A 72050-nucleotide genomic window follows, 5' to 3' on the forward strand; every position below is an offset into this window, starting at 1 on the left:
AAAGGAGTGCTGAGTGCAACAATCACAATACTTTTCATAATGCTGCCTGAGGCAAGGTACATTTGTGCACCCCATTTACCTCGCTATCTATATATCCTTATTGTGCTGATACACTTAATTTACATACAGTTTGTATTTCTGTCAAGGCTTAGCAAAACAGTGCATTATTTGAACATCTGACAAAAATATATAAATAAGTATTATTTTTGGAAAAAACATAAAACAATGAATATGATTAGCTTTAAAATAAAAAGGCTTGAAAACCAGTAAAATGTATAATACAAAATTGAATGCAAAACGAAACTCGACTGTAGCGCTCCTACTGCATGCTTCTTCAAATACTTTTGCAGTTTTAAATGGTGTTTTGCAAGCCAAACGGCACTTAGCCTTTTTAACTGAATACTGTATGTGCAGTGCAAACTTAACAGATCTTTAACAGACATTGTGACTGAAACACTTTAAACAGATTCCATAAATGAACAGTTTTTCAAAATGACATCAGTATATATATATATATATATATATATATATATATATATATATATATATATATATATATATATACATGTTCATAGGTCTGAATATAATACTCCGATCTTCACCCTCTCATGTAAATGAACCAACCAGCTACTGGCTTCTCCTCAGGCACTGAGGTCTGAGGTTCATTCACAGTAAGGGGAAGCAAAGTTATGTAAACCAGACAAGCCCCAATTAGGCGCAAAACATGCATCGTATACTCTTTGAATTATTTGGGAGGTGCCAAGTATAAGCATCTCTTAAATGGGCTTAATATTACAATTTGCACAAAAACTCCACAAATATTGACCTCAGTTGTTCACCATCAGCAATTACTTGAGGATTATGCTGTTCACAATCATTCCTGGCATGTTAAAAAAGCTCTCTGTATCCAGAGTCTCGCTGGGAAAACTGACATAATGCATTGACTTTTTCACATACATTTAGCCAGGACATGTAAAGCAAGTAGGATTTATGTGTTGTCACACACGGCAGCATAAGGGACAGCTTAAGGGCACTGGTGATTGCAATAACCTGCCACTCTAAGGATTGGTGATATGTTCTAATGCCTTTTCTCTGCCTCTCTCTACAGACAGGACGGTTAACAGCTGTAACATCTCTGAAGTCACTTCCAGTATCCATCAGCCTGGACCCACCTCTTCTTGCCAGAAGGACATATTTCCAGTTTGACAATTATGAAATCAGTTTATTGTGGAACTCCCATCTGAAAAGACATCCATTTTTCTTTGCACAACTGCATTCCAATTATACAGTGTCACCGGGTGGTGCCCCAACTGTTTGTCATGGTCTGTTTAATTTCTTACAGAGTACAATGTTCAGAAATAATCATTATACTTCAATTTCAATGAATCTTGTGAGTATAATAGCCTTTTAGTTCTTGTGTCTAAGTATAATTATAAGTATTGGATTGAATAGCAAAATTACAATTGTACAGTCATCATCAATGTAAACTACCTAGTTAGCTAGCAGTTCAAATAAATAGGGCCAAATACAGCCACTGTAAATTTATCTGTTTCTACTGCTATTCAAAAAATTACAATATTTCTCTGTGATATAGATTCAATCTTTTTAAATAAACATGAAATGCAAATTAAAAGAAAGAGAGAAAGAAAGAAAGGAAGGAGGGAAGGAAGGAAGGAAGGAAGGAAGAAAGCGTGGCAATATAGTCCAATTACTACATGTTTAGTGCAAAGCATGCCTCAAATGCATATTTAACTAGGAAAGTCTTGCTGACACATTTAAAGCACTTGCCATTGTCAGCAGACCAATTGCATACAGTATATTACACATTTAAACAATACATGTAGTTGCTATTCATGGTTGTTGATTAGGTCACATCTATCTGATGAACTAACATTTAATAAATTTGTATTAATTTTGCAGCTTTAATATTCAATGATATCAGATTTGAATTGCTTGTAAAACTAATTTGAAAAATCAAACAACAATTTGCAGTCTGAATGGAACCTCAGTGGGCTGTAGCCAGTATGGGCTTTTCAACTCATATTTGTAATTGCTAGTTTTCTTTAGCACCACTCCAGTATTTCTACCATTTTTAAAGGTAGTATATAAATAAGGCACTGGATGTGTATGTTATTCTGATGGTCGCATCCCAAATTTGTAAGTTTTTGGTTTTCAGGACTGTGACTGCAAATTCATCAGCAGACAGGATAAAAGGTTTTTGCTTTTTGTGATCTGCGCATAAATCCTTCTAAACCTTTACTGTATTCTCTTCCTGATTTATTTTTGTGTCTTGCCAAGTTTTCAACTTCTTGCTGGAATTTTGACTGTGATTTTTGCCTCATGCCAGAGTTTCGGTCACTTCATTTTATTTAATTTTTGTTTGTTTTGCCGTTTGGATGCATCTCCCGGTTTAACTCTTTTGGACTTTTGATCATCTTTTGGGCCTTTTTATTTTTGCTACATTTAGGCCTTTTGTTTTCTTTGTGGCCTTTAAAGAAATTTAGGGATTTGCTGATAATTTGGGCTGTTTACTTAAACCATTAGCTGTGACATACATTTCCCATAACAGAGCAGAGACTCAAGATGAGGTGGCTTTACAATTTTGCAAGTGTTAAGAAATGATGCAGAATAGTTTGAAAAGTGTCAAATGCTGCTCTTTGCATTTGCCCAGAGGAACACTGAATCTTCCACACAGCCAGTACCAGTGTTATGCTTTAGGAAAGTGCAAGGCTGTCAGAACATAACACTAAGATAGTTTTTAACGTTAAATTTCTATTTAAAATGGCTTGTCTTTTTTGTAATTTCAGCATATAAAGTAGCAGCTTTATCACCATAGTGTATTTTCTGTTTCAACAAGAGGGAAAAGTTGAAATTCACATTACACTATTTATAAATCCAATACCCAACAAGAAAAAGCATTCAAATAAGATTTACAAATAGCTGGCAGTATAAAATACATCCCAATTGAAAACTGTGTTCTTCAACAATACAAAACACATATGCATATATGGTTGTACCTTAAATAATGATGATACTTGATATTTATTCAGTTTTTCCAGTTTGGCATATTTCCTCTTGAAATATTGCAACTACTGCAGATTAAAGCTAAGAAATTTCAAGACTAAATTAGAGTTTTTGTTTACTTTCCAGTCCTCCTTATTTCCTCTTCATAATCAGCAAGAATGGCAGAGGCTCTCTCATCCGTCATCATGACTCTGCCTTCATAGTACCAGAAATCTGATATAGCATGTGAGGCAGTGTCCGTCTGGGGTTCTCTGACCAAGTCTTGGTGAATTGAAGCTCCCTTGTTTACATCCTCTGGGTCTGTATTTAGTCCTTTATTCCAATTCTGATCCATATCTTCAAAATCCCACTGCAATGTAGAAAATAGCAATTAATGATTTCACAAGCACTCTATTTTCGACTACTGATTCACCAGAAGATGGTACAACAATATTGTCCTGTTCAGGGATGTTTTCTGCCTTACTTGCAATTACTTCCAGGATAGGCATCACCTCCTCATGACAATGAACTGGTTAAGCAAGTTAGAAAATGTATGGATGGATTGATTGAAAAAGGCTCAATTATAATTTTTTATTCACAGTTTCCAGTACTTGACTTGAAAGAATATTCCATCCATCCATTTTCTGGACACTATTTACAATAGCAGGTTCATGAGAGGCCAGAACCTAATGAAGCAGCTTTAGGCAGAAATAAAGGATCAGCCCTTGATTGAAATCCAGTCAAACACAGAGCACAATGACAGATATTGTATCATTTCTTAAGTGTTATTTATTAATCTCTCTGGAATAATAAAGTCTACACAAACAGTCTACATTAATCTTATCAGCCACACTCGTATTCACTCATACTAGGCCAATTTTAGGTCAACATGTAACCTAACAGCACATATATAATCTTAATTGCTCTGAATTTGTGAAGTTAATGAAATAATGAAGTTAATCACTAGATATGTATTGGCTTTTTCATGTTTCCTTTACTTCATATCATTACGTCTGAAAAACATGTGATTCGCAAGTTATTACTAAGCATAATACCAATGACAAGTCTTTAGCCCTCAGTAGGCAACTTTCTAATTTCAATACTTTGGCTTATAAAACATGTTCAGTCTTGTTTAAAATACTTACCAGTTAACAATAAGGTGGCAACAAATCAAACAGTGCAAAATAAGAACATCACGTGTTCTTCATTAATATTTTGAAACCTTAATTCTTAATGCTGACAAATGAAGATATGTGATTCATTATAGGTAAAAAGCATACAAAAATAACCATAACTAAACCTTTGAAAACATCTCTTTTTTGAGCAGCTACAGTCAAACAGAAATAGAAGCAGGCCACATTTCTACATTAGTAAAGCTGATGCATACTGTTCAATACAACCCTGCAATAATATTCACTACTGAATTATGTGATTACGACTCAGCGATAAGGAAGACCACAAATTAAAATGCTATTTAGGTTTATAAGGTGACAATGCTCCTATATATTGTCACAGGCGGCTGGGGGTGGAGCTCAGCCGGGACGCCCGAGGGGACCGGAGGAGGGCTGGTGCCTCCTCCCGACCACGAGACGCCAGGCAGCGCCTCGGTGCCTGAAGAACCCTGGAGCCCAGCACTTCCGCTACACCATAGTGGTGGTAGAAATAAAAGTGTGCTGGGTGAACAAACGATGTCTGTCAGTCTGTGTCCCGGTCCCGTTCCACTATATATATATATACATACAGTATATATACAGAGAGAGAGATACAGGTATACTATTTTGGGGTGATTCTAATTTTAAAGCCTTTGTGAACTACTGTCATTAATTCCCTAAATAGTAAACCTCAACTGTTATGCACTAGCAAGATATTTTCCAGTATCCACGTTGTTGTATGTTTAACAAAGTCATATTTTATTTTCATTTTGTTAAATATTTACAACATCACCATTTTTACGGGTGCCATCATTTAGTGGTACTGTCATTGTGATGCATTGGTCATTTCCTAGAGGCATGGTTTCAGAAGTTGTGCAAAGGCATACAAACTGTTGTCAAAGTATCATCTTTATCAAAGATTGTTAAAAAAAACTAAAACTACATGCTTTCAGAGTTCTATTAGAATTCTCAGTGTACAGTGTCTTTTGCTACACATTTGAGTTCAACTGTACTTTATGGCGTTTTTCCACTGCATAGTACGGCACGACACGGTTCAGTTCAGCTCACTTTTGGGGGGTTTTCCACTGGGAACAGTACCTGGTACCTGGTCCTTTTTTTAGTACCACCTCAGCCGAGGTTCCAAGCGCCGAACCGTTACCAAAACGTGCCGTGTAAACTGCTGGTCACTGATTGGCCGGAGAAAATCGTCATTACTGCGTCACTGGCTATTCTTTTCTTTATACACGCGGAAGTTTGTGTCCCGTCTCTCCATCGCTGGACGCAGTTTGTTGCATAAGTGGATGAATGTTTCTTCAGACATTCGAAAGTTCTCCAGCCACTGAGTGTTTGTAAAACCGGGAACAATCACATCCCACCACTCTGAAGCACGGTTAAATGTCCAAACAGATGGTCTGTTGCGGCGACTTTTTTGCAAAATGTGGAAGATCTGTAATATACAGAATCAGCATTTTAATGTTACAATGGCAGTTAAGTTCATTTTATGCTTTGCAACAGTGATAAAAGTTAGCTAGTGATGTGCTTTTTTTAGATGCTTACCCTTGCACGTCGTCGAGCTAAAGTGTTGTCGTTGTCTGCGTGTTGTTGTAAAAGTTCCACGGTGTCATGGCAGTTGAGGCGGCGCAACTCTAACGACACGTGAATAATCCCGCCCACTCTAAAGCGGTACTAAACTGCAGTCGAAACACAAACCGAGCCGAACCAAGGTGAGCTGTACTGAACCGTGCTGTGCCGTACTATGCAGTGGAAAAGCGCCTATAGTGTTTTTGTTTAATTGATAGCTCTTATAGTCCTTTTGTTTTTCTTTTTAACTAGATTCACCTTTAGACGGTTTTATTTCTCATGTGCTATAGTGGGCTGTTATATTCTCCAGTCATGATAGAACAAAGCCAAACCTACCTACAATGCAAAAAATCAATTATCATGGCCTAATGCTTCTTGCATCGGATTTAAAATGAAGAAAATTCATTATTCTGTTATGTGATGTTTCACAGTTGGCATTGTTTGTTTGATGCTGTACTTTGTTAGTTTTATCTTAACATTTAGGGAACTCAGCCAACACTTGACAATTGCCTTCTTTATTTGCTGTACAGTCACTGAAATAATTGTGAGGACTGAGAGCACAACCTGTAAGTATACATACCAAGGTACTCTCTTGTGCTCATGTGATGTTGAAGCAATCAGTGTTTTAAAAGGACAGATCTGTGTCACGCGAGTTCTCCACTTTTTCTTGATATCTTATGAAACTGCAATATTTGTGATGATCCCGAAGGTTACTATTTTCTTTTTGATCACCCACTTGTAGTTTTCTTACTATTTGCCACATTATTAACTTCTGGGAGCTGATCAGTACGAAGACCAACTCTACTTTCCTAATGCTGGAGGGATGAAGAAGATCCATGCAGCTTACTTCAAAGGACACCAGTTAGTTTCTTGCTGATGAGGCTTAGAGTGAAGCCTTGCTAAGGTAATACCACATGGTTCTCCCTGTTACTCTGTTTAGTAACTAGATGTTTCTTAACTTTGATCCTATAAATTAAGTGCTGAAAATAGATACCCACATTGAAAAGTGAATGAATGCACCTGATATTAAACGTATCAGGCTTTTAACCAAACTTAATTCCCAGAGGCTGAGCTTATAAACCTAATACCCAATATAAAAGGAGTAAATGCAAATTTAAATTCAACGCAAAAAAAAAATCAAGCTCAAGTCAGCCAAAAGTTACAAGACAAGATAATTCATTTGATGTATGCATCAACAACTACAAGAAGTTATTTCTTGTATAGCCCAAAATCACACAAGGAATGCCTCAATGGGTTTTAACAGGCCCTGTTTTTGACAACCCCCCAGCCTTGACTCCCTACGAAGACAAGAAAAAACTCCCCAAAAAAACTGAAGCAATCTTGGGAAAGTTAATTCTGAGAGAGACCCCCTTCCAGGTAGGTTAGGCATGCAATTGGTGCTAAAAATGAGATTAATACAATACACAAAACAGAATGCAAGTAATCCTCTTCACAGTGCTAGATGGCCAATCAATCATTACCACCTCAGAAATACAATTCAATAGTACACATTACGAGATAGAATGCAAGAACAGATTATACCACTTACTAAATACAGACCGATCACATATGAGGATACATATTTGTTAAAATAGCTAAAAAACAAATTAGAAACAAATTAAAATAAACGAAAAACAGCAATTTATCTGTTCATCAGCTAATTGTAGAACCACTGCTAGATTCCAGACCACAGCCAACAAGCCACGTCTGTTCTATTGGCCATTCTACAGCTGAGTCAAACAAACAAAATAAGTAAGAAATATGAACATCAAAATTCATGTTAATGTCACAACAACAAGTGCTTCAGACACAATGATAAAGAACAACACAATAATGAAATCAATTAGTTAACGTTCCACTCAACAAATAATACTCAAATACAGGATGATTTTCACTCACAGTGAAATACTCTGCTTGGAAGCAGCTTGTGATATGAAAACCAGTATAATTCCATTTGCAAATAAAGGTAATGTTACATGGCAAACTGTAGTTTCCCTAAGAGAATAAAAATATAATTCTCACCATCCACATGTTAATGAATACATTTTTACCAACAAAGTAAAGACAAAGATTCAAAAAATCACCTTTGGAACATTATCCATTTATTCTATAACACAATGGGGCCTAAAAAGCAAAGCCTTATTAAAATGCACTTTATAACCTTACTGTAAGGTTAAGGTGTCTGTCTTCCTTTGACATAAGAACAATACTCAGGCTTGATTCTGTCCCTTTGTACTCACTCTGATATTCTGTAAATAAACCCTATCCTCAGTTTTATTCTTTAGTGTTGTTACATGCGGCATAGTTAAAATGGAAAACCATAGTAACTGATCAATTACAGGTACTATGCATGTCAATTAAATGGGTAAAATGTGACTTTTAAAGACATTTAACTAGAAAAGATATAGATAAAGATAATAAATACAAAATATGTGACACTGCTGAAAGATTTTTCCCAGTATAATACTGAGTACTTATAGAAAAGAGACATACCCTACACCATACTGGGCAGCGCAATGAACTTCATTGTTCTTTTCTATCGAAAATTGTATTTGTATGGTAAACCAGTTCATTAAAAAGGAGTGATTATAAATAAATAATTTTTGTAAAACATACTGTAGAGTATCGTGTGATCTCATTTTATTTTATTAATATTGTCTTTGAACTGTGGAATATGCTGTTTAGTCGCCTACTCTAAAAAGAAGGAGTGTTATGCTTTTGTTTTAAGTTAACCATTACATTTTTGAGGAGTACACATTATTGGATGATTTTATGGCTATCTATAAGAATACAATGCCTGCAATAAATCAAGGTTTACCATTAAATCAGATAACTGTGAGGATGATCTTGTCTATAAGGCTAATTTATTACAGCAACAAAGTAGATAAAGAAATGTTTAAAAGGATTCTGTTAGAGTGTTTTAGAATCATTAAATATGTTAGTTTTGGAAAGAACATAATGATTTTAAATGACAGCAGCATTTCATATTCTTCACTTAGATATGTATCAATTTGTAAGGTATTAAATGCCTAATGTCAGAAGTAAGTTTTTACTAAATACTCAGGTGAGAGATAGAAACAAATCATTCAAAGCCTACCCATGTGTAATGATACTACTATATGTGGATATCTGGTTTAAACAAATACATTTATAAATATTACTTAACCACAGTTTTCATCTATAAGAATTATAATCGAATTCCAGGACTTTAAAAAATAACATATTTGCGTGATATTTAAATCCAGAAACAGGAGAACTAGCAAAAAATATATTTCAAGAGCATGCATGCATGCACTGTATAATTAAAAAGACGCATACCTGTTCTGAGTTTAAGGCTTCCATATATTTTTGCTGTGGAATGAAAACAAATCAAATACCCTAAGACAGTTTAACAACAAATTTTTTTTTCAGCTACACAACATAACATTCTCCTGCTTAGTCAACTTCAGTGTCACAAGGGCCAGAACCTATACCAGGAGCATAAGATACAAACAGTTTCTGGACATTAAATCAGTAACTGGGTGCAGGATTTAAATCCAGGATCCTGGATCTATTAGGTGATAATGTGAACTAGTTTAAAGTTCAGCACTGTTGGGCTCCATTATGTTTAAAGAGTTAACAACTCATAAGCAAAATGATGTGAATATGACCAGTTTAATACCTAAAGAAAGAAGAATTTTTGCGTAGCTTTGGACAGGATCTCAAATCATTGAAGCATGATAGTCTGGTAAAATCCACTCCAGTGACAGGCTCCAAAATTTGCACATGTTTATATTCATATCATGTTTAAATACAAAAATGACCAATAGTAATGTTACTGGTGTATTTACAATATTTTAAAGTATTTAATAGTTGGTATGAAAAAATATTATGTCCTTGTATTTTTCTTGTGCTCTTCATTTTGCTGAATTTTCTATTATAAATTATTTTATTAAAACAAAAATAATAATAAAAAAAACTTAAAACATGTCAATGTTAGCATGCGACAAAAGTAACATTTAATGATTATCTGAATGTTTTTCATTAATATTGTTGCAGATAATGCTACTATAACACTCAAATCAGCATTACTCTGTGAAAGCCTTATCAAAATGTGCCCTCTTGTGGACTGATCAGTAACATTCCCCCTCCAGAGACCAACACAAATATTTACTGAATGTGAAATACACATAATTTAGAAGAAAGAAACATTTAAAAGTTGTAATCAAGAACAGAAGAATGTAATGGTATGCAGGTCTAGATTGACTTTGCCTGTGTGCATTTTTGTGCATAGTGTGTAAGTGTGCTCTACTATGGACTGAGACTGTTGGTTCCTGACATTTACGCAGTCCTCCAGTTCCTAACCTATATTATGTGGGTTTACAAAAATTGATGACTTTTATCCATTCACAATTAATTTATCCCATTTTTCAAAGCTGATCACAAATTAATCTGACTGAATATATTTTTTGAGTGATAAACAACTACAGTACATGTCCCACATAAAGACTAAAATTCACATCAGGAAATATTGTAAATTCTACATGAAATTAACTCTAGCCACATTTTAAGAATGGGGCCGATTTATTATGAAGCAAGACCTATGACCACTAAAATTCTTAAATACGACTAAATACTGATAGCAGACACAAGATTCAGGTATTTCACATGCTCCAGTAAACAATATAAATATAATAGACATAAACTTTTCAATGAAATATTAAGCAAATGTAAACATGGAAGGTAAATGGTAAATGGTAAATGGCCTGTATTTGATATAGCGCCTACTAGAGTTCAAGAACCCCCCTAGGCGCTTCACAACACAACAGTCATTCACCCATTCACACACACATTCACACGCTGGTGATAAGCTACTTTGTAGCCACAGCTGCCCTGGGGCGCACTGACAGAGGCGAGGCTGCCGAGCACTGGCGCCACCAATCCTTCCGACCACCACCAGCAGGCAAGGTAGGTTAAGTGTCTTGCCAAAGGACACAACAGCTGCATTCTCATGCCGAGAGCCAGGATCGAACCTGCGACCCTCCGATTGCTGGACAACCCGCTCTACCGACTGAAATTAACTCTAGCCACATTTTAAGAATGGGGCCGATTTATTATGAAGCAAGACCTATGACCACTAAAATTCTTAAATACGACTAAATACTGATAGCAAACACAAGATTCAGGTATTTCACATACTCCAGTAAACAATATAAATATGATAGACATAAACTTTTAAATGAAATATTAAGCAAATGTAAACATGGAAGGCTTGGATGAGGCCTTCAATGACCTCTTGGGCACAGCCATCAGCAGTATGTCTGTTTGCAGAAAGAGTGTCAGCATTGTCGAGAGGTTTACTTACCTTGGCAGTGACATTCATGTCTCTGGTGACTCTTCCTATGAAGTCAGTAGATGGATTGGGAGAGCGTGGGAGGTCATGAGGTTGCTGGAAAGGGGTGTGTGGCGCTCCTGATATCTATGCAAAAGGACGATGGTCCAAGTCTTTATAGGCCTGGTGCTTCCTGTCTTGCTATATGGTTGCGAGACATGGACGCTATCCAGTGACCTGAGATGAAGACTGGGCTCCTTTGCTACTGTGTCTCTCCAGAAAATCCTTGGGTAACGTTGGTTTGACTTTGTGTTGAATGAGCGGTTGCTCATGGAGTTCCGAATGAGGCACATTTCCTGCATTGTGAGGGAGCGTCAGTTACGGCACTGACTGGACCAGGCCGAGTGGCTGGACCAGGCCAAGGGGTTACCCATGTAACACCTGGCTGTGGCAGATAGAAGGTCATTTCCGGTGTGTGGGACTAGACACCTTGTCTGCCTGGGGGGTTGCCAACTGGGATCCTGAGTTGTTTTCTTCGTGTAGTGGGTGCGGCAACACACTGTACCAGTGCATGCTCTCCAACTTGACTTGACTTATAAACATGGAAAGTATATGAATGGATTTTGAATTGGTAAGCAAATGAAAATTTGCCAGTCAAATGAACAATTCTGTTTGTTTTTCCTTCTCTAGATTATATAGCAAAAATAAAGAAAACAAAGCATACAGAAGAAGCATATGGATATCAAAGCAAAAGAACACTGAATTCTTTACAAAAAGCAAGTTAGTAATGAGAGGCCATTTAAAGGAAAACAAAAAGAGATATTTCCTATGATATACAACAAACAGAATAAATCAAGAGTGGAATGTTAGCACAGTTTGTATATTCTGTCAAAAAGTATTTTTCCCTGGGTTCTCTGGTTTTGTTCACACATTCCAAAGATGTTATGCTGTTTGACTGCTCTAAATTGACATTGTATGAGTGTGTTTTGGTGTGTGTGTGTGAGTGTGCTCTGTGATGGACAAGAGTTAGTTCTTAACTTGTGTGTGATGCTCCTAGGATAAGCTCCAAGCCATTTGCAACCCTGAAGTTGATAAAGTGTGTTTGAAAAGAGATGAATGGATCTACAGTATAAGGATTAATTGTGACAGAACTATTAAATCTGAACTATAATTGTAATAAAAACATATTTACTTAAGGAAAAGTTTTCAACTGTTTAAAAATCAACAAGCAAATGTAGCAATATGAACAAAAAACAAGAAAAAAGAGAAGAGAGGTTGAATTTAAAGAGAACAGTAAAATTTTAAATCCTCTGACTTTATTTTTTTATTCTTAATTAATCTGACAGAAGCAGATTTTCTCACACTGCAGTGATGTATTTGATTAGGTTTACAGAAAGACAGAAAGAAGTAGAAGCCAAACTGCACAGGTACAAAGCAGGGAGACAAGCTCTATAATGTCAGTTCTATCACTTGACTAAATGGAAATGATTAATTGAACCCATATTTGAGCTTACAAGAAATCTCTTTGAGAAGTCTCTGAGATCTTTATAAAGAAAATAATACATGTATTTATCTGTAAAGAGAGCTTAGCTCACAACAGCCATATATATTTACTACATGGAAAAGAAAAAAATCATTAAGTGCCTGTCCACAGGAAGAGGAAGTCATGAACTTATGAATACTATATAAAGAACCTGAAAAAACATATTCTGTGGTGGATTTCTATGGAGGAAAGGGTGGCACAAATTAGGGATAGGTCCCTGTATGACCGCAGTTGAGACAGGGAAAAACCCACCCTGGCAGTGGGAGTTGTAAGTTAAAATTCCAGTGTGAGAATAAAGATATATTCTAAATATATCCTGAGGCATCATAATGAGAATGGCAGTGTGGTGTCCTACAAGGAAGTTTAGGAGATTTCTTCCAAATGCTAGAGGGCAGGTATTTTACAGACAACAGCAGAGTTACCTGATCCGATATTTAAAAGTAAGAGACTTCAGAGGGTTGGAAAGATGGCAGAATATGTCCTGGTTAATTGATGGCAGAACATAGTACTAGGTCAAAACAAATGGGACCATGTTTCCCATTTTAACTGTGAAGTCTAGAAAGCTTAGAATGTGGCCAGTCATTACACATTAGACAGACAGTTAGCAGAGTGTGGTATTCAAGTATGGTTCTCAAGTTGTTTGTGAGACTAGATCCTTGTCTCCTTGTAGCCATGCTTCTAGCCATGGCCACAAAGACACAATAGGCCACTGGAGCAGTGTCTAGCTGGTGTCCCCATACAAAAAGACCATGGAAGTTAAACCTAAGAAAGGGACATTAAAGCCACCTTAAGCCTACAGTTGAGAACAGAGCCAAGATAAAGACTCACTGGTGGGAAAAGGTGGTCAGAATCATGAAAAATGAAACAAGAGATGAGTAAGACAAACATTTTTTGACAATGAAGTGTGGGGCAAGGTACTCCACCTGGTAGACACTTTGTACCATTTGTACCTACAGTATGTAGGAAGTTCAAATATGCCAGCAAGGCTTATTTTATCTTTGTTTGCTGTAAACTGTTTCCCTGTGAACAAGGGGATGGCAGGCAGAAAACAATGGCATAGAGAAAAACTGGGTCAACAAACCAATAAAACAGGCAATTTTGGGGAATGGGGGCATGACTGATGGCTATAAGCCTTGTGGATACATTGGAGGGGATAGTATCCTTATAATTATATAATTATTATTAGGAGCACCCAAATTGCTAGAGGTTGGGCAATCCATCAGGTGCCAGTGATGCCCAAAATGCATGCACTTGGGAGTTTATTGGGTTGGCAGAATACCTCCTGACAGATGAAAAAAAGCTCAGGATTACTAGTACCAAGTTGCCTTTTAAGAGCGAAATCCATATGTACTGGCAGGAGACCAGTGGTTTTCCTCCATCCCATAAGGTCTGGTAGTGGTAGGAGTAGGGCAGTGTGGCCCTTCAAAGTGATACAGTCCAGCAGCTGCCAAATAAACCTTTAAGGGCTACTGAAGGCTCAGTAATTGCAATAGTTTCTATGTCCTCACGATATCATGGTTCTGTCCCTAATCCCTGATATAATTATTGTTTGACTTCAAAGTGACCATCCAAGGAAGTCTAAAGCAGTTTGTAACCAGGAGATCCACTGGTCAAAAGTGGGATAGTGAAGTGGGGCAATGGCACACTTGGCAGAAGGAAGAGAGCTCAAAGTGGGGAGTGGAAAGACAGCGAATAGGTGAAAAAGTAGTGATTACCATTGTACTGAAGAGGGAGACAAGTAGGCAAACCTCCCTATAAAGTAACCAGGGAGTCGAAATCCATGAAGACTGATAAAGAGAGGCAGGAGATTATTTTTTCCAATGTTTAATTTATTACAGTGCTGTTCCTGTTGCATTACTTTGTGTTCAATTTTGTTTTCTTCTGTGTTTGTTTACTAAAGTAATTCTGATATTTTTACAGGTTGTGGCTCATTTAAGTATTATTACATGTTTGACTGGACACCACAAAGAGTGCCTTCTCTCATTATAATACATATTTATTGATTAACTTTTTTGACATGGTAAGAGATCACCTCCCAGCTTTGGAGTTACGAGAATAAAGCAAAGTTATCTGCAGCCTATCCAATACATGCATACCTCAAGCTCTGAATTCAGGGATATGACATCTGAAGAAGCAACAGAAGAAGACAACTCCACATTGATCACCTTTAAAGGAGGATAGGATGGAGGTTCCAGGGTCTTAGAGTTGTCTACTGAATAAAAGCATTCACTTGGGCTATACCGCCCCTCTCGTTGTAGTCTTATCATTCCAAATGAGATCTGAAACATGTGACACCCATTCACTAAAAAAGGACAAAACTGTAACGAACCACTAGCAATCACTCATGCACTACTAACTGAATGTTGACTCAAAATTGAAAATGGCTCTCATAATTTTTGTTTTTTTTATTTCAGAACTACAGAGTTATTGAGTTATTTGTGAAAACCTAGCATGTTAAAAATATATTTTAATTACACATCAATGTAAATATTATACTTCATTTTCTTATTCTAAACTCAATATTTATTAATTTACCAAATTACAGAAAAGACTTAATATGTCTGATATTTGTCTTTTGAGTAAGCTTATCCAAGAGAGGAAAAAAGTATCATTGTTATTTATATATCGTTAATACAGTAGGCCCAATATTTTATTATATGAGAAATATGCACTTAATTGAGCTACAGACATCACAGAAGACTACAACAATTCCTAAAGTACTTCTAAAGGATTATACAAATTTCTTTTTTTTTTAACCAATTCAACTTCATTATTCACTTCCGTTAAGGTAAGCTTCTATGAATAAAAAGTAGTTTTACAATATAGAAAAAAACTGAAGGCGTCAGTAAGGATTTCTTTATGATAAATACTAGCAAAGGGAAATTACAATATACAAAAATCACAAACTGTAACACTAAGTCAGAAATTCTCAATGATTCTAACATAATTTTTTTGTGAAAAAATATTTAGCATATATTTAGCAAGCTAAGTTAAGATATCTTCACAGATATTTTTTTAGGTTTTTTCAAGAATGACTACTTTAAATTTCTTTTTATATTATTTATTCTTGTTTTCAAAAGAAAGTTTTTCCTAAAACCATTCATTCTCACAACTTTTTGTAAAATCATTTAATACAATGTATAAAAAATACCTCCTGAACTGTCTGAATGCTCAGATCCATATAGTGTCCAATCTCAGCCATCTTTTGAAGATAACGATTGTTGGGAATAGTAGTGAGTGGTACCCATTCAGATTTCTTCCGAATAAAAAAAAAACTTATGAAAACTTTAAACAGTTTGAATACTTTATGCTAATTCTATATACAACATAAATTATTTACCATTAAATGATATAAATAACATAATATTGGTTCCTTTCATCAAAAAGAATGCACTTTAATTTAGAAACTACTTACAATGATATACTGTATGTCACATACACACATATAGTACTTAATAGAATGTATGAAAAGTATTATAAAAGAAAAGATGAACCTAAAACATTGCTACCAAGTTATGCAACAATACTAATGTATTGACTTTGAAAGTGGTGGAAAATGAAAATACGGAAATGAAGGTCCCCCATGTGTTAGCCAGTTAGATTATCCATAGGAGAAATCTGATGTACTACTGTGTATTTTGCTTGATCGTTTACCAATAATTAAAAAGAATGAGATCAGATGGTTGTTGCATTATCTTACCGTCTTCCCTGTGGCTTCAAGCTGGATCTCTTCCTCTATCTCTTCCATGTCTTGATAAACAGGGCTCAGGAGCACCTGGGTGTCTTGTTCTTCTGCTAGAACCTGGTCTAGACCTATATGGTGAGCAACCTTGGTCACTCTCAGGTAATTAAGCAAAAGAATCTTTATTGTAGTCAAAGGGAAACTGTGAACAATATGAATAACAACTTATCATACTATTAAATACAGTAAAACTGTGAGGATTAAATGAACCATTGTGCAATTAAAGCAGTCTTTAAAGCATAAATAAGGAACATGTAATATGATGTTTTTAAGTGTGAAAACATTTTAATAGTGGTCTAAATGACTAATGTCAAAAACAGGTAGCACTGTTGTAATAACCTTTCCAACAGGAATAATGACTAGGATATGAAAACATACTCATTATTTATTTATTTATTTATTTATTTTATTAAATAAATTAACACAAGAGAGACACACAAGGAGATTAACAAGATTAATAAAAGAGAGAACACAAGACAAAACAACAAAATCTACAGCCTAACTATACAAATGTTAATCCCAGTTGGCCTGGTGGAGGGACTTGTCCTCTTATTTACTCATGAAATATACAAAACATTCTATTTTCTCAACTCCAGTGTCCCCTTGCATCTCTTTCTCTCTCTCTCGTCGTGACTTCTCTTTCCCTAACCAGTTAAAACACTGCCCTTTCAAACCTCCAAGTTGTAAATTCAAGGTAGCCTACAGAGTCAGAGGGGCTACTTTTGCACTTGAGGCACTGCAACCCAGTCCTTCAGTTATCTTAAAAGCATCTCTGCAATAGTCCTATTGCTGTCTGTTTTTTTAACACTAGAATTACCAAAGCCTACGAAAAAACTTGTAAATCCGGCCCACCTTAAATCCCTTTGCACCTCTCTGTCAGCATCTTTTGTCTTGTATATGTGCCGATCAAGACAAGAAGCAAGCAGCCTACTATTCCATCCCCCCACCGCTGCAGAACAGGCACAAAGTTCTCCCAGCTCATGCCTTGATTATCTGGGAGTGAAGTACTGGAGTTTTAGAGTGAAAATAATAGATCGTTATTTGGAACACATGCATTTCATGTATGTTCCATTTCTACAATAATCTGTGTAAACGCATCATTAAAACAGAAACGTTTTTCATATTTTAGTAATAAATGTCAAAATATAGACATAAACTACATACTGTGTAAAGCCTGAAGTCCAAAGATCAAATAAACACTTTCACAAAAGGTTCAAGGATGACGCAACAGCTTCCGTGGCGCAGTGGCAAAAATTGCTGACTTGTAATCAAAATTCCCCGGTTCGATTCTGTCTGTCTTGTATATTTACCATTTTGAGTAGTGAGTTACTCTTATTGTTAATATTATACAATAAAAAATACATTTGATATGCGTCTGTAACAGCAGGTGTAAATTTACAGAACTTGTAAGTTATCATTTTTTTTTTCACTTTTATTCTCTCAGTCACGAACATGATATATACTATCCTCCGCCCTAGATCTGACGCTGTTAGTTTTTATTTGAAACTGGGAATAACTGTAGATCTGAGTGGTGTTTGGTGCTTTGGTAATTTTAGTGTTACAAGAGTAACACTGTACATGGTTTAACAGCCTGGGACAGTACAGTACACTGTCATCTTACCTAGTTTAGTTCTTCTTTATTGTAGTCATCCATGGTGTGGAAGTGGCCCGGACACAGACAGGCGGACATGTTGTTTTCACCCACAAACACGTTTATTTACAATAATCCTATTTACAAAGTCCAAAAGTGCACACAGACCCCCCAAAGTCCTGGCCACACAACGCCTTTCTTCGCGGCCCCTTTTATTAGCACCCGAATGTGCTCCTGGTGGGTTCCGGCAATCACCCGCCGACACTCCCCCATGTGGCGGAAGTGCCGGCTGTACTCCCGGAAGCTCTCTAGGTGTCCCTGCTTCTCCTTCCCCCAGCACTTCCTGGTGTGGCGGAAGTGCTGAGGTCCAGGGTTCCCAAGGCGGTCCCCAAGTGATCCAGGGCGGGTGTAGACCCTCTTCCGGTCCTTCAGGGCGTCCCGACCGGGCCGTCACCCCTGGCATCCCTGAAAATGGGCTCACACTTTCTCTATGAGAAGGGTCCAGAAACCCTGGCACCTGCTGGGTGGTCTGCCCTCTAGTACCTTAGAAGAGCAATGATCATTTCCTAACAGGTTTTGCTGCTCTTTCATTTTTCTGTGCACCCCTTAAACCCCTCACATGGACTTTTCACACTTCTGCACACTTCTGCCATCCAAGAGAGGATACTGCAGCATCAAAGCCAGATCTGCCAGGCTGCAGGACAGGTTTTTACCCCCAAGTTGTCAGACTCCTTAACACTATGCTGCCACCTGGAATCTTCCACACTGCCTCAACCACCTCTAAAAACACTTTCCTGCAAAGACAAGTGTGCATGTAGAAAAGAACTGAAAATCCCATACTGACCTTTTAAGTATTTGACACTTTTGATATCCTTCTACTGTGAAACATTCTGACCTGTCATTGTTTACACATATCTTAAACAACTATTATCATACACTGATAATTTCAGTATCATCTGTATCTATTATTTATTATTTATTTATTATATTACATATTGCTTACTACACGTCAATATTGCTGCTACTTCTTTGTTCTTGTCTTTGCACAATGTCTTCTCTTGTTTGTGTTTTAATTTTAAATTTTAATTTAAATTTTAATACTATTTTTAATTTATTATTTGCACTTCATGTTGTTACACTGTGGACTCTGAGCTTCACAATTTCGTCTATCTGTATACTTTTAAATGGTTGAGATGACAATAAAGTTCACTTTGACTCTTGTCCTCTCATAGCATATAATGTGTAAACAAGATATATAACCACCCTGTACTGCCCTAGCATGACGATATTTGTCATTAGTGCCTTCTTTTCTCTCCTTTCAATGTTCTTGCTGTGGAATGCCAATGCCCTGTGTCACCCTTGTCTATGAGGCCACAAACCCCACCGTAAAGTTCAAATGCTGTTTCATTTTCAACTCATAAAAGTACCTTGTTCTGAAAATAACCCTGAGTGCAAATAACAATCTACCTACATAATTATATATGATTAGCATTAAGGTTTTCTTTTGATATTTTTCACATTTTAAAGAACCATTAAATCAAACTTCCAATGAAGTATTTAAAAGGATACTGTGTTGTCAATTGCTGCAGTGCCCAATGAGTTTAATATCCATGGCAAGGCCTTCAGTATGTAGTCAGTCTGCTTGTCATGGCACAATATTGCTGATGCATAGATAACACTGGCAAGGATTTTAAAGATCTGAGACCACACCTGGGTATAGGAGAATTTCTTTCCATTGTACTAAAAAATGTAATACAAAGAGAAATCACATACTCCTTTGGCATACATGGAAATATTCAACTGGGTAAATGCTACTAATATTATATGTATCACTTTCAAGCAGATGATAATGAGCTTTGGGTCTTCATTCTATAACCAATAATGGTTCTTTTGAACTGTGGTCTAAATTGCAATTTCAACGAAAGGCAAAACATAAACATAAATGAAAACACAAAGCAAAATATAGAAATAGCAAGCAAAAAATAGAAAAAAACAAAAAGGATGAAAATGCACACAAAGTGAAAATCAATAAAACATAAACAAAAAACTGTAAACCACTATCCAGAATAAGTCTAACAGGCTGTATACTATGGACCCAAATATTATGGAAGATCCACCTACCATTTTTTGAATATCAGGGCATTTGGATGTCCAGCTTATGGTGAGCGCTACCAGTCCCAATGCATATCCTATAACATCAGTATTCTCCTGTCAGTATTTAAAAACAATTAAATTAAAAATGAAAATAAGATTTACCATTTATTTATTTATTAACCATTAAAATATACTAAAGAAATGTAATGCATAAGATGAAAAAATATAATCTTATAATGAGAAAAAGCGTAAAAGAAAAATAACAGCTGCATTGTTTTTACATTTGATAGGAAAATAAGTATGATATTTAATATAACCGTATTTATATTTAATGAATTTCCAAATAGTTTGAAATTTTTAATACTGCCTAATAGAAAAATGTTTAGTATAGATAGTTAACAAGCTTAGTTGATGCTGATACTACTATAACAGGGTCCTTCATCTTCATCCCTTAACTAGATTAAGTGAGTCAGGTTAACGTGTATTCTAAAATTCTGAAAGGTTACCTAATTACCAAGCAGTTTTCATGAACATGAATGCAAATCACTTCCTAAGTCATGACAACTTGGGAATAAATGCTCATCAGTTCTAAGAAAACTTTTATTTATTGGACAGTCTTATAGTTGTGTTAATTACTACATCTAACTACAAGCCTGTTATTAGACAGTAACATGTTGGCATTACAATAGTGCAGAAGTGGACCCAGGAGTTTGAAATGTATCTGAATGACTTTTCAAAGGACAGACTGGAAAATGATCTGTAAGCCACATTGGGACAATATTAAGGAACTCAGTCACTGCATCGTAGATTCCATTAATTTCTGCATCGAAATTACTGTATCCTCAAAGACAGTGTGCAGCTTTACAAATAATAAGGCCTGGATTACTAAGGAGCTAAAAAGTCTCCATAACTATAACAAAGCAGTTTTCAAATCTGCTGATAAAAAGAGGCTGAAAGGCACACAAAAAATGCTCAGAAAAAAAAGCTGAGTGAAGGAAAGGAAACTTACAGACCTAAAGTAGAAAAGTTGCTTAGAATAACAATTAAAGATGTCGAAACGGACTGGGAATAAGTACCGAACTCAAGCAATCCAGGGCTCAGTTGTTAGAAAAGAATGTGGACAAAGATAACACACTTAACCAATTTCTGAACAGATTTCCACTTGCACCGCCACCTAATTCCAATAGCCAGACCCCCCTACAACATTTCTACTGCCTGTATGTATTTTCCTCCTACCACTTCAAATGCTATTGCCAGTGATGAGTCCACCTTTGACCATCAGCATAGGCTGTCTATAACTGATGACCAAGTGAGGAGACAACTCAGGAGGGTACACGCATGAAAAGCTGTGGGACCAACTTTGTGGTATTTCCTGCTCTCTGTTCCAGTCTGTCACTAAAGCTCCAGAAAGCAGCACTATTATGGAAAACACCCTGTATTTTTTCTGTTCCTAAAATAAGGCAGGTGCATCTTTACCTAATGACTACAAACCAGTGGTGTTTATATCTTACATTATAAGAACCCTGAGCATGGGAAAGGAGCTATATGAATAAAATGTATTATTATTATTATTATTATTATTATTATTATTATTATTATGTTGGTCCTGGACTATGTGAGTCTTTTTGCAACAGACCACTAGAACCCACTGCAGTTTGCCTATCAGACAAAGAGTGGAGTAGAAGAATTCAATATCTGCTCCATAAGGCCTATTCTTATCTGGACAAACCTAAAATCGCTGTGAGGATTATGTTTTTTTTTAATTTATTTCTTCAATACCTTCAATGACATCCAGTCAAGGGGATAAATGATAAGCTAAGGCAGTGCTTCCCAAACTCGGTCCTGGGGACCCACTGTATCTGCAGGATTTTGTTCCAACCAGCTTCTGGGCTAATTAAGTGAACTGTTATTTCCCAAGTTCTGTGTTTTGTGAACAATATAGAAATTAGAAAACTAAGTTTGGTAAAAAAAAAATATATATATACCAAGCACTTATATGGGAATAATGTTTTTTTTTTTCTTTTTAACCATACTTTCATCTTGGTTTTCACTCTACTTTTCCAGGTGTTCTAATTATTTAATTAATCCATTATTTACTAATTAGTGGGTCTGATGCTAAAGTAGCTACAGCCTTTGATTATTCAGTGTTGTTTGTCAGCGTGTCTGCTCTGATCATTTTAATTGTCATTAATAAGATACAAAGAAGGGGGAAAACTGCTCAGAGAAAGGGCAAAATATAATGAAATCAACAAAAGAGAGTTAAGCATTTAAATCTATAGCAAAAGCAGAAATATTTCTAAATGTCTTATAAATGTAAAAATCATGCTGCTGTGCTTTTCTGAATGTAGAATAAGAGAAAAAAATACAAGCTAATTAAATGAGCTCAGTATTATTAGGTGTTGTCACTGATTATGAATCTGGTTGGAACAAAAACCTGCAGCCACAGTAGGCCCCCATGACAGAGTCTGGGAAACACTGAGCTAAGGGATTTGCAGTTGGATGAGCATATAATGTCTTACATAAATCAACTATCAGTCTAGCAGACTCACAATTTATGAGGTTCATGGACTATGTCTATGATGTGGATGTGACCAGCACTGAAGCACCACATAGAACAGTCCTGACACTTACTTTGTTCACCTTGTACACCTTGGACACCTTGGATAGATAGTAAGTCATGTCACCTGAAAAACAATTCTTAGATGATAGTTCACTAATGCAGATGGGACAGTCTATAGGAGTCTGTCAGAGAACTTTGTTTTTGGTGCAAACAGAACTGTCTATTACTCACCATCAGCAAAACCAAGGAATTGGTTATTAAATTTTGCAACTATTCAAGGTGTGGATGTGGAAGTGGTGAATTACTAAAAATACTTGGGGTTCACAGCAATGCGCATCTGGAGTGGTCTAGTAACACAGATCAACTATATAAGACTCTGTTTTCTTAAGGACTGTATTTCTTTAAATGTTCCACGACAACTGAAGCCAATGCAACTTTCTTTGTTGGTGTATACTGGGTCGGTATCATCAATTCAAGAGAGGCCCGCCAAATCAATAAGCTAATTAAGATTGGCATGCTGTTAAAGCTCTCTAACTCTCTATCTGCTGGAGGTAGTAGTGGAAAAGAGAATGAAGACAAAACTGATGGTCATTATAAATAACTCTTCATATCCTCACAATGACACACTATCAATAATTACTGTACTTTTACTTTTTGGCCTCTTCATACTTACATCAACATTCCTTTATAATGCCACATTGTAACTTCTCTTATTATTAGCCAAGTAAGAAGAGTTAGATGCATTTACCCGTGGGACAAATAAAATACTATCTGTACATCTATATTATTACCACAGTTGTCTTAAACGGAGACATATCACATATATATGTTTGGCAGTTCAATTTAAATCTCTTAGGAGCAGTAAATTTTTCAGATATACTAGGGTGGAATGTCTCAGTTATTCAAAAAACACAAAAATATAAAAATTAAAACTATGAGAACAATAAACTCACTATTTCATTTTATATTTAGCACCTCTTTAAATAGCTTGTAAGTTTACTGTTCATTATTATGTCACATCTTAATTCACTGTGCTCAATGAAAAATGAATGTTTTCTATGGTTTATCTAAGAGAAATATTACCTATTGTATATTTCCATATAAAGGCAGCTTATTTTAGACAATTTTTACACAAGTAAAATACTTATTTTGATTTCCCTGATAAACATTGTGCCACAGCAGGTAACACTTTTGTATCATAGCATTATAAATAAATATTCTTCATGACTTGAGGCATTGTGTCCCTGCAATTAAAATTATCTTTTAAAAAATGTTGAGGAACCTTAAATCACTTTGCTATAGGAAATAACATTACTCAGTCATTCTATTTGGACAAAAAACATATTACACAAGCAAATCAAAAATGACAGAAAGTGTCAACTGAATCCTAAGATGATATTGCTACATTACACGTAACTTCCACAAGAGGGCTCCTTTTTCAAATAAGTCAAATATCCGAACTTGATTCCCCCCATAAATTCTTAATGTCTTTAGAAACGTACAAACCTTCAGCAGACAATGACATTTTGTTTACATGGGATGCACTGCAGCATGCTACTCTGCTAAAAGATTTTAACAAAATGTTTAATATTTATATAAGGGGAGAGGTGATATCACACTACCTGCAGAAAGGTACTCAAAAGACGTCGTCTGGAGTCCTTGGTTTGCAATACATTAGGCCTACTTATACTCTGCCAGGTCCAATACCCTGACCCCACAGATAGAGGCAGCAAGAATAGAAGCAGCAAACTGTTTCTTTTTCTGCTGTTCCTTCTTTTCTTTCCACTACCTTGAATGAAACATGAGGAAAGCATCCTTTATTTAAGGATAAAGAATTATTAATTTACTTAAAAGACCCATCATTTTCATTGTTATAATTGTAGAGAAAAGCCAAGCAATAATTATTATACTTACATTATATGTATGTTCTTTCTCAGAAATTGAATAGATATAGGTTTCATATACATACAACATCAAAAAGAAATGCTGTGACATAAAATGAATTGGTAGAACACTAATATTAAAAAAAATAATTTTATTAATTACTATAATAGAGCATATATCAGTCATAACAGAATTTACTATAATTACTTAGGTGAACACAGAACTATAAGCTGCTAATATGGCAGATGATGACTGTTAAAGCCCATCATTGTTTAATCAAACATTTATACTGTATTTATAATTTTAATTTATTTGATAATACCTATCAACATACTTTATTGTGCAATTTAGGCTGGAAAGGTGTTTGTGCGTGTAAGTGTGCCATGTAAAGGACTGGTATCCCAATTCTTGTCTTCTGAGTGATGTTGCCAGAATAACTGCTAGCCAATAGCAATCATATGCTGGAAAAAATATGTTTTTTTGGCACTTTGCTGAAAAGTGATGCTAAATTAAAGAAAGTATACTGTTGAGTAAGCTATAGCAATGTAATTAATAACATCTTGGTGGAACAACTCACACTTTGAGGTAGTTTGAGTGGTCATAGTACCCTTGTTCCAGACCTTTTTGAAGCCAATTCAATACTGGTCACAATAAAACAATCTGGTGACTTTAAAATAAAGAGTAAAGTTGTGGAAAGCTCATTATAATCCTGATATGCAGAAACAAGATATAAGAAGAGGTGAAAAAAGAGAACTTGCTTGCATTGATTTGAAGAAGGGCAATTAAGACTAGATTCCCTTGCCAATAAAAAGAGGCAGAGTAAGCCAGTTGGGTTTTGTGCATGCATTTGATTTGCCACTATGTGTCTTTTCTGTGAAATATAAGCCGAAACAATATATTCTTTGACAGTTGTCTGAGCTATTTGTATAGCACATAACACTATAATTCTCTTCAATCATAATTTTCTGAATAACCATAATTCTGTGAGGCCAGGAAAACAAAAAGTACAGTCTTCAGAGCTTTTTAGGGTTTTTTAATTCATGTCAACCAACACTACAGTGTTGAAATCAGAGTACAGCTTTTTCATTTAATTATTCAGCTTTTTCACACTTGATGGTTTTACTGCACATTTTTAACCAAGAACATTACTCAAATCTTCTAAACTTGTAAACGTTTATTGGCAAACACAGAACTAATTTCATCTGTTTTACATACCTTGTCTGGCTGATTTCCATTTACAGAATGGAAAGAAGAAGAAAATAAAATTAACAAGATCTGCAGCAGCCATGTACATTCCAGTGAAGATCTATAAGTGAGAAATGTACATTTTATTTAATTTTTAAGATTTAAAATTAACACTAAATTTATTTCAATGGTAAGCTTCAAAATAGCAAACAGCAATTGTATCAAATATCATAAAATATTATACTGCCTTGCCCTGCGGTGGGCTGGCACCCTGCTCGGAGTGTGTTTCCTGCCTTGCACCCTGTGTTGGCTGGGATTGGCCCCAGCAGACCCCTGTGACCCTGTAGTTAGGATATAGTGGGTTGGATAATGGATGGATGGATTATACTGCCTAAACCTTTGGTTTTAGCTTTTGTTCTACAATGCAATTTAACCTAACAACAATCTTTTAATTTTCCTGGATTTCAAAGCTTTCTTTTTCGCTACTGGATGTATTGCATTTTACGGTATTTGCTAGTTTTTCAAATGATTTGGGGATTTTATTTCATTTAGCAAGTTCCAAATACATTTGACTAAATAATTGCATTAAATGGCCTTTTTGTATGTCTCAAAATGTCTGCACTCTTTGTTAAATTATTTTTTATTTGTATTTTCTCTTTCCTCTCTTTGTCGTTTAGTAACATATTATTTTGGCAGAACACTGAAATGATTCCATCCATTTATCTATTCTAAGCTCACTGCTTATTTCAATTCATGGTGTTTGGGACGTCAGCCTATGTCTGGAGCACTGGGCACAAATGCAAGATGGGACAAACATCTATTACACTTACAGTATGTACCTTCATACAGGACAAATTAACCTAGTATGGACATTTTTAAGATGTGAAAGGAAAACCCAAGAAACTGAGAAAGGCCAATACACACACATATAAAATGTACAAAGACAACAAATGCAGTGACATGTCCAGAATTGAAACTCCATTTTCTACACTATTTAGCCATCATCACTAACCACCATGCCATTGTAACATTCTACATATAACACAATATCATTGAAATACAGTGGTGTGAAAAACTATTTGCCCCCTTCCTGATTTCTTATTCTTTTGCATGTTTGTCACACAAAATGTTTCTGATCATCAAACACATTTAACCATTAGTCAAATATAACACAAGTAAACACAAAATGCAGTTTTTAAATGATGGTTTTTATTATTTAGGGAATAAAAAAAATCCAAACCTACATGGCCCTGTGTGAAAAAGTAATTGCCCCCTGAGCCTAATAACTGGTTGGGCCACCCTTAGCAGCAATAACTGCAATCAAGCGTTTGCGATAACTTGCAATGAGTCTTTTACAGCACTCTGGCGGAATTTTGGCCCACTCACCTTTGCAGAATTGTTGTAATTCAGCTTTATTTGAGGGTTTTCTAGCATGAACCGCCTTTTTAAGGTCATGCCATAGCATCTCAATTGGATTCAGGTCAGGACTTTGACTAGGCCACTCCAAAGTCTTCATTTTGTTTTTCTTCAGCCATTCAGAGGTGGATTTGCTGGTGTGTTTTGGGTCATTGTCCTGTTGCAGCACCCAAGATCGCTTCAGCTTGAGTTGACGAACAGATGGCTGGACATTCTCCTTCAGGATTTTTTGGTAGACAGTAGAATTCATGGTTCCATCTATCACAGCAAGCCTTCCAGGTCCTGAAGCAGCAAAACAACCCCAGACCATCACACTACCATCACCATATTTTACTGTTGGTATGATGTTCTTTTTCTGAAATGCTGTGTTCCTTTTACGCCAGATGTAACGGGACATTTGCCTTCCAAAAGTTCAACTTTTGTCTCATCAGTCCACAAGGTATTTTCCCAAAAGTCTTGGCAATCATTGAGATGTTTCTTAGCAAAATTGAGACGAGCCCTAATGTTCTTTTTGCTTAACAGTGGTTTGCGTCTTGGAAATCTGCCATGCAGGCCGTTTTTGCCCAGTCTCTTTCTTATGGTGGAGTCGTGAACACTGACCTTAATTGAGGCAAGTGAGGCCTGCAGTTCTTTAGACGTTGTCCTGGGGTCTTTTGTGACCTCTCGGATGTGTCGTCTCTGCGCTCTTGGGGTAATTTTGGTCAGCTGGCCACTCCTGGGAAGGTTCACCACTGTTCCATGTTTTTCCCATTTGTGGATAATGGCTCTCACTGTGGTTCGCTGGAGTCCCAAAGCTTTAGAAATGGCTTTATAACCTTTACCAGACTGATAGAACTCAATTACTTCTGTTCTCATTTGTTCCTGAATTTCTTTGGATCTTGGCATGATGTCTAGCTTTTGATGTGCTTTTGGTCTACTTCTCTGTGTCAGGCAGCTCCTATTTAAGTGATTTCTTGATTGAAAAAGGTGTGGCAGTAATCAGGCCTGGGGGTGGCTACGGAAATTGAACTCAGGTGTGATACACCACAGTTAGGTTATTTTTTAACAAGGGGCAATTACTTTTTCACACAGGGCCATGTAGGTTTGGATTTTTTTTTCTCCCTAAATAATAAAAACCATCATTTAAAAACTGCATTTTGTGTTTACTTGTGTTATATTTGACTAATGGTTAAATGTGTTTGATGATCAGAAACATTTTGTGTGACAAACATGCAAAAGAATCAGGAAGGGGGCAAATAGTTTTTCACACCACTGTAGCTGTTATACAGTATAATAGTTTGATTATCATGAGAGTTACAACCCACAATAATGAGTAGGAAAAATTAGGATGTGAAAATGAAAGATTATATAGAAGACATAGGACAAAATCAAAATATTTACATTATGTGAGAAAAATCAGCATCCTGCTTCTGGATCCTGTATTATTTCTAGTTCACTAGGCATAGAATAAAAAGGTAAAACCACTCTCTGTTACTAAGACTGTAGTCAGAGATCTAGGACAAGCTATATAATTAGATGAGACGTTTAATTAACAACATGCTTCATATCAAGTTAAGAAACAGTCTGGAGTGAAAGCCTGCAGCTGCAGATACATGCATTTTTAGTAAGATCCACAAAAACAAATATTTAATTAATGTTAAAAATAGATAGATAGATAGATAGATAGATACTTTATTAATCCCAAGGGGAAATTCACAACTTACCTGTATGGTCAATTGGTTGGCTAAGAGAGCACCCACTGTGTTACTTAGGTTTCCAATGAAGCCATACACAATACAATGCACAGAGATACTGTAATGTTTTCCTTTTGTTCTAAGAAGCTGAAAAAGCAGCCTAACAGGAAGTAAAAAAGATATATTCTTAACTACAGATATGCAACAAGGGTTAATCGTTCTAATGAATAAAAAGAAATAATTTGATAACATTTGATAAGGCGACTAATAAAATTTGATTACACATTCTTAAAAATGGACCATGAAATTCTAATTTTAAATTCAATATGCACGTAAAATTTATCTACATAAAAAATCTGGCTTAATGTATCTTTACTTAATGCATAGCATTTTAGATGCTGAATAATATTCACTTTTCTTTATCCAATTGTGCCTTTCTTGAAAAACAGAATTGGACATTTTATCTTTGGCTTGAAAAATGTATATATTTTAAATGTTTCCTCCGTGACCAGTGCCTCCAATGTAAAATGCCAGTGAGCGAAAGATATTTTTTTGAATTTATAGAATACAATTTTGCATGGTGAATGCATATATATCATGTTTGTGAAGAACTAACTTCAACTTGAAAAATAAATGTATCCTTTGATAAAAAGGTATTTGAGCAAGTTAACTGTATTGTAACACTAACACTATTATACTAAAATTGACCAATATGAAAAGCAAAAATTGGCCTCATAATATATTTAAAAGACAAACTGGAATTTATGACTGCCTCTTTCCAAAGAGGCGCACAATACAAAATACAGTAAATCTAAAACAGTTGACATGAAAATAGCTATAAGAAGAGCATAATTACCCAAACAATTTTCGGATTCAGCGGGTTAGAAAATGGATGGATGGATGGATTTCTTAGTTCCTTGTCATCTTACCTCGCTCTATTTTTACAAATTCCTTTGCCCAGCAGGGGGCTGTCTACCATCAACTATTCCTTACTATAAATAACAAACAAATAACAGTAGCTACCATGCTTTTGCTACCTCTGAACATCTTATTAACAGGATTTTGCTTTATTCACAACAATTGGAATCATCTGTTCAAGGACTAAAAAAAAATGAAAAAAATGTAGGACAAGGACAGAGTTGCTTTATACAAAGGTGTGCATAATCCATATAGATCTGAAAAGAAGGAACTCTTGTGGGGCTCATCACTCAAAAATGTAGGTCAATACTGAAGGCTGCTATTGTGTCGCACTATGTGTCATGTGGCCTTCTGAATATCGGTCAGCAGTTGGATGAGGTCAGCCTGATGAATCGCTAACTAATGCACGTCAACCACTTCAACCATGAAAAATTCAAAGCACTTATTCTCTTTTGAAGTATAGCCTATATTTTATGTAATCAATGGTTTAAAAAAACTGACACACATTTTCTTGTATTCAAAATATTTATACTTACATAAGCAGTTAAGGTTCCAGTTTTAAATATGCAAACTTAATTTTCAACATGTCCTTTAAAAACTGAATTACAAAACCACAAATAATATATGCCATAGCTATAGTTTCACTTTTGACAAATGAATACTGTGCTAACAACATTAGACCATACAATCCCCAAACACTCCAAACTCAGTTTAATTTAAAAATGACCCTATCAATTCTACTCATTAACTTAAACCACCTGTTGAATTTAGTAAGTTAAGCTCCCTAAATTTCCATTCTAATTCCATTCTTATTCTGATTCTCTCTAACATGCCTACTGTACAGAGAACATTGTGACAAAAACAAGCCATTCAGGCCAACAAGCACAACTATCAAATTCACCTAGTTTGCCTAAAATAACATTGAGTCGAGATGTCATACAATCTAAACACAACCAGGCTTGACTTGTACTCCTCACATCGCAATATTTAACCTAACACCCCATTAGATTTCTTAATCATTTCTGTGCACTGTTTGGATCTAGACAGTGATGAGCCCACTATGGCTCCTAGGTCCATCTCATAAGGTGTAGTTTTAAGTTTTTGGACCTTCCATTGTGTGTTCAAATCTAATATTTTTACTTCCTATATGTAATACTTTACATTTACTTACATTAAACTTAATCTGCCACAAATCTTCCCAAGTCTGTTTGCTATCCAAGTCTCTCTGTAACAATTTAGCCAATTACACATTATTTGTCTGTCCATCTAGTTTGGTACTATCGGCAAACAGAGCTTATTGATTATATTCTTGTCCAGACTGTTTATGTATATTAAAAAGAGCAGCATCCCCATCACTAATTCCTGGAAGACACCACTTTTAACATTACTAAAAGAAAATGTACCCCCACCATTACCCTTTGCTTCCTGTGTATGAGCCAATTTTGTACCAACATCATGCCCTATCAAAAGCCTTCTGAAAATCAAGATATAAAATATCTTATGCACCTCTCTGATCATAAGATTTAGCTGTTTCCTCATAGAATTCCAACATATTAGTGAAACATGACCATGTTGAGTATTTGCTAATGCTATTCTTGTCATGTGTTGCTCAGACTTTTCCTTTATACTTCCTTCCATTACTTTACCTGTGATGCATGTTAAGCTTACTGGCCTAAAGTTACCATCTGGAGGAATTTCCCCGGTGTGCAGAGAAAGTGCAGAGAGATTCGATAACTTAATAAACACAGACCTGCCTAAAGAATAAACTTAGTTATTGCACAGTGTGTATTTAGACAGGAACCACTTCTCATTCTCCACTGGTTATGTGTTCTTATCTGTGAACTTTATACAAAAGGTACAGATTAGCAAAAAAAAAAAATCAGCAAACACCAAAAGATTAAATCACTCCGCAGCCTTTCTTAACTCTACATATCAAGTATATACTTTTAATTGCATGTGTTAATCAACAGGCACCATGCTGCCTTTCAGCACAATGAACAGATGGTATATACATCCATATAGTGTACATATATACACACGTACATACAAACATACAGCGGGTTAAAAATGTATCCAGACCCCTACACTTTTTGCACACTTTATTCTCTTATAGATTAGTTTTAAATTAATCATTTGCCATTCCCGCCCATTAATCTACACTCAATAACCCATAATGACAAATTTAAAACATGTTTTCGGAAAGTTTTACGGATTCATTAAAATACACAAAATTCAAATCTTTAATTTATATAAGTATTCCCTTTGTTTTGGTACTCTGAATTGTGCTCAGATGTATCATGTTTGCTTTAATTAGCCTTGATGTGTCCAGAACTTCATTGGAGCCCACCTGTGGTAAACTGAATTGACTGGACATTAATTACAAAAAGGCACAAACCTGAGTATATAAAGTCCAACAGTTCACACTGCATGTTAGGACATATATCAAACCATAAATTTGGACCTCTATGTAGACATCTGTGATAAAATCGTGGTGAGGCATACATCAGAACAAGGGTCCCAAACCATTTCTTAAGCTTTAAGTGTTTCCAGGAACACAGTGCCATGTTTCAGCCAGCATTTCTCCCCTTGCTGTGGTTCAAAGTTGTGTTTCTTGTCTAAATTTGTATCATTTATTTGTATTAATGGTTCTTTTGTTTATTATGTATATTCTTTTTGTTTATTTGATTATGTCCCAGGTGTTTTGTGGGTGATTTCGCAAAGGGCCACCTGCCAATCACCACCAGGAACTGCCCTCCACGCTATATACTGAAGGGCCTTCCATAGTTCCATATTCAAAATTCATAATTAGGATTTCTATATACTAAACCATCACTTGTTATGCAGATTGGTAAACAGTCTTCCTTCACAAACAATGTCTGCATACACTGTAAAGAAACTATTTTTCATCACCTGCAGGTTTGTGTGTTTCTCTGAATTTAGAAAAGATACACATTTTCTCTTTGAACCTCCAGTGACTGAGGTTCCTGCTAGGTCTTACTTTTGCATAACAGTGATTTACTACTGTCATAAGCATGGAGCTTAGTTAATACTTAATATAGACTTCAAACTAAAGTTTAACTTTAAGTTCATCATTGCCATAGGTATCCAGTACAATGAAATAAATAAAATGGGAGAATATAAACTAGTAATAAATTAGACAAAAAACAGCACAGCACAAAATTAAACATTTTTAAAAATGTAAATGTAATTTTTGAAAAATTTATTTTAAAATGTAATTTAGAAAAATGTTACACAAATAGTGTACTGTATACAAGTACACATAATAATATAACATATCCACTCTAATGCATATAAACAAATAAAACTTTGGCTATTTTAAATGGTTTGATGGGGCACCCCTGTTGTTGTGATGTGAGATTTTGCATATAAGTTGATAAATATTTTGTATGTCTTTATTTGTAACTTAGGCAAAGTAATGGAATATTAGTGTTACATTAGTGAGAAGCATTCATGTTTACAACCCCACCGCCGAACCAGGAATTTTACGACAGAGTTAGGGGGGAAGTGCCTTAAACCAGTTTGGCAAGTGTTTCTCTGCTAAAGTCTTTCAACCCCCATAGGAATGCCAGGCTGCCTAACTGCCAAGCTTTACCTTAACATATGGTTTTGGGGGATGGCAGGTGTTAAGATGTTCTATTCCCCCATTGGTCTGAAGTATGACTGTTTGGAACTGGTTTATATCAGAAGCCTTTAAGCACCATGGTGCCCTATTGGCTCTAGGGGTTGGACAGAACATCTATAAATTTGCTGGCTTTGCTCACTCTGTCTCTCTTACTAACATCTGATGAAGGAGCATCTCTCTCTTTTACCAAACTGATGAACTGAAAGGTCAACACAATGGAGAGCACAGCTCGGCAGCCATATTGAAACAGGAATGCGGCCTGTTCTGAAGTAAGCTGACCATAAATGATGCCTTAACTAGAGACATTTTAAGTAACTAACAAGTCTGTGTGTCGCCTGAACAACACATCACCATTTAATCAGGTTGTATGGTTGCCAATATTCAAATGTACTTTGCATATTCTTATTATTTATGAATATTATCAATAATACATTGTTTAAATTGTAACGTCTTTTACTACACCTAATTGACTGAGGTTATAGATGTAGAAGGGAAGGTGGGGAGAAGTTATATACTATAATACCTTATAAACAGTGGTAAGTCTGTGAGATTAGAGGCATTCTGACAAAGGCTACATATTAGTAATACAAAAGGGGAAAGCAGAGTAATATATATCACTCTACCAAGACAAAACACCTGTGAAACGCTCTCAATTGGAAAAAAAACATTAACTTCCAATTTTATAGAAAAAAAATGGTTTTATTATAAAAAAACATAAGCTGTGGAGCACAAAAAATCATCGGAGCAATACAGAATCAAAACAAACCTAGCTAACTCTGTAGGACAAAGTGGGCATTGCCCATTCTGCTAGGCTTTCGTGGCACATGAGGACTTTGATGAAAGCAGATTTATCAAGGATGCAGGCATTCAGCTGTACAAAACCCCCACTTGCACCCCAAACAGTGACTGAACTCAAGCTTGTATGTACCAGGATCTGCCTGGACTTCATGTGACAACAAAGGTGTAAATCAGAGGTGACCTGACGTCTCTCCAGAGGCCCCTCTGTAGACCTCTTGAGCCAGAAAGTGCGAAATGGACACAGGCAAGGACAAAGACCTAAAACTGAAGGAATGATGACTATGATGGACAGAATAACTTGCCTATTAAAAGATACTGATTTTGTAACTGGAAGTGATTTTAATCCAATCAGGTCTCTTAAAGTGAGTGAAAAGTAGTGGGAAGAAGCAAACTGTAGAGAGAAGTTCAGTGATTCTTTATTGACACTGTCCCTGGGATTGTGTCGCTTGGGGACTCTCCAAAATGACTATCTGAAACTTGGTCTCTAAAACCCTCTCCATAAGGAGCTGAAAAGGTGAAATTCTCTCCTTTTTGTTGACCTGAAGCTGAGACCCAGTCTGTCAAGCCAAAGCTGCATGCCAGTAGACTGACAAAGCTGGGAAGCCATGACCTCAATAAAGGAACTTCAGCATCTAAACTCCTCAGCCATAATGATTTTTGTATAAATCGCCTTGCTTGCCAGCCACTTCGCATCTCTGCCGCTCTCATTGTGAAGAGGGGGGCTGAAAGCACCCAAAGGAGATGTGGTTGCTCCTCTGAAACCACTTCTTAAACGGTGATACAATGGGAAATAAATAAAGTTTTTTTTTTACGACCTCTTTGCTTGATCAGCTGCTGGCTTGCTGCTGCTGTCGTGCCACGTAATCTGCATCTCACACGGTGCTTCTAACATTTAAAAGCCTGTACAGCAGCTGTCCTACTCTTTGTGTCTTATTTCCGTTCCTGGGCAGGGTTAAATGCCCGGGGCACAAAAGTCTCATCTCGCGGGATGTGAGTTCTTGATATGTTTTAGTTTATAATTTAAAAATGGAATAAGTATCTGAAAATCTAACAACATCACATTAATGTTTGATAAATTCTGAAAAGAATGATACCAAACATATATATGTAGGTTTTAAAATAAGCCCAATTTAAAGCGTGACAAAAAATGTGACATAAAAACATCAGCGTTGCACTTTTAGGCTTAGGAATTTATATATACAGTATAGAGTAGATTATACAAGTGTAGTATACATTATCTAAGGTTTAAAATGGAGGCAAAAGGAAAATAAAAAAATAACATTGGCATTAATCCATTTAGTGTTAATAATATGGGCTACAAATACTATATCAAAGTAAATCTCTAAGTCTGTGATCACTGCTTTATGTCTCTAAAACACATTATAGAGTGTTTCAAACTGGGAGGAAATGCCATTTGCTGTATACAGTAGATCACACTCAAACTATTGATGACAAAATTGAATTATAGCACAGTTGGTTGATAACATTGATAGCACTTAAAACTTACATATGAATTGTATCTAGTATCATACTCTACCTTTCATGATAGTTATAAGGAAACATTCCGCTTGTGAACAAAGATGCATCAGCAAAGTAATGCAAAAAAGACAACATAAATAATACAAGTATATGATGCTAGACTAATAACAAATTGTTGAAAGTACTAGTAGTAGTAGTAAGTATCACCTAGTGTACCTTTTACCCTGTGCCATCAGTTCCTGAAACTTTGTGGAAAAAACTTAACGATAATGACTGTTAAAGTGGAGTTCTCTATGAAGCGATCTAAATTAATTACAAATACCCAAAAAGCCCAAGTCAGTATTTAGTAGATGCAACTTTTCTACCCATGATAGCCTTGAGTCTGTTTGGACTGGTCTCTATCATCTTTGCACATCAGAACACTACAATTGTTCCCCATTCTTCCATGCAAAACTGCCCTATCAGATTGTTTGGGGATCAGGAGTGAACAGAATTTTTCAAACCAGCCACAAATTCTCAATTGTAATGAGATTTGACTTAGCCACTCCACTACAGCATTGTTGTTTTTTAGCCATTTCTGTGTAGCTTTGGCTTAATGCTTGGGGCCATTGTCTTGCTGGAAAAAAAGTCTCCCGTTTTGCTGCATTTGAAAACATGCCACTTAGTCTGATGGCAAAAAGCTCAATTTATGACTCATCAGACAAAAGAACCTTCTTCCAGCATGTTTCAGAGTCTCCCATGTTATTATGTGCATTTTTTAACAACGGTTTTCTCTTTGTCTTTCTCCCATGCACCTGAATGATACAAAACATATATATGTAAGCCACTGTATCTTGTAACTTCTTCTGAGATACCATAGGTCTTTTGATGGCCTCCCTCATGAGCTTTCTTTTCGCATGATCACTCAGTTTTATTCAGACTGCTGTAGTCAGATTTACAGTAGTATCATATCTTCCCATTTCTTAATGGTTGATTTAACTATACTCCAAGAAATATTCAGAGACTTGTGCCATGACTTGTGCTATTAATCACCTTTACACTAAGTTGCTTGGAGTGTTCCTCTGTCTTCATCATGTGGATTAGACCACAATACTAACTTACCACAAGTTGCACCTTCCAGATAAGATGCATTTACACTGGTCAAAAGTTTTAGAACACCAGTTTTTTTTTCAGATTTAATCAGTTGAAATGCAATGAATGAACTAAAATGGTGAAAAGTTAAGTGGTTCACTGCCAGAGGATTAAATTTAAAGTTTAGGTTATACACATTTCAGAATATTACAAATTGGCCTTCTTCAGGTAACAACTAATAGGAAACAGCCTACAGATGTTCTGCAGCAATTAAAGTAAATTAAGCCTTGCAAGTTGAAGCAAACAATTTGCACAGAAGTCCTAATTTCTGTTGATTACTTAAAAACCCTCTGTCTGTCTTAAAACAGAATTGTAAGACTATTTTACTACACACTCTGAAGTACTACTTGGACAATATTACAATGTAGAAAGTTGTAAATTCCAGTGATAATGGCAAGAAAATTGCAATTAACAAATTAAATGAGACAGCATTATTACCCTTAGAAGTGTAGGCCTTTCATATAGAGAAACTGCCAACAAATATTCGGTTCATCATGCAGGGTGTTTGTACACTGTTGAGTTGATGAAAGGATGGTTCCCTGGTGTGTGACACCAACTGTCAAACATAGAGGACGACATCTGATGGTCTGGGGATGTTTTTCTGGAGAGTTTCTGGCATTCTAAATCAAAATGTTTACCACAGTTTGGCTGTCATATCAGCAAAAGCCGGCTACTTTGATGACTTTTTTCATTTTCCATTGTTTACATTAAGACATTAAACTGCATGCACTCCCATAAAAACTGAAAAAATTGGAGCTGTTCTAAAAGTTTTAAGTAGTAATTGATTTCAATCAATAAAAACTCCTTGACTACAGACAGGTGATCTTCATTAAATTATATGTGTGACTTCTAAAACCTATTAGATGTACCAGTGATGATTTACATGTGTCATATTAAAGTTTTACATTTGTAATTATTTTAGACCACTTTGCAAGACCCATTTTCACGTTGACATTAAAGAGTCTTTTTCTGTTGATCAATGCTCGAAAAATCAAGGTTAAATTTACTGTGATTCTCTTCTCTTGGCACGCAGACTTATTCTGATAAACTGGAAGAACCCAAACTCTCCTCTTTTAAGTCAGTGGGAAACCGATGTGTTATATTATTTGAAATTGGAAAAAATCAAATACTCAGTTAGAGGATCCGTACAGACTTTTTTCAAAACATGGCAGGATCTAATCAGTAATATTTTAAAATAAGTTTATAAAGCACAGAGAATTTATTAATTCTCTCTCAGGGGTGGGGATCAATCTGTTCTTAACATAATTCTTTTTTTTGTAAAAACTTGATTGCTATGTATGGATTGTAATAAAATTAATAAAAAATAAATAAATAAATAAAAATAAATAAATTTACTGTGATTCAATGTTGTATAACAATAAAATGTGAAAACTCCAAGGGGTAAATACTTTTTATAGGCACTGTAAGTCAGGATTTAGTTATCGTAAAGTGATATGATAAACATGTTGAGGGATGTTCTTTATGACATTTCAGAAATAAAATGGATTTAGCAATACACTTAGATAAACAGGCCAATAAACGTTTTTTGAAAAACGAGAACCCTTTCATAATGAGAGACACAATTATAAAAGTATATTTTGCAGCTATAAAATGTCTCTACTACTCTAATACTACCACCATAAAAACAATCACACAAGGCAATTGTTCAGATGTTCATTTCACTATTGCTGAACCACATCTTAAATCACAGTGAATAGTGGATAACAGATTTTAAATTAGCATTATTCAAAATGTATGACAGTTTAAATTATTTTTTGACTATTAACATACCAATTCCTCTTTCATGGTATGAAGCCAATTAGATTAAAAGTCAGTCACTCAAAGAGGAGATGGATATGGTATACATAATTAGAAGTTTACATTGGTTTTGACCTTGCTGTATTTATTGACGTAGATCATGACACTGGCTCTGTTTTGATACTTTGATTTCTGTTTTTTTTTCCCATTTTGGATGCCACATTAAGGTTTTTTTATATTAGACATGGTATTTAGTCTCTGCTGTTCTATTACTATTTTAAAGCGAATTCCCACCTTAAACAAAAATTGATACTCAGTTTTAGTTATTCATTACTGTTTCAAATTTAAATATTTAGGTAACTGTAGATAAATACATATTTGTATGATCAACTCATCTCCAGAATATGTGTACCAATGTGTGTACATAAAGCCACTGGCATTATTCTTCCAATACCAGTTTAGAACCCAATAATATTCACTTTCTTACTGTATAATGCTATTGCACAAGAGCAAGGCTGTTTGAAAAAACTCACCATATATATATGGTGAGTATATATATATATATATATATATATATATACTAGCAAAATACCCGCAGTTCGCAGCGGCGAAGTACTGCCTTAAAATTTTTATTAAGAAGAAAATTAAACCTTTTTAAACTGAGGGAAAATATACCAATAATTATTTGTTAAGGATCTCTTTGTATGCCATATTGTGAGTTCGGCCCTCCAGTTGTAATATGACCAAGCTGTGCGCTGAGCTTACTCTTGAGCATGCAACATACAGTTGGCCATGTGAACAGTAATCTTGTTTCAAATCTCACAGCTTGGATTGCTGCTGTCATAATTGGTTTGAGTTTCATGGTTTGTTTCAATTACGTCAGTATTTGCAGGACTTGTGTTGAAGTGACATTCAGCATCTGTCAAGCGTTGTAAGCATACAACCGGTTTCATTGATAACTTCACATCCAGCTTTTGTGAGTTTAAACATTCATAAACATCAAAGTGTCCTCTACTGAAATCGTCACCTGTGAGTCTAAGATGTTTAAGAGGCACGGGCAGTTGTCGAAAGGTGTAAAATATTTGGTCATTTCGGTACACTTGAAAGAGACATCCGAACAATTCAGCGGCAGCGGCAGCCATCAACTCACATGCAGAACCGTAGGTGAAGTGCTTAAGCATTTCACTCTTATAGTGCTCCTGTGTAGTATAATTATCTCCTGTACCATCATCAGTCCACACCTTGAACCTGTCCCAGGCATTCAATACATGAGACACAATGTTCCTCCGGATATCAAGAGTGAGCCTGATATGGCAGTGCAATATGTAACACAGAGAATGGAAAAGGTAGGTGCCATCTCTGGGCATTGAAACCACTCGGTAAGTGACAGTTCTTTGATCGATGGTGATCACCTTGATAGACATGTTAATGGGGGTATGGTTGGAATGATAATGGAAATGGGTACCTGAACAATGTAAAGTAAGTCTAAAATACCTACACAATAACTATAATTGTAATAAACTAACAATAAAACAGCGGAGAAGCCGTGGATTAAATAAAAAGACTGTAGTTATCAGCAGGGAGACGTGAATCCCGTGGCGAAGCAAGGATGGGAATGTAGAGACCGGAGTGACGGACGGCTTTATATAGGCAGGCAGCCAACAACGTGGGAGGCGTTGGGATGGGGGACCCAACGCCGTCTCACACAGTGACCGAGCTGCAGGCTATGGACGTATATGTGTAAGTAAGTAAGATTCAGTTAGCGTTGGGAACCCGCGTACCAAATTTCTAGAAGATGGTCCCATAAGTATCAAAGACTGTTGAAAAGTTCAATATGGCGGCCGACAGTAGCATCATACCACTAAAATAAGTACGTACATCGGTTTTGGTTAGCACAGGGAAGCCACCTGTGAAATGAAACCTGCTTAACTTTTGTAAGTAAGCTGTAAGAAATAAGCCTGCCAAATTTCAGCCTTTTACCTACACGGGAAGTTGGAGAATTAATGACGTTGGAAAGTTCAATATGGCGGCTGACAGTGGCGTCATACCACCGAAATAAGTATGTACATTGATTTCGGTTAGCGCAGGGAAGCCACCTACCAAATTTCGTGAAGATGGGGTCAGCCTTCTACCTACACGGGAAGTTGGAGAATTAGTGATGTTGGGAAGTTCAATATGGCGGCCGACAATGGCATCATACCATCGAAATAAGTACGTACATCGGTTTCGGTTAGCGCAGGGAAGCCGCCTACCAAATTTTGTGAAGATGGGGCCGTAAATAAGAAAGTTCAACATGGATGATGTTGTCAACCGTTATGACCGTTACATGTAGAATTTCGAAATGAAACCTGCTTAACTTTTGTAAGTAAGCTGTAAGGAATAAGCCCGCCAAATTTCAGCCTTCTATCTACACGAGAAGTTGGAGAATTAGTGATGAGTGAGCAAGTGAGTGAGTCAGTAAGGGCTTTACCTTTTATTAGTATAGATGTGTATATGTATGTGTGTATATATACACAGTATATATGTATATATATAGCATATATATGTGTATGTATATGTATATGTATAAATATATATGTGTATATGTGTATATATATGTATATATATGTATATATATATATGTATATACTGTATATATGTGTGTATATATATGTATACTAGCAAAATACCCGCGCTTCGCAGTGGAGAAGTAGTGTGTTAAAGAAATAATGAAAAAGAAAAGGAAACATTTTGAAAATAACGTAACATGATTGTCAATGTAATTGTTTTGTCACTGTTGTGAGTGATGAGTGTTGCTGTCATATATATATATATATATATATATATATATATATACACATACACATATAAACATATATATATACATATCCATACATATATACATATACACATATATATATAAACACACACACATATATAAACATATATATACATATACATACATATCTACATATATACATATATATATATATATATATATGTGGAGGATGGCGGTCGCTTATCCCGCCAATACCCCAAGCGCCAGGTGGAGCCCTCCTTGCAGCATGGAGGTCCCCAGAAGACCAGCAGGGCATCATGGACAATGTAGTTTTTATGCACCACCCTGCTGGATGCCATGGGGGCCACGAGATGGAGCTGCAGGGAGGATCGAAGAGTTCTTCGTGCCCTATGACCCGGAAGTTCGTCATAGGAAGAGCAACGGGCTTCCGGGTTGAAAAAAAAGTACTATTTACCCTGACCCGGAAGGAATAAGGACTTGTGGACTGTTGGCTAGGAACACTTCCGGGTCAGGGAGTATAAAAGGACTGTGGGAGCTCCCAGACGGGGAGCTGAGCTGGGTGGAAGGGTGGCAACGCGTCTGGGAGCTGGAGGATTGTGGTTTATAGTGATTATTGAGCATTTATATGAGTATTGTGGAAGAGAGTGTGCTTTGTACACTGTGGCAACAAAATAAAGTCGATTTGAGGACTTTTACCTGGTGTCTGGAGTCGTGGACAGGGGTTCAAGGGAGCGAGAGCGCCCCCTATCTACCACAATATACATATATATAAATACACTCTTTGGGGTGTGAGCAACGGTTGCTGGGGGTGCCAGAATCCATCAAGGAAGAAAAATGAAAAACATTATTTGTACAAAATCTTAATTTATTTATCCATTCCTAAATAATTAAATGGGCAGGCTATTTCGTATCAGTGCAATACGCTGCTTGTTAAAACGGATGACTCCCGCTCTTACATGCAAGTCTGCGTGGATATTATGAACTATCGTATCTGTTCAAGTTCTATTTAAATTTTAAATCGAAGGAATTTTTATTTAGTTGACAGAAATGTCTTTGGTAGGAATGTAAGTTAAATGTAGGCATCATTGCATAAATTGTTCTTCACCATAGACATGTAAAGAGTAAATTCGCCTTACATTCCAACCAAAGATATTTGTGTCGACTAAATAGAACTTGAAAAGATATATTTTTTCGAATGTGATCGCACAATTCAGATCGAGTTGACGCGCACTACATCGAGCTCGCGTGCTATTGTGGTTTCGCCTGCGTGCCTCAATAAATCACCCTCCCCTCGCTCTTACTTGTTTACCGTTCATCTAATGATTACACTGAGTATGGCTTTACCAAAACAATCATTGATGGTGAATAAAGTATCCATTATTCATAAAGCTTCAATTGGTGATCTGTCTTTCGGCGTTAACTGCATATTTTTTCATACGTCTCAAACCAAGGGGATGCAAGGGTAAAATGAATCGGGAAGCGCTGATATATATGTATGTGTGTGTGTATATATATGTATGTATATATATATTGAAATAGTTTTACTGTGAAATAATGCAAAGAGTACACGACACGTGTTTCGCCCTAATTTTGGGGTCATCAGGCGTACATACTCAGTGCACCCCCTCTTGGGAATCGAACCTTGGCGCTAGAGGCGATGCCTCTTCCATTGCGCCACCGGGTGTGATTTGTCTATTTGAGAGTATATAGATCGGGGTATCTATACTAATAAAAGGCAAAGCCCTCACTGACTGACTGACTGATCACTAATTCTCCAAGTTCCCGTGTGGGTAGAAGGCTGAAATTTGGCAGGCTCATTCCTTACAGCTTACTTACAAAAGTTGGGCAGGTTTCATTTCGAAATTCTACGCGTAATGGTCATAACTGGAAGCTATTTTTCTCCATTTACTGTAATGGAGTTGAGCTGGATGGCCGGAGTTTCGTGTGACATCATCACGCCTCCCACGTAATCACGTGAACTGACTATCAACGCAGTACGTAGAAAACAAGGAAGAGCTCCAAAAAGCGCTAAAGAAAACATGCATTGTATAATTGAGAAGGCCGTGAAACAATAAGAAGCGAGCGAGTGACATTTACAACCATATTCATGAGTGCTGCTACTTCGGAAACAAAGCACGGAGTAAACTTAAACTTTAAATTAAGTTCATAGACAGGCTGCCGCTGGTGTTTGTCATGCCCACAGTAATGCGGGATACAAGTTTAATGAGAGGACGCAGGATATAAACGAGAGTTTTGATCACTTTGTAACTAAGTTAAAATTGCAGGTGAAGGGCTGTGCTTATGCAAATTCTGAGAGACTGTGTTTGTGGGGGATTGACAGTTAAGGCGGGTGGGGGAGTTACGTCATCAACTCCCCTCCCATTCACCTCATTTCACTCTGAGCTGAGCTCTACGGCTAACGCTGTCTTCCGAAGCAACTTTGTCACACTGCCACCAAATACTCACAGAAAAATCCACAAGTTAATACACACCCTGTCTCTAGAGTTTCTCCACACTCAATGTATTCCTCGCGTCCCCTTTATACCCTCTGATCTCCGATTTCAATTCAGATGCCTCCAATTTCCAGTAAGACTCTGCTGCGCAATGACAAGTAATAAGTCTCAGGGACAGACCCTACAAAACGATGCCATTGATTTCAGGTAAGATTGCTTTTCTCCTTGACAACTATACTTGCATTCTCAAAAGTGACCTCGCGCAGCTTCGTCATATTACAACTGGAGTACAGCCAGAAACTTTTAAGTGCCGGGTCTTACTTAACATTAAATTAAGCCGTGGACATCGCAACATCACACAAGAGAGCAGCTCACGTGAACTTACTGAACGCAGTACGAGTGATCACTTCCATGCATCAAACCTGTTCAAAAAACGCATTACACAATTGACAAGGTGATGGCTTTATATGGCATTCGTTTATAAAGCAGCGAAGAGGCTGTGTGAAGGCAGCTACACAGAAAAAGCACAGCGCCACACTCTGAATGTATTCCTGGCATCACCGTTAAACCCCCTGATCTCCCATTTCAATTGAAATGCCTCAAATTTCCAGTAAGGCTCTGCTTCGCGATGACAATTAATAAGTCTCAGGGACACACCCTACAAAAGGTTGCCATTGATTTGAGGCAACATTGCTTTTCTCCTGGACAAAACTAGACGTTGCAACCAGAGTGCTGAACTGAAAACGTGATATATAAAGAGAACTATAATAATCGTAATAAACGAATTCGATTCCCAAGAAGGGGTGCAGTGAGTGTGTACTGCCTGATGAGCCCAGAATTAGGGCGAAGCACGTACAAAACTATATGTTGCATTCTGAAAAGTAATATATATACAGTGGTGTGAAAAACTATTTGCCCCCTTCCAGATTTCTTATTCTTTTGCATGTTTGTCACACAAAATGTTTCTGATCATCAAACACATTTAACCATTAGTCAAATATAACACAAGTAAACACAAAATGCAGTTTTAAATGATGGTTTTTATTATTTAGGGAGAAAAAAAAATCCAAACCTACATGGCCCTGTGTGAAAAAGTAATAACTGGTTGGGCCACCCTTAGCAGCAATAACTGCAATCAAGCGTTTGCGATAACTTGCAATGAGTCTTTTACAGCGCTCTGGAGGAATTTTGGCCCACTCATCTTTGCAGAATTGTTGTAATTCAGCTTTATTTGAGGGTTTTCTAGCATGAACCGCCTTTTTAAGGTCATGCCATAGCATCTCAATTGGATTCAGGTCAGGACTTTGACTAGGCCACTCCAAAGTCTTCATTTTGTGGAGATGCTGGTGTGTTTTGGGTCATTGTCCTGTTGCAGCACCCAAGATCGCTTCAGCTTGAGTTGAACAGATGGCCGGACATTCTCCTTCAGGATTTTTTGGTAGACAGTAGAATTCATGGTTCCATCTATCACAGCAAGCCTTCCAGGTCCTGAAGCAGCAAAACAACCCCAGACCATCACACTACCACCACCATATTTTACTGTTGGTATGATGTTCTTTTCTGAAATGCTGTGTTTCTTTTACGCCAGACGTAACGGGGCATTTGCCTTCCAAAAAGTTCAACTTTTGTCTCATCAGTCCACAAGGTATTTTCCCAAAAGTCTTGGCAATCATTGAGATGTTTCTTAGCAAAATTGAGATGAGCCCTAATGTTCTTTTTGCTTAACAGTGGTTTGTGTCTTGGAAATCTGCCATGCAGGCCGTTTTTGCCCAGTCTCTTTCTTATGGTGGAGTCGTGAACACTGACCTTAATTGAGACAAGTGAGGCCTGCAGTTCTTTAGACGTTGTCCTGGGGTCTTTTGTGACCTCTCGTCTCTGCGCTCCTGGGGTAATTTTGGTCGGCCGGCCACTCCTGGGAAGGTTCACCACTGTTCCATGTTTTGCCATTTGTGGATAATGGCTCTCACTGTGGTTCGCTGGAGTCCCAAAGCTTTAGAAATGGCTTTATAACCTTTACCAGACTGATAGATCTCAATTACTTCTGTTCTCATTTGTTCCTGAATTTCTTTGGATCTTGGCATGATGTCTAGCTTTTGAGGTGCTTTTGGTCTACTTCTCTGTGTCAGGCAGCTCCTATTTAAGCGATTTCTTGATTGAAATAGGTGTGGCAGTAATCAGGCCTGGGGGTGGCTACGGAAATTGAACTCAGGTGTGATACACCACAGTTAGGATATTTTTTAACAAGGGGGCAATTACTGTTTCACACAGGGCCATGTAGGTTTGGATTTTTTTCTCCCTAAATAATAAAACCATCATTTAAAAACTGCATTTTGTGTTTACTTGTGTTATATTTGACTAATGGTTAAATGTGTTTGATGATCAGAAACATTTTGTGTGACAAACATGCAAAAGAATAAGAAATCAGGAAGGGGGCAAATAGTTTTTCACACCACTGTATATACTTATACATATAATGTGTGTGTATATATATATATATATATATATATATATATATATATATATATATATATATATACTGCTCAAAAGAATTAAAGGAACACTTTTTAATCAGAGTATAGCAGAAAGTCAATAAAACTTATGGGATATTAATCTGGTCAGTTAAGTAGCAGAGGGGGTTGTTAATCAGTTTCAGCTGCTTTGGTGTTAATGAAATTAACAACAGATGCACTAGAGGGGCAACAATGAGATGACCCCAAAACAGGAATGGTTTAACAGGTGGAGGCCACTGACATTTTTCCCTCCTCATCTTTTCTGACTGTTTCTTCACTAGTTTTGCATTTGGCTACAGTCAGTGTCACTACTGGTAGCACGAGGTGATACCTGGACCCTACAGAGGTTGCACAGGTAGTCCAACTTCTCCAGGATGGCACATCAATACGTGTCATTGCCAGAAGGTTCCCTGCACAGTCTCAAGGGCATGGAGGAGATTCTAGGAGACAAGCAGTTACTCTAGGAGAGCTGGAGAGGGCCATAGAAGGTCCATAACCCATCAGCAGGACCAGTATCTGCTCCTTTGGGCAAGGAGGAACAGGATGAGCACTGCCAGAGCCCTACAAAATGACCTCCAGTAGGCCACTGGTGTGAATGTCTCTGACCAAACAATCAGAAACAGACTTCATGAGGGTTGCCTGAGGGCCCAAATGTCTACTGCGCCCTGTGCTCATTGCACAGCACCGGGGAGCTCAATTGGCATTTGCCATAGAATACCAGAATTGGCAGGTCCACCACTGGCGTCCTGTGCTTTTCACAGATGACAGCAGGTTCACCCTGAGTATATGTGAAAGACGTGAAAGGGTCAGGAGAAGCCGTGGAGAATATTATGCTGCCTGTAACATCGTTTAGCATGACTGGTTTGGTGGTGGGTCAGTGATGATCTTGGAGGCATATCCATGGAGCGACTCACAGACCTCTACAGGCTAGACAACGGCATCTTGACTGTCATTAGGTATCAGGATGAAATCCTTGGACCCATTGTCAGACCCTACACTGGTGCAGTAGGTCCTGGTTTCCTCCTAATGCACGACAATGCCCGGCCTCATGTGGCAAGAGTATGCAGGCAGTACCTGGAGGATGAAGGAATTGAAACAATTGAATGGCCTTCACGATCCCCTGACTTAAACCCAATAGAACATCTGTGGGACATTATGTTTCGGTCCATTAGGCACCGCCAGGTTGCTCCTCAGACTGTACAACAGCTCAGGGATGCCCTCATACAGATCTGGGAGGAAATGCCACAAGACACCATCTGTCGTCTCATTAGGAGCATACCCCGACGTTATCAAGCATGCATACAAGCTCGTGGGGGCCACACAAGATACTGAAAAGCATTTTAAATTGCAGAAATTAAGTTTTTGAAAAAATGGACTAGCCTGCCACATCTTCATTTCACTCTGATTTTAGGGTGTCTACACAATTGAGCCCTCTGTAGGCAGAAAACTTTTATTTCCATTAAAAGACTTGGCATCCTTTTGTTCCTAAGACATTGCTCTGTCGTTATTTGTATAGATATCAAACTTCATATTGAAGCGGAGAAGTAGTGTGTTAAAGAAGTTATGAAAAAGAAAAGGGAACATTTTAAAAATAACGTAACATGATTGTCAATATACAGTAATTGTTTTGTGAGTGGTATGAGTGTTGCTGTCATCAAGGATTTGATTATCATTATTTCTTTCAATCAGGTTCGTATTTGTAGGATGTGTTGTGTTCAAGTTACATTCCGTGTTTGTCAATCGTTGTAAAGATAAGAGGTTTCATTAATCAATTCGTTTCTTACTGCATCAATAAACAGCTCGTCTTCTTCTTTATCTGAGACGTGACACACTGCATGCACGGGTTTTTTTTTACACTGTCTTCCTTTAGCGGGACATTGACTTTTTCCACAGTCTGCTTTGTTTCCACAGTAGTTGCACTTATGAATATGCTTGTATGTATCAGATGCTTCATATTTTTTTGCTGCCTTCTCAATTGTGTAATTCAGTTTTTGTTCAGCACTCTTTGGAACTGTTGCTTTTTGTCTGTGCACTGCGTCAGTTCATGTGAGCCGCTCGGTGTACATGCATCGAAGGTTCCCAGCTGTGCTGGTGCCATCTCGTGCGATGTCCACGGCTGTATTTAATGTTAGTTTCTCTCGCAGTTTCGCTGAATTTGTGCCAAACACCACCCTGACCATCTCATCTTCATCTGCATAAGCACAGTCCTTCACCCGTGAATATTTAGCAGCAGTGTTTCTATTGGATTGCCGCTGATGGACGGCCTTATATGGGCAGGCACTAAATTACGTGGGAGGCGTAACTCCGCCTCCCACGGCCATCGAGCAGACATCTATTATAGTATATGGACGAAAAAATAGGTTCCAGTTATGACCATTACGCGTAGAATTTCGAAATGAATGATGAGTCAGTGAATGAGTGAGTGAGTGAGTCAGTGAGGGATTTGCCTTTTATTAGTATAGATATATATACTGTATATATATATATATGTAATATTATTTAGAGATACCATAACAGTGTTATCTATCCTGTCAGAAACACTTAATCGGAAGAGGAGACTGAGTAGTTTAGGGCACTCCAACAAAGGAAAGCTATACCTTACTGGCATCAATTTAGCAAATGTGATTTGTTTTATAGTCACCAGAGTGACATTTTTATTTTGTTATTAAAAAGTTAGTTATTGTTAATGAGGCAAATAAGGCCTTTAACAAATGGATGGAAATCCTTCCAAAAGTCCATAAACCTGGATTTCTTTCAATGAACCTTCAATTGTGTTACTATTATAAACAATTACTCATTTTGAAACTTACACTTTTCTAGTTCTAGATAGTTCTTTTCTTTGAAGAAACAACACAACAATTATAAGTGATCCCTCACAATGTCAAACCTGTGCCTTCCAGATCTTTTGATCTGATTCTGGCAACCCATTTGTGGTGCCCTGAACATCCATTTTTTCACTAAAACCGATTTTATATTGAGTGGCTATCTTAACCTCTAGTAGGGATGATCTTAACTTTGAGAACAGATGACATTAGGATGTTTTTAAGGGTAGTGAACAAAGTACTGTACCTTAAATGTAGTGGAAAATTCATTATAGTCAATGGTGAGTTAAAACCTACCCAAAAGACATGGTAAGGTAAAAGATTTTTAGAAATTCTTTTCTAAAGAATCTTCTAAAAGATTTTTTACTTTGTTAATTTGAGGAAATTTAGGAAAAGTCACAATGTTTCATCCTGTACATTTGAAATGTAGGGTGCTTTTACTGATTTCAAACACAAAAACTAGTCACATTTAACTAAAATACACTGTCACCATGAAAGCAAGAAACATCCAGGATATGGCAAAAGTTCATCACCAGTTTTCTGTCCATTTCTTGAAGGCTATAAGCAAATTTAGTTTACTAAGACAAACTATTGCTGGGCTCGGTACTGGTGGTTCTTACATACACCAAGATGCTATAATCATAATTAAAATGTATTCTTTATGATCATCAAAATAAACAGTGAAAGGTGTTGCTATTTAATGAAGAAGAAAATTGCAACAATTGGCAATATTATGGGGCAAATTAAAGCCTAAACAAAATTTTCTGCTATACATATATTTTTGTGAATGCATGGCTGGTTACTTTATTGTGATTGTTTATTTCCATTCTTTATTGACTTTCATAGTGATTTTAGTAATATTATAATCAGAAACATATTAGTATTTAATTTCTTATGTTTTTTGTTTAGTTCTGATGTGGTATCAATTTTTATTCCTTTTTTGAAACCTTTTCCATGTTTTGCAGCAGCTGCTGTCATTTTGTTTTTATGCATTCCAGCCAATGTATTCTGCACATGTAAGGCAGCAAAGCATTCATTCTTTGAATACACGAATGAAAAGTATTTTTAGAGACTAGTGCTCAAACAGCATCAAAAAAGAAAACAATTAAAGAAAGAATAATTTAGTTTTGACTCATTTTCCTTTGTGTTAATTTGATTTGGGTTCAGTAATGTGAAGAAAGATATGTAATAATATCAGTGCACTTCCAAACTGCCTCATGTAAATATTAATCTGTACATGGCCCTAGTTTCCAGATTAATAAATGCAAACATATATTGAGTAAAAGTTGTGACACAAGTTTCTTTATTCAATTTTAACTGCGTAGTCACTTTTGATTTGTTAAGCAGGTTTAGGAGGAAATTAAAATTGCAAAGGCAACATGAGAAATTTATCATTGTGCCTTCCTGTTTTCTTTATAAACAATACCAATGCCTGCTCATATTACACTGTTAAAAAGTTAAGCAAATATACACATTTTGACACCGGGGTGGGTCGGTGGGTCAGTGGAGCATAGCCAAACCAGTCCCACCAGATGGAGCTGTTGAACAAATTAAATGATATAATTACAATTTATTATTACAGTATTTTTTTTAGCAAACTCAACTTTGTCTTTTTAATCATGTTTTTCTAATGTCCTATCATATGTTCAAAATATTTTCTAGAAATTTTACTTATTTTCTTACAGTCTAGTCTTCTTTCCAGCTGATCAACACTTCAATGTTCTATTCTATTCTAGTCATACCTTACAAAATTTCAGTTTTACCAAAGGGCATAATGGTTACAGTACTTATTCATCTTATTCGTGATGGGAAAATGAGCACTGCTACAATATATTTTGCTTTAATTGTTCATACTTAAAGAGTTTAACCTTTTCCCTGTCAGAGTTATACAGTATAAGCCGGTGATGAGTTTACTAAAAGTGCTATACTATCTGTTATATTAAACATTGCCTTAATAATTCAGAATAAAGAAGGCATTATGCTGATCAGATTGTGGCTGTAGAGAATCGTTTGATATTTACTCATTGCCATTACTGGCAAGAACATGGAAAAAAGAAGACAAAGTAAAACCCCTACCTGAAAAAGTAGCTTTGGTATGATGATCTGGCTGTTTCAAAGAAATATAGTCCAGTAGTGTGGAGAATTTTTTTCTTCCTGCTACCAGATAAAAATGTATTTTATGTCAGTGATGTTTTACAGGAGATCCATGAGTTTTGTGTGTATTTAAAGTAAGTTGTAGGTTTGAGTAAGATTGGTATATTTTTAAAAGGTATAGTCATGGTAGAATAATTTTCTCATGAACCGGTACTGTTTATATGTTTGTTGTTGGCATGTAGTGTATACTTTTATAATAATAATAATGAAAAACTTTGTTTCATTGGTTTACAAGCTTTGCCCTGCATCCACCTTATGTGTTTAATTTTACATTTTTCAAGGATTCCTTGGTGCGTTGACTGGTGTGTAATTGCAATGTGTTGTTTTGTGAATTGGTACTCCTATTGTTTTTACACTTAGGTTTATGGCCTTAACCATATAAGCCGAGCCCTACTGTTTTGGACCTACTGGTGGGAACGAACATTAATGCAAAATTTAAACAAAAACTGAATAAAACCATGTATTCACTCACTGCTATAATTAAAACATTGTTTTGTCATAATAATGTCATATTGCATAACTTAATAGCACATTGCAATGTTTTTTTTCTTCCTATAAATATAGCCAAATTGCTGCATAATAGCAACACCTGCATCAAGCCCTCCAGCTCTCTTGAATGTCCCTATTCAATTATGTACAATTTGACAGACAGACTACTATATACTGCGGTGGGCTGGCGCCCTGCCCGGGCTTTGTTTCCTGTCTTGTGCCCTGTGTTGGCTGGGATTGGTTCCAGCAGACCCCCGTGACCCTGTAGTTAGGATATAGTGGGTTGGATAATAGATGGATGGATGGACTACTATATACTAAATGAGAGGGGTGTTTCAGCTTTCACTGACACCACATTCTATTTCTATGTTTTCCACTTTCTATATTTCAATTTTGTTTTTTGCAAAGACATTTTGAATCTTGCAGTTATTGGTATTGTAATGTGGATATACACAGACCACGGATTTTTCAATAATAGATATATATGCTATGGATATTTATTTGAAAACAGTAAAAACAAAGAAAAAGAATCATGTTTTTTCTAATGCTTCAAAATAGTAAAATAGATATTTCATAGCATTTTTTTCTGGGTGTTACTGACACATAAAATGATACTTGTATAGACAAACTGTGATTGCATTCACTACACTTTTGGCACGCAGACTTATTCTGCTAAACTGGAAGAACCCAAACTCTCCTCTGTTAAGTCAGTGGGAAACCGATGTTTTATACTATTTGAAATTGAAAAAAATCAAATACTCAGTTAGAGGATCTGTACAGACTTTTTTCAAAACATGGCAGGATCTAATCAGTAATATTTTAAAATAAGCTCTTAAAGCACAGAGGAAGCAGTTATTTCTGTATTTCTTTGTCTTCTGCATTCATTTCTATTGGCTTATCAAACTTATTCATTTATGTATGTTTACAAGCCTTAAATTTTACGCTGTTTGCTTTGCTCTCTCTCTCAGGGGTGGGGGTCGACTTATTCTTATTTGTACTTTTTGTAAAAATTGATTGTTTTATTGATTTGATTGATTCAACATTATTTGTTAACAATGTTATTATATTTTGCAACTCATTCTGCTGAGACACGTGTACAATATAAGTAATTCCTCAGATGTAAAATTATGAAAGAAAAATGTCTGACCTTCATTTTGAGGGTTAGAGCATGAACATTGAGTGAAGGATGATTAAGTTATTATCAGAAAATAGCCAAAAATGAGGTTGAGTGTAGGCACTTACACACTAGGTATTCGTCTGGTGGAAAACCACCATATTTCAAAGTTGCATTTTTATGTTGTAATAAACTCATAACTATATCAAAAGCAATAATGGCATTTTATATAAACAATGGTGTCTCCTTTTAATTAAATCATAAAGTTCCATGTAGTCTGTTCTCTTTCATTAGCAAAATTTGTGATTTGCACATGCATGTGCCGAGGCAAGCAGTGCGTCACAGCTGAGTGAATCTGATATTATCAAAGATCCCACTTATGTTGTGCCACATATGAGGGGGAGTCAAGCTAAAGTTAGAAAATGGGATTTATTAGAAATTGGAATGAACCTTAACAAAACTGATAATCTAATTTCTCAATGTAGTCTCAGTCATTCTCAAAGCACTTGCCCCACCTGCTTGGAAGTGCCTGGATTCCAGCAGAATAAAAGGTTTTGTCTTGTCCTCGTAATCACTTGTGCACCTTAGTTATTGTTGAACACTACATGCTGAGGGGTACTACAGTCACTAGTGCAAGTTACTGTGCTGCAGCTGCTATTCGATCCAAGCAGCGGAGACTTCTGTCTCAAGGAGTCCTTTTACTGCAAGACAATGCTCGACCACACACTGCTAAGAACACACAAAAGATAAACACAAAAACACACATATTATATATTACAATGATGCAACAACTAATCAATTTTTAGCTATGTATGTATAACTATGTACTCATCCAAAACCTTTATTTTCAAAATTATTTTTCATGTTAGTCCTTGAAGCTATTTTTGTTTAACACTAAACACAGGGAAGCCTTACATTTTGTGCGACTGGTATCTTCTACCACCTGTTGCGGTTGCCCCACAGAAGTTCCATGTGTTTTTAATTTATTTTTTGTTGTTGTTTTTTCTTGAACTTCATGTCAGGAATAAACTAAGTACATACAGTATACTGTATATATTTTAATACCAGCTTCTATCAGTGCTGGGTTATGGGAATGGGGATAAAGCCTTTCTTGGTAGAACTGGGCAGGGACCCCCAGGACTATTCACACACACCACACAAACAAACCTAAACCAGTGTTTCTAAGCCATTGTTGGGTCGCAGGTGTCCACTGCTGTATTGCAAGCACATGAAAGCTATATTAGATTAAAGTGTGGTCCCCAAATAAAGTTTGCACTATGTAATTTAATGACATTCAATTGTGATGAAACTGCAAGAAGCAGTGTGGCGCAGTGTGATACAAACACATTTGATCAAAGAACAATCATCCGTGAACATTTTGTGTGGGGTGATTCAGTGACATTCAATTAAAGGGCTTCTCACATGAAAGCTCAAGCGGGTATGCAAATAAATTGACACTGAAAGGACACTGCTCAGGAAACTAAATGGGGAGAATGTGCAGCTGACAGTGCCTACTTAAGGTAACTGGACACATGACACTTGGCCTGTAAATGTGAATGTTGCAAGACTTCAAAGTTATACTAAGCAGTACTTACAAAGTAAGCATAGCATTTAGTCCTTCAGCTGATATGCTGTTTTCAACAGAGTAAAAACTGTGACTAAGGGTCTTCATATTTCATATCACTAGAATTCTGTAACATTTTCTAGGAATTTCTAAGTTTTATTTTTTAAATTTAAATGTGATGATGTAATAGAGTCATTAGTTTTTTCCCCAATGATAGCTGTGGGAAATGGCAATGGGAGAGAGGAAAAAAAACAAGTTTTCAGGGATACTTTCAAGAATCCTTAACAGTTTCATTTTCCATAACCAAAACTTAAAATAATTAGATTCAAAGCAAGCCAAAAGACGACCAGGTAACTCAGTAGTCTGACATTCAATTATTAGAAGTCCACCATTTTTACTCCAATCAATTTCTTAGTTCAAAAACAATTCTTGCTCTTAATGAAACATAATATTCAGTTTTATGGCTTTTTAGAACTCCCATTCTGCAACAGCAGACATTTCAAAATTGTTAATTTTTTTCTTAATAACACCAAACTAATTTTTTATAGACAAGAGAAGATCAATATTTCTCACAACAACATTTTTTATTTGAAAAACAACACAAACAAGGTCTTAAATATTAAAAAGCAAGTCAATTAAAATAAAGTTTGCTCAATCTGCAGCATTAACTGATTACTAATTTAAAAACTGTCTGGATAAAAAACCTTCAGCCACTTCAGCCTGTCGTGGAATGTAATGTCTTTGGTTTAAATATTTTTTCCTTTCTTCCAACAACAGACCCATAATTTCTCTAGTTTTCTCATATAACTCAGTAGCAATTGGCAGAACCAGCCTTGATACACTTAGTAACAGGGTCTTATTGATGGAAACATTATACCATATACTATGTTGTAAATATACCTTTCATACTTACACCCTGAGTCTGAATATCTACCTAGGCACTGCCAATGTGAAGTTTGCATGTTCTTTTCATGTGTCTGTGGAATTTCCTTTGACGTCCTAATGGTTTATGTCTTAGATTACTTAGACACTCTAAAATGACTGTGTGTGACTGAGAGTGGATGCTAGTGTATTATCTATGATGGAGAGACAGACCAATCCACCACTGGTTCTTCCTTGTACCCAATGATGCTAGGAAAGGCACCAACTCCCACACAGAGGTGTGCATCAGGACAGTTATCTTGTGAAATCCATGTGTTACAATGCATAAATTGTGGGAGAAGGACTTTGTCACTGTCATGTGGTTGATGAAGGTGGGTCAAAATGTACATTGTGGGATAAATGCAGCGTGAAAATGTCATTGTAATATTTAATAATATACTGTAAAGTGATTCTTGGTACTTTCATTATGAATAATAAAATATTACTTAATAAAAGCAAAGTATTAAAATTCAGTTGTAATACTATTTTTTGGGTGAATGTCATTTCCAATGTCTGATAATCAAAGCCTGTTGAGAAACTGCTTCTTGCAGATGTGCAAAGGTCAATCCAAATTGACCAGTATAGCACAGTAAAAAAGACTGGGCTGTCAAATATTCAAGCCTCATTTTAAATTCAGATGGAAGAATTATGAGCCATCTTAGCCGTGACAAATAGTACAATGGATATAAATTAGGTATCCCCAGCTGCAACATGTTTGTATAATACTCACAGGCAAACCAAACTCTGTTTCAGAGAAAATAAAGCCATTAAGCAAGAAACAATACAAAAATGTGTTGAATCTGTGTGGTAAGACTCTTATTCCTATTATTTTGTAACCGGTGAAGTCTTTTTGCAGCTCTCTTGGCGGATCCAAGGTCTTGGATTTCATTTCTGTGTCTGGTCATTTTCTGTGAGGATTTCTCACATTTTCTCTGTGTGTTTGTAAGTGTTTCTATGAGTACTCCTGGTCTTCTCCCACATCATCAAAATATGCAAATTAGATTATTTGGTGACCCTAAACTGACTTATGTGTGCTAAGTAGGTGACTGGCACCCTGTCCTGGGTTATTTCACACTTTGAGCTCAGTGCTGCTGGGACAGGCTCCATCCCATAATGGCATTTAATTGGATCAAGAGGGTTTGAAATTACATGTATGTAACGTGTCTCCTCTAGTTTCTAAGAACTTTATACCCTCACTCAACCATATATGCCAAACCTCTTCAATGGTCCTTCTCCTACCTTGTGTTCAGATAGGCAAATACCAAGAACAGAAAAACATCATGATCTGAAAATGGCACAAAAGATCCTCTTTACTGCCAAAATCAGTTGTGAAGATCTTTGAACTTCCAAACATGCAGTGGTGACTATGGAGTGCCTACTCTAATAAACTGTGCCCTGTGTTAATGGAGCTGTAAAGAAGCAGTAGCTCTAATGTGTTTCCATTTGTACAATACATTATATTAAACATGTTGTTAAGGGTAAACTACTGAACATTACAGACACAAAACCGGAAGAGAGAGTCACAAGAATGAGCATTACCATTTGGAGCCATTTTGGCCAAGCATCTGATAAATGTTGCCCTATACTGACTGAATCAGAGGATGGAGGAGCATTCTGCTGGTGGGGAATGAGTTTATTTCAGTATGACTAGGAAGCAGATGCACTGTCCATTTCTGACAATTACATTTTAGGACACTTCAGCATCTGCCTGTACATGTTACGTAATAACAGTGAACACATTAATAAACTAATTTGTAATATACTCTCCTGAGTAAATGGTCAAAAATAATTTTCTGTATACTTCCAAGAATATTACCCAGGACCAAAGCAAAAATAATTCTAAAACATTTAAAATTCTATGTTTATTTTTTTTCTGAAAGCATGTCATATTACATGTTCTTTCATAATGATTCAGAGTTTTACATTTGCTTCTGCTTTAGTAAGAATGATTAAAAGAGTGTCAGTTTAAATCCTGATTTGATAAGATCAAAAAAGACTAGCATCTGAGTTTATCTTCACACTACAAACATTTGATTCACCATGACATAAATTGTACTTACATTTTTTATTAAATATTATTAACACCAGTTTGCTTTCTGAACTGAATTCTCAAAACTGAAAAAAATACCTTTCTGAAAATGCTACACCTTATCTAAAGTTTTAGCAATGTGAAACAAAAACACTGATTTCTGCTTTACTCCCAGTATCCACTCATTATTTTATTTTCTTTAATTCACATTCTTAATTACAAGGTAGTTAAGAACAGAGTCTATGGTGGCAGAAGTAGTGCTACTCCATGGGCAAGCAAACTCCACCCAGCAGGACTGCAGTTGCTGCATGTTTTTGTTCCAACCCAATTTCTTAAAAAGAAGTCAATTATTGCTGTTGAAACACTTGCTCCTCAAGAAACATTTTTATGAATCATTTTAGCTGTCACTCTTATTATGATTTCCCACCATTAATTGCTTATTTTAGTCTTGAACAGCTGCATTTACTGGTTTTAATTGTTTCTTATTAACAATATGGCGCAAATAACAAAGGAACCAGCAGTCCTCCATCTCAGTTGCTTTCATTTACACCTGTGTACACTCATCATGAACTATCTAGTTTAGTAAAATATTTTAAAGTAATCTGAAGAGCAAAAAGTGAATGACGGGGAGTTGATCATCTGCTTCAGGTTACAAATCATTTGGACGATTGAAAAGGAAAAATAATCTACACTTTAGAAATTACCTTACATGGCAGGATGAAAACACTAACAAGCCATAAAATAAAAAAAAATTATTATTAGCAAGGATTGCTCTTTAATTAAGCAATCAAACTGGAAAACAAACTGCAGGCACTCTGGCCCACCAGGCCTATTTTGGGTCACAAATAAACTTAACTACTGCACAACTTTAGAATTCAGGAGAAAGCCTGTGAGAACATGCAGACTGTTTTCAATAAGGAATCAAACAAAAATCCCAGGGGCTATGGAACGCCCACTGTATCGCTATGCCACAGATTAAATGAACCATTGTTGTATAATATAAGCCACTATTCCACTAACACTAATAACCAAAATAAATCTGATAGTGTGAGTTCAAACATTTTTTTGCAAATTTCTTAGGATTTGTACATTCATAACATTAAATATAAGACAGACATTTATGTATGTGGAGGAAATTATTGCAATGCCTGTTGCTGTTCTTTCTGCTTTTTATTGTTCCCACTACAGGCAGGATTCCAGCTGTGTGGTGATTGTGGCAGAGTTTTTTTATTTCTGACTCTAGATTATTTTATGCTGTATATGATGCTTGTTTTTTGTGAATATTTCAATGTTTGGATTTGTTTACAATGCTCACTATTTATGCTAAACAAAATATTGACTGTACTTGGTTATACTGTAGATGCAATGTTAGCACTTTTCCATGTTTAATGCGACTTTGAATCTTCTAGTCATAATGAAATGCTGAACATAGGTAAATATCAGAAAAAAACATTCTGTCCAAAGTAAAACTGTTTTAAAAAAAAGAAGGAAAAGATTTAAAGTAAAACGGATCAGCACCACAATCTTAATCTTTATCCCTATGTAATATCTGGGTCAAATATGTTTAATGGAATCAATGAACAGAGAAATTGCTTGTATTTTTTTCACCAAAAATTAAAAATATGTTAACCATGCAGAAATAACGAAAGGATATATACAGCAGTATGCCAAGTAAGGCAATGAAAAAACAGTACATTATACAAATATTTTAAAATAATGAAATAGCATTTGTAGGTTTATGATTAGCAAAGTACACTATTAAACTAACATAATACTTGAATAAGTAGAATTTGTAATTTTTTGTTGCTAAATTTAGATCTTTATCAACATGGTATATTGCAAGTAAGATTACATGTTTAATCAAATAAAATGTGTGCTCATTTTCACAATATTATTTTAAATGCAAGAGGTATGTTTTCATAATATATACAAAAAAACAGTAAGGCTATTTATTCCTTTACTTGAATACTGGTTTTCTCCGACATCTCAAAGATCTGTTTCAAGTTAACTTGAAAATATAAATTGGCACATGTTAAGCATGGCAACATGCATGAGTGAGCACTGCAAAGGACTGTTGCCATTCCATGCTGGATTCCTGTCATGTGCTGGATGTGGCTGGAATAAGCTTATATCTCAGAAGCAGAGAAATGGATTAACTGGGTTTGAATATTTTGTTATGCTATGACTTTATAAAACACCTGAAACAACAGCATCAACTTCTCTCTTTTTCATGGATCTAGTTAAAGGACAAAGGTCATTCAGAAGTGGCCTGAGACCAAAGAGGTCCTGCCTGCACCTGGACCCATAACAAAGGCCCAAAGTTACATGCTCCATAGAATGAGGGGATTCGGGATTCTGTCTCACAAATTAAGAAAAATTCATCCTCACAGTTTTTCCTCATATTCTTTCTTGCAGAAAGTAGGTTTATTTTCGGTGTATTAACTTCCTTCTCTGTTGAAATTTACCGACTGTGACTGAAATTGCATCTCATACCTAAGTCTCTCAAGGTGTGACCGAAACGGAACAAGTCCTTCAGAAGTCTAACAAGCCCCATAATATATCTGTACAACTGGGTCGCCACTCGCACCGTTACCCAATCCCTTCTTCACTGACAAAGCCTAGTAGTCTTATCATTTTTGACATAAGCGCCATTTATTACGTGCTGTACCGGGCGCTGATTCTGTACAGGTGTTTGCTACTCACAAGGAGTCTGCAACTATCCACAGCACCGCCGCCGCAATCCAGAGGGCAAAGGACACGCACACCTTCTCATTGGCGAAGCAACGTTGTAGGTACTCAGTGGTCCATGCGGGCAGCGCGCGTTCCACCTTTCCGCTCATGCCTCAAGCCTTGGAGTGGATGGTCGATCACAAATGCGGGCCTTTACTTCTGGCGAAGCTGCGTTCGAAAAGAATCGAGCATTTTTGTATCCCAAACCACGAGAGCGGCATTTCTCACACACGCATCCCCGCCTTCTCCAGCATACCGGATGGGTGGCATTCCCAGACCAAGGCGGAGCCCATTGGCGCACCTTTATGAGTACCTTTACCGTACGTAAGTTAACTTTCACCGTAGTATTTTTACTGTTCAATGACATCAATTTTTTCAGTTTTTATAACCGAGTAGATCGAACGGGTTAAAGAAACCCAAGTTTTGTCTGAACTGTACTATGAGCGTGTCTCGTTTAGAAATCTTTACATTTTATTCATTTACCCATAGAACTAACTTACTGTATTTCTTCACCCACTAAGAGATTGTTATTTAGTGGGATTCAGATGTTAATGAAGCATAATTAATTCACAGGTATACACTGAAAAAATGTTTTGATTACTTCATGTGATTTCTACAAATATTTGGTCGCTGAATTCAAAAAGAAAAACGCATTTTTAGCTGTTTTCTCACTGTAATTAATTAAATATCAATATTTTATCCTAATGGTAATTTGTTTGAATTAAATGTTTTCCAATATTAAAATCTGTTTAAAGCAAAACATTTCTTTTTTAACAACATTCATTTTTTCTTAGTTATTTACTACAGTGAGCACCTTTGATTCATATGTGGAGACCTCAAAGTCTTGTGTGTCTTACTGGCTCAGCAGTCAGGGTATACGAAATTCCCCTGTTATCTCTGTGATTGGGACAACAGAGCCAAGCATTTACATAGGGATGGGAAGGAGTGGCAAGCTGGGAAAAAAAAAGCTACAGTTTTGTATGAACATCATCAGACCCGGATTGGTGGATCTATATAAAATGCTGCTACCACTGCTTCATATTAAGCTTCTTTTAATGGGACATTTTGTCAAGACCCAAACAAAAGATGGAGCCCACTTTTTGTATGTGTGCCAAAATATTCTAGGTTTGTCTGAGACTAAATTAATAGTGGGCATTTTTGCCAGACCTGTCACTGTATTAGTAAACTGATTTCTGATGCTGAATTCAATGGTCCAATGAGTGATCTGGAATGAGAGGCATGGATATCTTTCAAACACATAATTTTGGAAATTTTATGTAACAATAACAATCATTACGGAAGCATATTAGTGGCATGAAGAAGAAAAAAAGTACGGACTCAGTGAAGAAAAAAAGTGTCGACATGTTGACTTTATTCTCGACATTTCCACTTTAATCTTGACATTTCCACACTAAACCATTGGTTTTTCTCTCTCTAGTTTAACTTTGCCATGTCGTAAACTTGATCATAAAATCAATGTTTAATTTACTAGATTTTCTCAAACCCCGTCATAACTAATGTAGCACATTAAATGCTTAATATTAAGTGTTCCCTGACCCAGTTGTTAATCGCTACATTGTTCTTAAACTGAATTCCTCTTGCACTGAGAGGAGCCGCAAGCAGTGATCACCACACAGAATACATTCACTTCATGATATTACTGCTTTCTGAACATTTAGAATACTAAGATAAATACTTGATATAATTTTCATTATGAAATCCATTAAAGCATGTATTAAACATGTGGGAGCACTGTGGCGTGGCGGTAGTGCTGTTCTTCCACAGTAAGGGGTCCCTAGGTGTATGTTCAGTGTAGAGAACGTTTATGGCAGATGTGATGAGGCTCCAAAAAGCTGGATGTATGAATGGGTATCTCACTGGCTAAACTGAAATATTGTGTAAATGTTGGGTTCATGAGCTGTTGGCCGGAGACACAAACACAGAATTCAATGGGTGTTCTTCTGAGCGGGCTTTCTTTACTGCAGCAGAGCTGTCTCTGTCAAATGTTTCAATCCCTCAGTTCCCATCCTTCCTTTTTTTCTCCACATAACACAGTAAACGTCTTTGTGAAAGTAAAACTAGCTATAAACTTGGGACACGGAGTGTTCGGAACTTTTAAGGAACTTTGAAAAATCTTCGTTATACATGTTTAATTATGTCATCCATTCGGGGTTACGCCCATCCCTGCAAGCACTGTGTGCGAGAGCAGGAATAATTCCTGAACGGGATGCCAGCTCATCGTTGGGTGAATACGAGCACACACATACATTAGAGTCAATTTAGCATCACAAAACCCCACATCCTACATGACTTTAAAATGAAACTGAAGCATGCCGAGTAAGCCCACCAGAAAAACATGCAAATTCAAGGCTGGGAAAACCAGGGACTCCCTTGCAGCAAGGCAGCAGCGCAACCTCCACGTCACTGTGCCCCCACATGTTTAATACATGCTTTAATGCATTTTCAGTGCAAGTGGAAGTCAGTTTAAGAAGCATGTACAGTAGCAATTAACATGGGTCAGGGAATGCTTAATAGAAAGCATTTAATATGCTACATTAGTTATAATGGGGTTTGAGAAAATCTACTAAATTAAATACTGATTTTAAGATGAAGTTTACGATGTTCTACTTTAATGACAAAATAAACTACAAGAATAAAGTCAACATATCGACTTTAATCTCAACATAAGCGTCAAGATTAAAGTGGAAATGTCGAGAATAAAGTCAACATGTTGACTTTAATCTCAAGATATGCATCAAGATTAAAGTGGATATGTCGAGCATAAAGTCGGCATGTTGACTTTATTCTTGACATAGTTTTTTTCCTTCTCCATGGCCCTAATACGTCTCCATACACTACCCACATTATGAAGAAAGAGTGGAAAATTTAATAGTTAAGTTTAAGGAACTGGGTTACAACATGAGTCTAAAAGTTAACCTTTTGGATCTGCATATGAAAAAATGGAATGATGAATGAAGACCAGGGTGAAGGATTCCATCAGGATGTCAATGACATGGAAAGGAGGTACCAAGGATTTTGGGATGTCAGTATGATGGCAGATTACTGTTGGATGATTCATAGGGATGCTCCAGAAAAAGAGTTACAGAAATACGGGCCACCAAACAAAGTTTTGGATCAAGAAAATGACAAATACAAGAGAACTTATATGCAAGTCAGTGAATATGAATTGTTATTTTCGTTACATATATGTTTAAAAATATTACATTGACTAAATTTGCATTTTAAATTCATTTAGAATAATACTGTATGCATGAAGAAATTGAGTAATTTGTTACATTTTTCATTAAATTTATTTTCAGTTTTGTACTTACATGTGACATGATGGAACCATTATGATTATGTTTTTTATTATGTTCATGAATGCAAATAAAAATAGTTATTCTAGATTAAAACCATTTTTAATGTGTTTAATTTTGTAGACCTGTGTTATGAATAATGCTGGTAATGTAACGCTGGACCTCCAAGGTGAGGTTCATGCAACAGCTGAGGAAGGGGGCAGAGCTATGACCGATGAGTGACATAAAAAGGGACCGGGGCAGCTACTATAAAGACCACCCTTGAATAGCATCTGTGAAAGACAGATTGGGTCTGTATTGAAGGAGTGACATGTCATAGGAGTGACATAACAAAGGAATGACATAAATACCGTATTAAAAGAGCGACATTTTATTGGAGTGACATAACGAGTCACCTACCACACACAACTGAAAGTACGCTTGCCAAAAAAATTGTTGTTGCCTCACCTACCACACACAACTGAAAGTACGCTCACCACAAAAATTGTTGTTGCTACCACTTGGATGGTTGGTTGGATGGTTGTCACTCCTTTGAAATTTATATCTGAGGTTTCACTCCTTTCTTATGTCATTCCTATGACATGTCACTCCTTTGAATAGGACCGGACAGACTACATGGTTGATACAGCACTGCCAAATAGCACCTGATGCCTGAAACCTTTTAATCGCTGGTGACGGTAGCCAATAAGTGGGAGTTCAAGACAGTGATTTAGCATTCAGCAGGGCATATAATAAAGAAAGCATTTAACAATTACTGGTGTCTCTTCAGCAGTCTTCCTTGGCATCGGGTTGATACAGTATAAAGAAAATTCTGTTTTGAGTTGCATACAGTATATTATGTTAAAGTTAAGGTATAAGGAGGTTACTAAAGACACGTTTTTCCAAACCTTTAACTAATATAATGTTAATATATATTTTAATCTAAAATGTTATAAAGTTTTTAAGGACAATGTATGATATAAAAATGAAAACACTAACAAGTCATAATATTAAATAAGATCTGTTTTTTTCAAGGATTGGTTTTCAAGTAAGTATGTACGCAACTTCCCATGCAAACTTTGGGATTTATAAAACAAAAGTTGATGGGGGAACATGGATATATTTATGGCTACTCTGATCCCACACACACACAAAATTTCATAGAAACTGGGAAGTTACAACATCTTTGGTTAGGCAGGGAAATGCAGCCAAACCAGCTAAATGACCACATATAACTGAGTGAAGAAACATATTACACCTCAAAAACAATGAGTATGATGCACAGACTGTATGTGAGTTCCCTATTAAGAGGGTCTGTGCTATGTATTTGGACTGAAGAACTTTTCTGGTTTTTCATCATTTTATATCAGATATGTTGTCACTTCACAGGGAACTGGCTGACAGGTCAACAGTATTTCAACCAGGCTTCGCTCCATCATGCCTGCTGCTGGAAGCCATTAACCAATCAGCGGGGCACAACATCCAGTTCTTGTATGATGTAGGTGTACATATATGTAAAACACAAAAATACATGTTTTATCAACATAAAAAGGTAATTGGTAACAGTTCTCCTAATGTAAACAGAGAGCTTTATGGAACTGATCTTGCAATAAGGGCACCTAGCAAGAATGAAGCTGCTTTTGTTAACTGGAAACAGTTACATTCTATTAATGCACAAGTCATTTAATATGTCATTTAATATGTGACTGTCAAACATTATGTTTAATTAGCCTGGGTCAAACAATGATTAATTTATTTTGAGGCAAAGTAGCTTTGACAGATGTCATGGTATTATACAGTACATGGTGGCTGGCTTGTTGGCAAGGTAACTGCCTGAACCCTCAGTGTTTCATATGGCCTGTACTTTTCATTGTAACAGCAATTACATCATTACATGTGCCAGCTGATCGTGTCTACCCATTCAGATGATTTTGCTTTAATCCTTTCCTGGACCACCAGAGTGCAGAGGAGAGGCATTGTAATATCACTTATGATCTTGTGCTCTCAGTTTTGGAACACAACTAGATAAATTTGAATGTAAGTGGCAGGGTCTTAATGCATCATGTCAGCTGCTCTTCCAGCCAACGAGGTTCTGCAGAATCGTGATTGCATATGTATGAGATTGATTAGCATGCTACATATACTGTATGGATGTTTCAGGGCAGCGTTCGAGGTGCAATTACATCTGTATAATTACAGGGTGATTGTGATTTATAAACAGTGTATTGATTAGAAATATTAGTACGCCATGTTTTCCATCCATCCATCTACATTATTATCCATCCCACTATATCCTAACTACAGGGTCACGGGGGTCTGCTGGAGCCAATCCCAGCGAATAAAGGGCGCAAGGCAGGAAACAAACCCCGGGCAGGGCGCACACACACACACACCAAGCACACACTAGGGACAATTTAGAATCGCCAGTGCACCTAACTTGCATGTCTTTGGACTGTGGGTGGAAACCCATGCAGACACGGGAGATCATGCAAAATCAATACAGGGAAGACCCGGGAAGTGAACCCCGGTTTCCTAACCTAACTTCCTTTCCTTACCCACTGCGCCACCGTGCCGCCCACGCCATGTTTTATAAATTATACTTTTTTTTTGGTATATCCATATTTTCACACTGAAATCCATGCAAAGTTTTATAAATGAGACCCCTGGTTAGTTAAGCCTTTTTTTTCTTGTTGAGCAACCTAAGTAGTTATGGCACTACAGCTTCTAAGTGTAGTTTATCCTAGTGTTAGTCAAGTTCCAGTTACTGTAAGTGTTTTAAATAAAAGTACAAATATTTATAAATTTATTGTGAATATAAATTTCTCACTAACATACTTTGCAGAATAAGATAAAAAATAAAAGACCTGCTAATCTGATGGTGAAATAAATTTCTGGGGACACCTGCAACCATGGTGTCCCCTAGGGTTGGTCTTGGGAACCACTGCTATAATATATTACATCTACTGCACACTGTAAATGCTTACAGGAAATATGATGATGATAATTGTCAGTTACTTCCTGCCAGGCACAAACCTAATTAAACTATGCAAAATGGCCCAGTGTAATTTAGCCAAATTAGGAAAGGGTGTTTTGTAAGATTTGTAAGGTGTGGAACACATCGGCACTCTGCATCTGAATCTGTTTGCTAAGAAGGATATAAATGACATTCATCCTCATGCAGAGAACTTCATCAGCCAGGTTCATACACTGGTGTTCATTTAATGTGTGATCCCCACATTGTCTATCATTTTTGCATAATGGGAACCATGATCAAATAATAATTAAAAAAAATATATATAGTGTCTTTTGCACACCATAGCATTTATATTGTACTTTATAAATCACATGACAGTTCGTTTCAAACTGCACAAAATAAGTGTATAAAAGAATAGGCTACAAATAACTAGACGAAGCCCGCAGTAGCATACGGCGTGTAAGAATAGGAATGGAAAACGGTGAAAAAAGGAATTCAATATAACAAAGGCTTAGGAAACCACCGTCGCATTATAACGAAAATAGCAAGGAGCGAAACCAATGCCAATGGTCGAGAGAGTACCTTCCTGTAGCAGGATACGGAAAACATAGACATATATACAGTAGATAGACGCCGCATTCACTGTGTTGCCCAGTCGACACGGTAAGTCAGCGCGTCCTCCCTATTGCGAGTGGTAAAAGTGCCATTTAAACTAATACAGGTAGTTGTGGAAACCAGGTTTTCTGATGAAAAAACAATTACGTTTTAAAGAGTATCGTTTACATACAACAGATTTTGGCGAATCGTTTACATGCAATTATTTATATCCATTTATACACTAACTAGCAAAATACCCGCGCTTCGCAGCGGAGAAGTAGTGTGTTAAAGAAGTTATGAAAAAGAAAAGGAAACATTTTAAAAATAATGTAAGATGATTGTTAATGTAATTGTTTTGTCACTGATATGAGTGTTGCTGTCATATATATAGACACAGACACACACACATACACACACACACATATATATATATATATATACATATACATATATAGGAAAATACCTGTGCTTTGCAGCGGAGAAATAGTGTGTTAAAGAAGTAATGAAAAAGAAAAGGATACATTTTAATAATAACGTAACATGATTGACAATGTAATTGTTTTGTCACTGTTATGAGTGTCGCTGGCATATATATATCGACATATATACACACACACATATACTGCCTGCTCATATAAGGCGCTCCGCTGTTATTTTGTGAAGCAGCCTTTACACAGCTTCTCTGCTGTTTTATAAATGAACGACATATAAAGGCATCCTTTTTCATTGCTTTGCCAAGGAAACTGCCTTTTTGTTTAATCCACGGGTTCTGCGCTGTTTTATTTTTCGTTAATTACGATTATTATTGTTCTCTTTATATATCACGTTGTCAGTTTAGCACTCTGGTTGTAATATGATAAAGCTGCGCGAGCTCACTCTTGAGAATGCAACGTATAGTTGTCCAGGAGAAAAGCAGTCTTGCCTGAAATCAATGGCATCGTTTTGTAGGGTCTGTCCCTGAGATTTATTACTTGTCATCGCGCAGCAGAGCCTTACTGGAAATTGGAGGCATTTGAATTGAAATGGGAGATCAGAGGGTGTAACAGGGATGCAAGGAATACATTGAGTGTGGAGAAACTCTAGAGACAGTGTGTGTATTAACTTGTGGATTTTTCTGTGAGTATATGGTGGCAGCGTGATGAAGTTGCTTCCGCAAGACCGCGTTAGCTGTGGTGCTCAACTTGGAGCATATTCTTTTCCTATCTTGTCAATTGTGTAATGCGTTTTTTGAACAGGTTTGATGCATGGAAGTGATCACTCGTACTGTGTTCAGTCAGTTCATGTGAGCTGCTCTCTTGTGTGATGTTGCGATGTCCACGGCTTTATTTAATGTTAGCTAGGACCCGGCACTTAAAAGTTTCTCGCTACAGCAATTTTAACTCCGTTACAAAGTGATCCAAAGTCTTGTTTATACCTTGTGTCTTCTAATTAAACTTGTATCTCGCGAATAAAGTATTCGCCGTTTTTCTTCAGCGCTCTTTGGGAGCTTTTCCTTCTTTTCTATGTACTGCGTTCACAGTCAGTTCACGTGATTACGTGGGAGGCGTGATGATGCGACACGCAGCTCCGCCCCCCCACGGCCATCGAGCTAACGTCCATTACAGTATATGGAGAAAAATAGGTTCCAGTTATGACCATTACACGTAGAATTTTGAAATGAAACCTGCCCAACTTTTGTAAGTATGCTGTAAGGAATGAGCCTGCCAAATTTCAGCCTTCTACCTACACGGGAAGTTGGAGAATTAGTGATGAGTCAGTGAGTGAGTGAGGGCTTTGCCTTTTATTAGTATAGATAATGGCAATTATTAAATAATTCCTCCTGTATAAGTAACATTTCTCGGACTGCTTTCTTCCATCTCCGAAACATTTCTAGACTTCGTCCTGTTCTTACGCAACACAGTACTAAAGTATTGGTTAATGCCCGAGTCACCTCACGTATAGATTACTGTAATGCTATTCTATCTGTCATCCCACAAAAACGTATCCATCGCTTACAATTTATTCAAAATTCTGCTGCCAGGATAATAACCTGCTGTACTAAATCCACTGAACATACTACACCTATTCTCTCTCAACTTCACTGGCACCCTGTTAACTACAGAATACAATACTAAATACCGCTCTTAACATTTAAAGCTCTCCACAACCTCGCTGATCTCCTACTGACCGACACTCACCTCACTCACTCTGAGTTCTCATCTGCAGCTGTACTTTCTGTACCATACATCAAACTCTGTGCTATGGGAGCTCGAGCGTCTCTCATAGTGCTCCTCAACTTGGGAATTCTCTTCTCTCTCATAAACATCAGCTCAATTCAATAACACATTTTAAAACTACCCTCAAAACTTATCTTTTCAAACTGGCATACCAATTGTGAATTTTGCACTGTTAGTGCCAGTTATCTTTGTTTGCTAATTATTGCTGTTTGATCGAGAGCGACGGTGGACACGGAAGTAGGATTAGAGATGGTGGACGGGGCTCTGTTGTGCGTATCCCATGGTCTTAGAGTTGGTGGGCAGGGCTCTGTGAGTTGGCGGGCGTGGTGCTCTCTGTCTTGCTTGCCCTTAGAGTTGGCGGGCTTTGGCGGGCGTGGCTCTCTGTCTTGCTTGTGCTCACTGTCTTGTGTGCCCTTAGTGAATTATATATATAGATAATGAATTATTAGAGAAAAAACCCTGCAAAGAATACATAGGCAAAAAAATGCATAGAAGTCAATTAACTTTAAGAACTGATGAAAAGTGGTTTGGTAACCACAGATTGTTCAGTTGAATTATGCAAGAAGAAATGAAGGTTTTTGCTCAAATTCAGAAAAACATTGATGAAATCATCACAGACAGGATATGGAAAAAGTTAATAATTTTCAGAAGTCTAGTAAAGCTGTAAGAAAACTGTCTGAATATACAATATCTGAGACTCACCTTAAAATGGCATATTTGAAATAAGTGGCAAAAATAGTTTATATAGTAGCATAACTTGGTTCAATAGCAGATGAAATGGAAGATATACTGTAAATATGTTGTCAATATACACCTGAAAATTATTTTCAGTACTTTTTTTACTTACAGTATCTTGAAATTAATTTTCCTTTTACTGTCATGTAGTTCCTTACAAGTGTCTACGATGAAGTAAATTTTTAAAGTGTTTTGCCTAGTTTTGATGATTGCTTGTGTGTATTCCTGAATGGCTGTTAGTGCCTCTCTTTATTATTTCTTGAGAAAAGAAAAAAACAGTAATGTAGATGGACATAAAAATTATATTAAAGAGGGTACTCTACCACAGGTACTGTCATTGAGACAGTCAAGCTATCTACCATCCTTTCATGTTTAAAATCATACATGAAAACATTAGGTGGATGAGGTTGACCATTGAGCTGGCTGCCATAGCTTGTAGAAGAGATATTGGACTCTGAGTGAGGGTTGATTACTGGAACATATTTGGATGAGAGTTTCAATATTGAAAATTGCTCAGATGGCTGATGTTATACAAGAAGTATCGCATAAATTGATTTTTGCTGTTCTGTCAGACAGAAATTTGGCAAGAAATATTTGAACAAAAGATCCGGAGATGAAATGGCAAACTTGCTCTCAGTAAACAAGCAGGGCTCGAAGTCAAAAAATCAAATGAATTTAAATATCAAAGCCAAAATGTTACCTCAAAATAAAACATGCAGATTCTGAATTGTTGAAATAATGTTATTGTTATCTGATATCACAAGATATGTGTTTTTTTACTGAATCAAAAACCTTGAATATCAGGACTACAAAGTTGGCATCTTAAATGCTGTCTGAGCAATGATGTCTTGCAGCGCAACTTCCTATTAGTATGTGGTGGTAATGGAGCACCGTCACCATCATGAAAAAATACTCAAAATGGCAGTATGAAAATTAAAAAAAAAAAAAATTAACACTGACATTGAAGCTGAAAGGAAGTTATGAGCAGGTAGGTGTAACTATGGACAAAATTGGAGAAGCCACTGTGGATCCATTTGACTGTAAACTTAACGATGGAGAATGAACAAGAACAGTCTGCTGAGAACTTCACAGAAAGATGAGTATGATTGAGTTATGTGTAAAAAAAACTTATTACAACCAAATAGTGCAAAGCTGTTGAAAAAAGTCTAATTAAATTCATGCTGATATCGCTCTCTTCACATAGTTGGCTCAGAAAAACAAAAGGAAAATGTACAACTGTAATACAATGACAGTAAAGTACAAAATGTTAAATCATTCACATCCATCCATTATCCAACCCGCTATATCCTAACTACAGGGTCACGGGGGTCTGCTGGAGCCAATCCCAGCCAACACAGGGCGCAAGGCAGGAAACAAACCACAGGCAGGGCGCCAACCCACTGCAGATTCACATACATGAACACAGATATCAATGGTTAAATATAGAAAAATAACGCTATATGAGCCCCGTTAATATAGGAATTTTAGGTTAATGGTAGAATTAAAATATAGCCAGTAATTCTGTTATAAATAATGCTGCCTTGAGTCTTTTTGCTTGAAAATGAATGACATCTGTAACCGTTAGGCTGATTATGGTTCCTGGTATTAAATGAAAAGTGGCATAAATGCAACATGTTATGTCAATCTGTGCCTTTGGCACTCATGCAGTAGCAACATTTAAAATATCAAAATAATGCAGTCGGGTGCCCTAGTTCTCTGTAACTGGCATCTAGCTATATTTCTGTTAAAGCTACTTTTATTAGAAATGACCTTGATAAGTAATGTAGGAGGAAGCAATAGAGATAAGGCAATATTCACATACATAATAGTTTGTCCAAGTTGCTTGTAATATTGCATCAATGTTATTTCATTTGTCTTGTAACAATGACAGTAAAGAGACAATACCACAAAAATAGAAATAGCACAGATTTTCAAAAAGAAACTTCAAAGATAGGAAAAACAGACAAAGTGAAATAGGTGGTAGACAATTTCACTTGGGCTCTTCCTAGAAAAGCAGATAAATAAAATGTTGCCTCTGCAAATAAATCAATATTGCAGTTTTAAGGAAGAGTGAGCTATTCTTAACAATGGACACTGCTGACAAAAGGCAGTGTTTGAGACAGTTTAATTGGATGCATTGAACTGCTCCTGTGTTCAAGAGAAGACCTTCATCTTGTTATTTTCAAGGTCTTGAAGCAATCAAGTG

The 72050-nt window shown here is 36.5% G+C and overlaps 1 protein-coding gene across 5 annotated transcripts; it reads right to left on the reverse strand.

The window, feature by feature from the left end:
* Positions 1–1201: 1201 nt before the first annotated feature.
* Positions 1202–60289, reverse strand: tmem44 (transmembrane protein 44). 5 transcript variants are annotated; one of them, XM_039766145.1, is made up of 11 exons: positions 60000–60289; positions 28765–28894; positions 25676–25766; positions 24199–24365; positions 20044–20130; positions 19492–19662; positions 16290–16451; positions 15741–15845; positions 14755–14868; positions 9054–9086; positions 1202–3373 (listed from the first exon to the last, which is right to left on the reverse strand). In XM_039766145.1, exons 1-11 carry the CDS (start codon positions 60134–60136, stop codon positions 3140–3142), a joined length of 1431 nt encoding a protein of 476 aa, XP_039622079.1. In that variant the 5' UTR covers positions 60137–60289; the 3' UTR covers positions 1202–3139. The 5 variants fall into 5 exon arrangements, with proteins under 5 accessions (XP_039622079.1, XP_039622060.1, XP_039622070.1 ...); XM_039766126.1 differs by having other exon boundaries at positions 14686–14868; XM_039766136.1 differs by lacking the exon at positions 9054–9086 and having other exon boundaries at positions 14686–14868.
* Between the last annotated feature and the right edge of the window lie 11761 nt (positions 60290–72050).

This window comes from Polypterus senegalus, chromosome 1, assembly GCF_016835505.1.
Source record: "Polypterus senegalus isolate Bchr_013 chromosome 1, ASM1683550v1, whole genome shotgun sequence".
NCBI lineage: Eukaryota > Metazoa > Chordata > Cladistia > Polypteriformes > Polypteridae > Polypterus > Polypterus senegalus.

What these genes read in the sequence shown, in the direction of transcription:
- tmem44 (XM_039766126.1), bottom strand. Translation starts at nt 60,136, where the DNA reads ATGAGCGGAAAGGTGGAACGCGCGCTGCCCGCATGGACCACTGAGTAC. An exon ending in TGGATAGTTGCAGACTCCTT is followed by an intron (nt 28,895 to 59,999) that starts GTGAGTAGCAAA and finishes ACTTCCTGTTAG; the next exon opens with GCTGCTTTTTCAGCTTCTTA. An exon ending in CCCTGAATTCAGAGCTTGAG is followed by an intron (nt 9,087 to 14,685) that starts GTATGCATGTAT and finishes TTCATTCCACAG; the next exon opens with CAAAAATATATGGAAGCCTT.